Source organism: Cricetulus griseus, chromosome X, assembly GCF_003668045.3.
Source record: "Cricetulus griseus strain 17A/GY chromosome X, alternate assembly CriGri-PICRH-1.0, whole genome shotgun sequence".
NCBI lineage: Eukaryota > Metazoa > Chordata > Mammalia > Rodentia > Cricetidae > Cricetulus > Cricetulus griseus.
The window spans coordinates 120816510-120888598 of NC_048604.1; positions in this window are offsets into that span (position 1 = coordinate 120816510).

A 72089-nucleotide genomic window follows, 5' to 3' on the forward strand; every position below is an offset into this window, starting at 1 on the left:
AAATGAGGGAAAAAAATCTCACAGAAATTTTCATACAACTCACCAGTTCCCCAAGCTTACAGGATATTGGCTTATCACACAGAATTCAATTGTATGGTTATACACTAACAGACATATGGAAAAAGGAAAACTAAAAATACAAGACTACTCTCCAGGGCAGGCCCCACCCACAAGAATATTTGTGTAACATGAATTGTACTGATGGGTTATTAAAAAAGAAGATGCAAAGTTGATGGGTACAAAAGTGGGAGTAAATCTGGAAGGAGTTGGGGTGAATATGTTCAAAATATATTGCATGTAATTATGAAGGAACTAATTAAAGTAATTCAAGACAGTATCTTTTTTATATGGACAAAAATCATAAAATATCTATATATTAAAGGATAAATACAAAAAGGATATAAATTAATTGATAGGCACTTTGCATTTATTGATAAGACTCACCATGATAAGGATTCAGGGTTTCCACAAATAAATCTACAAGTTTAACATCATTTATTTACTAGAAAGATTTCTTGTTGACACAGACAAACATATTCCAAAATTTATAAGGAAAGGCAAATGAACTAGATGGTTAAAACAGTTCTTGCAAAGAATTAAAGGACAGAAATATGAGCTGATAATTAACTCTATAGCTATACTAATTATGAGAGTGTGTTATTGGAAAGTGTATGATTAATAAATAGATCAATTCAACAGAGTACAAAAATAGAGCAACACACATACACATGGTTGGTTTTCAACAAAGGCACAATAGCAATGTAGTGGAAGAAAAACAATTAAATTACTTTAGTATCATATATGTATGTATGTTTTGCCTGCATGCATGTATGTATACCTGTGCCCCATGTACAATGCCCACAGAGGTCACAAGAGAACATTAGATACCCTATGATAGAGTTACAAATGACTGAGAGCCATAATGTGAGCAATGACAATTGAACCATGTCCTCTGCAAAAGTGGTCAGGCTCCTAAACACTGACTCAACTCTATCGATGGAAGAAAAATATTCATAACAAATTGTACTGAGTGGTACTCCTTTGTGTAAATGTACCACATCTTCTCTATCCATTCTTCAGTTGAAGGGCATCTAGGTTGCTTACAGGTTCTGGCTATTACAAAAAATGGTGCTATGAATATAGTTGAACAGATGTCATTGTTGTATGAATGTGCTTCTTTTGGGTAAATGTCTAAGAGTGGAATTTCTGGATCTTGTGGTAGACTGATTCCCATTTTCCTGAGGACACAATGGAGTACTACACAGCAGGAAAATAATAATAATAATTAAAAAACTATGGAATATTGAAATTTGCAGGTAAATGGATGGAACTAGAAGAAGCCATTCTGAACAAGATAACCCAGTCACAAAAAGACAAACATGGTATGTACTCACTCATATATGGATTTTAGACATAGAACAAAGGATTACCAGGCTACAATCCACACCACCAGAGAAGTTAAGAAACAAGGAGGACCCTAAGCGTGACATACGGGGTCCCCTGGAGAAGGGGAAAGAGACAAGATCTCCTGAGCAAATTGGGAACATGGAAGGAGGGGAGAGGGAGCTAGGAGAATGAGAAGGGGGGCACAAGAGGGAGCAGGAAGATTGAATCCTGGGAAGAATAGAGGAGATCAAGATTAGAGATACCATAGTAGAGGGAGCCATTATAAGTTTAAAGAGAAATCAGGCACTAGGGAAATGTTCAGAGATCTACAAGGATGACACCAACTAACAATCTAAGCAACAGTGGAGAGGCTACATTAAATGACCTCCCCTGATAATGAGATTGATGACTAACTTATATGCCATCCTAGAGCCTTCATCCAGCAGCTGATGGAAGTAGAATCACACACCAACAGCTAAACACTGAACTCAACCAGAATCTACTTGCAGAGAGGGAGGAGTGATAAGCAAAGGGGTCAAGACCAGACTGGTGAAACCCATAGAAACAGCTGACCTGAACAAGAGGAGCTCATGGTCCCCAAACTGATAGCTGGGAAACCAGCATAGGGCTGATCCAGACCCCATAAACGTGAGTATAAATGAAGAGACCTCAGAAATCTATGGGGCCTCCAGTAGTAGCACAGGAATGGACTTTGGGAGCCCATTCCACATGGAGGGATACTCCCTCAGCTTAGACACACAGGGGAGGGCCTAGCCCCTATCCCAAAGGATTTGGCAGACTGATGAGATCCCTCATGGAAGGCCTCCCCTCACTGGGGAGCAGAAAGGGTATGGGATAGGTAGGGTGTTTGTGGGGGGCAGGAGAGGAGGGGAGGGAGAGGGAATTGGGATTGACATGTAAAACAATCTTGTTTCTAATTTAAATAAATATTGAAAAAACTGTACTGAACATGATACACATACATAAGCAACATGATTCACTATTTACAAATTTCAAATGAATTTAAATATTCAGTGCAAAATATAAAACTATGGTATTATCGGAGGCTATTTTTAGAGCCTAGTTCAAGACAAAGATCTAGTGTTTAAACATGACACCACAAACATCTTCCATTGAACATATTAGTAAACTGGATTTCATTCAGGTTAATGATGGTTGCACTGCAAAGGCCTTATTAAAAAATCTAAAAAGAAAAGCTTTGCACTGAGAGAAAATATTTATAAAACCATATATGTGACAATCTTGTTTCTTAAATACATAAAGAATTATCAAAACTCACCAGATTCCTATTAGTTTCTTTCCTTGAACAGAATTCATGCCATTATAGCTCTGAGTAATTTTTTTCCTGATTTTTCTTGTTCATTTTATATACCAACCACAGTTCCCCCTCCCTCCCTTCCTCCCACTCCCCCCACCTCCCATTACCCTACCCTCAGAAAGGTTAAGGCCACCCATGGGGAGTCAACAAAGCCTGGGACAGTCAGATGAGGCAGGACCATTCCCCTCCCCCTTGCATCAACTTTTAAGGCCCATACAGAATGGGCCTTAAAAATCCAGCTCATTTACTAGGTATAGATCCTGGTACCACTGCCAGGGGTCCTACAGATAGACTAGGCTACAAGACTGTTGTCCACATGCAGAGTTCCATCCCTTGCAGACTCCCCAGCTGTTTGTCCATGAGCTCCCATGAGTTTGGATCAACTTTCTCTGTGGGTTTCCTCATCAGTCATGATCTTGACCTTCACCCCTTGCTCATGTGATCCCTCCTCCCTCTCTTAGACTGAGCTTCTGGAGCTCACCCTGGTTCTTGGCTGTAGATCTCTCTATTTGCTTCCATCAGTTACTGGATGTAGGTTGTATGATGAAAGTTAGGGTAGTCGTCAATCTGATTATAGGAGGCTAGTCCAGGAACCCTCTTCACTATTGCTAGAAGTCTTAGCTGGGGTCATCCTTGTGGATTCCTGGGATTTTTCCTAGCACCATGTTTCTCCCTAACCCTATAATGGCTCCCTCTATCAAGATGTCTCTTTCATTGCTCTCCCACTCCATCCATAGCCTAACTCAACCATCTCATTCTCTGTTCCCTAATGTTCTCATCCCCCATCCCCTCCACTTTGCCTCCCTACCCCCAGTTTTCTCATGTGACCTCATCTATTTCCCCCTTCCCAGGGCAATCCTTGAGTCCCTCCTTGTTGCCTATGTTCTCTGGAACTGTGAATTATGGGTTGGCTCATAGCTCTTCTTTTACAGAAAGGCAGCTTCTCCCATTCTTCACTACATAAATTCAGAGGCCCTTGCTCGTTTTTGGACCTGACCCTGGGTGGACATCCTCTGTTTCAAAGAACGCAACACATTTTAATATACAGATGTTTTATTAATACTGCCCCTGAGACCCTGTTACCATCTGCAAAGGACTCTATTTTATTTATTCCTAAAGCATAGCACATGGGAAGTCATGAGCAGTAGAGCTTTTGGTGAATTTAATTTGAAGTAATTAAAATAGACGAATTGTTGACTTTACCAGTTGGCACATGAGTATTCTATGTGAATGAAAAGATTTGGAGATAATAAGGTGGGGGAACCATGGATCATTTCCTTCTATAAAAAAAGCTAGCAGAAGCCCAAATTCCATTAATGGCCTGGATTAGATGATACTTGGCACAGAAACAAGAAAGGAACAAGATCTTTGTAAAGAGAAAAGCAAAGGTTAGTGTTATCCAATAAAGGTTCATGCTATGTAGGTAGGAGGAACATGAAGCTCTCCAGATACTGGTAAGTATCATGTTATTTTACTAGAAAAATATGTTAACTCAAGTTGGTCATTGCTCTCTGATAAACTGCTGGGTGATGGAAAACAGACAAGGGATTTTCAGAGTACATACACAGAGAGAGAGGAGGGGAGGGGAAGGGAGAAAGAAAGAGAGGGTATCTATTCAGACATCATTAAGGATCAGAATTTTGAGGTGAGTCTTACAGTAGAAGTCCATGGTGTGAAAGATAATGATGCAAAGAGGATAACTACAGTAGGACAAAAACAGCAGGCAGGAAACCCAGCATGTTTTAAGACCACAATCAGCATTCTAGTTTACTGTAGGGTTGAGAGTTAGTAGGGTAGTGGGATAAGGGATGTCAATGAGGCATGTACAATACATATAATATATATATATATATATATATATATATATATATATTCCTGATCATTGGACCCAACTTCCTCATTTTTTGCCTGAACAAAATACTATGTAGGCTGTTGCCAAGTCCTTACCCTACCTTCTTTGTCCATATAGGACTATCTCTTTCATCTCTAGGGTATATAAGGGGCCCTAAGAGGGGCATCTTAAAATCATTACCATTGCAATTCTGCTTACAATAGTAACCAAGCACTGTTCCTTTAAGTTCCTCTTTCACAGTTGAGGTAAAGTAATAGAGGTAAACTAATAGGTAGTGGATAAGACTGATTTATGGTACCAGTGACTGGGTCAGGTAAGAATAAAAGCAACATTTCATGATCCTAGAATATCCTGAACAAATCAGACTTACATATTGTCACAAAAGTTTTGCTTTCCCCTTGAATTCCATTCATGTCTCTACTCTAAAATCTTGATGTGTCCAGGGCCATCTCTGAAAAGTCATACCAAGCTGCCTTTTCCATATTTCAACCAGGCTTGATCACAATGATCTGCCATCAGTATTGCTCTACTGATATAACAAAATGTGTGGATACATGCAGATATACATTCCTTGAATAACAAATTCTCAAGTTATATTTCATGAAATAACCACATCTTCTGCTAATTTTTAATGGGTTGAAACCAGAATTTGTAAATGATTCTGAACACAAGAAGCCAGCTATCTCTGATGACGATGTCACTAGCTCAAAAATTGCCTGTTAGTAACATAGACAAACTCTCCCTCAAAAAGAAGCATATAGGACTAGAGATAGCTCAGTTGTTAAGAGCACTTGTTCTTCCAGAAGATGCAGGTTCAACTCCAGCACCCACATAGTGGTTTACAACGATCTGTAACTCCAGTTACAGGGGATCTAACACCTTCTTCTTGCCTCAGTGGGCACTAGACACAAAGTGGTATACATGCATGCATGCAGACAAAAGACTAATACACATAAAATAATGTTTCTAAATGCATGTAACACGTGAGTAAGATACCATGTTATCAAAAACTCTCTTCTCTCTTCCTATCAATTCTGCTACTAACAGATTGAGAAGGCAGGTTTGAGCTTTTTACTTCCTAGCCAACTGATAGGTGCAATAAAGCTATTTCTTTTTGCAAAAACCTGGTGTTTGCATATTGGTTTCCAATCACACAGGGCAGTGAGTCCTTGCTCTGTAACACTTTCTTTCTTTTTTTTCTTTTCTTTTCTTTTCTTTTTTTTTTTTTGGTTTTTTCGAGACAAGGTTTCTCTGTGTAGCTTAGGAGCCTATCCTGGCACTCGCTCTGGAGACCAAGCTGGCCTCGAACTCACAGAGATCCGCCTGCCTCTGCCTCCCGAGTGCTGGGATTAAAGGCGTGTGCCACCAACGCCCGGCTCTATAACACTTTCTTATATCTTATAAAGTAGGTGTCTATGCTTCCAGTGTGCTTCTGTGATCAAGTTTGGAAAGAAGAAGGTATTTGCTTTCATTTAAACCTCGTGGTTAGCATTAAACTGATGTGCCTCACTCTTTATTTTCACGGTATTTCACCAATTGAAAGAAGAATAGTTCTCACCAAAAACTGAAGCAAATGTTACTTGTTTGTAAACTGGTACAACAGTCCCTTTTTATCACTGGGGGGACATATACCAAGAACCCCAGTGGATCCCTGAAACCACGGATAGTACTGAACTCTAGATATACCACACTTTTTCCTATATGGACATAGAGAAAGTAAAATTTAATTTGGAAATTAGGCACACTAAGAAATTAACAATAATAACTAATAATAAAATAGAGCAATTTTTTTGTTTTTGTTTGTTTGTTTGTTGACACAAGGTCTTACTTTGTAGCCCTAGCTGGCCTAGAATTCATAAGGATTTGCCTGCTTCTACCCCTTGAGTGCTGGGATTAAAGGCATGCACCACCCCACCTGATAAAAAGAACAGTTCTTACAAAAATACTTCAATAAACCATGTTGATATGTGGAATGTCTTGCTTGTTTCAGATTTCACTTGACTATGTGTAACTCCAAACACATAGGGGAAAGTGTGAAGAAAGAGGAGCTACACTATTTGATTAAATCTACTAATATATTTTGTGGTCAGTTACAAATGGCATTTTCCCCCAAAGTGTTAAGAAATACTTTTGGTAGATGCAGGCTTACGATGTAGTGACTTTTAAGTGGACACCACTGCTGCCTGGGCTTTAGTCAGGCTGCACCCTCAGCACTGCTTTCATTTCTACTGAAAATGCAAAGTTACGCTATTTCTCACAGGATGTTTGCTGTATTAGCACCTCCAGCAGCCAAAAAAGGGTGAAGTTTCAGTAAGCTAGCAAATGGAAGTGTGTATGTCTTATGAGTACAGTGGACAGAATGCCTTTTACTAATATATGCCCACATTAAATATTTTAAATCAGAATAGGAACAAATTAAGGACATACAAACATGAGCATTCTAATTTTGGGAACTTGACATCAAATCATTAAGAAATAAAATGCCTCATTAGCATTCAGAAATCTAGTTTCATATCTAAAGGACTGACGTATTAGCCAACCTAAGACTGATAATTTTTCTTCTTTTGCCCTGAGTGGTGTAGGTCATCTCGACTTTTCTCATGCCATTTTTTGATATCACTTTAAAATGCTTTAACATATCTCACATTGCCTTTTTTATTTCTCTGTTGCTGTGATAAAACACTGACCAAAAACAACTTGGGGAGGAAAGAGTTCATTTTAGCTTACAGGCTGTAGTCCATCATGAAGGGAAGATCAAGGCAGGGACTGGAGCAGAGCCCATGGACAAAATCTGTTTAGTAGCTTACTTTCTTATACAACTCAGGACCATTTGCCCACAAGTGGGTAGCACCACTTACAGTGAGATGGGGCCAACCCACATCAATAATTAATTAAGAAAATGTTCAATAGACTTGCCCATAGGTCAATCTGATGAAAGCATTTCCTCAGCTGAAGCTCCTTTTCACTCTAGTTTGTGTCAAGTTGGCAAAAAGTACCCAGCACACATATATTAATATATCTCAAATATTAACATTAACTCTATTTAAAATGGCAAAACAGCATAAGTTGTGACTCAGTGATATAGCGTTTGCCTATCATGTATAAGGTGATGTGATTCTATTCCAGCAACACACGCACACACACACACACACACACACACACACACACACACACACAGAGAGAGAGAGAGAGAGAGAGAGAGAGAGAGAGAGAGAGAGAGAGATCATAACAGTAATTGCAAAAATGGCAAAAAGTTCTTAGAAATTAAATTAGATAGTAAACTAGAGTATATACACTAACATGGGTAATTTCTACACAGTTATTAAAATATATTCTATAGTTGTGCTAGGCTCCATTCCTTTATTCATCCAAGAAATGTTTTTAGATTATCCACAATGTGCCAAAATTTCACTACATACTAAGAATCATGGATGACTAAAGCTCAGTTCCTGTTTGTATGCAGTTTCATCTTAATTGATCAATAAATTATTTAAGTATGTAAGCAAAGTTTGTGGTAAATCAATACCACGTAAGAAAAGCACAGAGTAACTTGAGAGCCTGTAGCAAATGTAGCAGATGGGAGCAACAGAGATGCACAGATAGAGAGGGGTTGACTAAACTTTTGGTTATCACTGTATTAATGACATAGTTTTACTGTTTTAATAGAAAATTCTTCAATCCTATAATTATATTTCCTTATGCAGCATGTTGTCAAACATGTTCAATGGGAAGAAACAATGCATAATCCAGAAAATTAGATGGATTGTAAGTTTAGCTTTTAGTGTAAATTTTACAAACTCTGATTTAAAAATATACCTTCTATTCAACGTGCTTCTAATAGTTACAGAATTTATTTGGAGCATTAAAGTTTAAAGTTAAGAGGTGTTTGCCTGGGGATGAAGTTCTGTGGTATTAGAATTCAGTGCATAAGTTCCTGAATTCAACCCCCAACAAAAGAAAGAAAAAGGGAAAGAACGAACGAATGAATGAACAGAAGGAATGAAGGAGGGAGGGAGGAAAAGGAAAAAAGGAAGCTACCTAGTTTGACTCATAGACTTTATTTCAAAACTTTATCTTATTTTATTTTTATTGTCATTTTGGTTGTAGCAATGAAATCCAGGGCCCCTGCATACTAGACAAACTCCACTTCTGAGCTATCAGCTCCAGCCCCTATTTAGCACTTTTAAAATTTTCAAGGGCAAAGGTTCTCAACCTAAATTCACCTAGGAAATTTCTTCAAAAGATCATGATGTACTGCACACATCTGCCAACAAAACTAACAGTTTCATTTAGAGGAAGGACAGCACATTCACAAAACAGACTGATTTATAAATTCAAGGATTCAGAAACTATAAAACTTCCATTCTTTCTCATTAAAACAAAACCTGGGAAAGTTAACTGACCATTTATTCATCCAATCCTCCAAATCTTCAATGATCAAACTGCATCCCAGCTTTCTGGAAGATCCACACTGACTGTAACAGGACAGCATAAGAAGCCAGCAACACAATCTGCTCTTCATATTAGTGGCCGATTTTCATGGTTTATTTTGTCCCAGTCTTCTGGGACTGTCAGGAGAGCTGGGGTCTTTCAGGTGCAGTGGAACTCTCTGCAATCAGAGGGCACTGGGAACTGTCAAGAAGCTGCTCTGCTACTTTGTATGCTTGTACGATGAGGTACCATTAGGAAAAGCCGCATAAAGCTGTTGCAGCTGTGCTATATAAAAAGTGGAGATAATTTAATAGAAAATGTCATCCTTTGCAGAATGCTGATTGCCTATTTTTTCCATAAAGACTTCTCATCAAAGGGGCTCCAGCAGCTGGGAGAAGGCATCTTGTCATCGATGTTCCCAGACATCTTGGCAAAACAAAGCTCTCCATGGGCTATTTGGCATCCCAAACATTCTGATTTCCTTCCTATTTTGTTTCCCCTTTTCATACTTCACTGTGTGGAATGTAGAATATTTTCTTTTTGTGAGAGCAGAGAAAAGATGTGCTCCTTGACACTAGAATTTGACCATAAACAAGATAAACATCTGCTGGAGTCATGAGGTACCGTTTTCGTCATACTCAGGAACAAGGAACCCGAAAGTCATAACAATTGCACAATTCTATAATGTTGACTATTCCTTAACAGATGGCAGTCATTAGAAGTGACTGAAGGGCGTAAGTTTCCAAAGGCTAAAAATTTTCCCATTCAAGAAGAGAAATTTGATGGAGAAGAGGTTTTATAATCATATTCAAATTCTTCCTCTTCAAAGTTCTATTTTCTCATAATTAGTTTTAGAAAGATAATTTTGTCATAAATTTCACATCATAAAAACCTCACTGAACTTCAGAAATACAAGCTGTATGTCTTCACTGAGTTCAAAGTTATGTCATAGCTCTTGTTAAATGCTTTATATTCAGCAATTTAGACATTAGAAACACTAAAAGGATAATGATTTATGCTATTTATATGTACAAAATGCTGCAGTATAAGTCTAACACAAGCTGACATAGTCTAAACCACAGGTGTTTCATGCAAAAAGTAGGTGTCCATTTGTGTAGACATGCATTCCTTCCCTAAATATCTGTTGAACATCTCCCATGTGCTGGATGCAGTTGAACGTGCTGGTGCTGAAGATTCAATTATGAGTAAGGCTGACAAAAATCCTATCTTAAAATTAGAGCATCACCATTAAACACACACTTCCATCACACACACACACACACACACACATTCTGATGTTCAACAAAAGAATAAAATGGGTTATAATTGGACCTGAAACACATCCTTAAATGCTTAGTTTTAACATAGTAATGTTCAGAGGTCAAGGGTGATTGGGTATTGAGGACTTAACTCACCAATAGATTTATCCATGGACAAACTCAAAAATTAGTAGATTATCAAGAAGCAGTTGACCCTTTAGGAAGTAGGTCTACTTGGAAGAAGTAGGTCACTAGGGCATTCCCTTGAAGGGCATATCTTATCCCTGCTTCCTTTGTCTCTTGTTCTATCCCATTCTCATCACCACTGTGCTCTACCCCATCATAACACCAGAAACAATAGTTAAGAAGCCATGGACCAGAAATGCTAAAAACCATGAGCCAAAATAAATATTTTATCTTTTAAGTTGATTATCTGAGGTATATTGCAACAGTGATAGACAGTTGACCAACACAAAAAGCTTTGTATAAAATGGTGGCCAGATTTTACACTTTACAGCACTACAGTGACTCCAATGATCTGCACTTCCTGGTATCCATGTCTTTGTGTGATCTTCAATAAACTTCAATAAACTGGGACCACGGCTTGCTTTTAGCCAACCTAATAGGGCAAAAGTAATAGACTATTAATGATTTTGTGTACTTGCTGCAATCTCTCTCTCTCTCTCTCTCTCTCTCTCTCTCTCTCTCTCTCTCTCCTCTCTTTCCAAGATGCCACAAATTCTATAGCTTCAAGCAAAAGACTGAACCAACAATTTGAGAGAGCATTCTCCCTTTGAGCCTTTAAGAAGAATGCAGTCCTAGTTGATACTGTGATGGTAGCTTTGCAAAAATGTTTGTGAAGAACCATTTCATTCAGTACTGGACTTCTACCTCAGAAAGAACAGGAAAATAAGCATGTTTTAGTTTACCAAGTGTCTGGTTTTGGATGTACTGGTGTTATGGATAGACCACTAGAGATGACCACTTAGAAGTCTTCATTCCAGCTATCAGGAACCACACTCACCTTGATGTGGACATGAGTATCCAGAATGGATTTTTTATGACAGACACCATACTCTGGAATCTCACTTGGCAGCTACATGGGCTTCACAGAGTAAGCAATTTGAAGCAAGCAGTTTTAACAGAAGCTAAGTTAGCCGGGACATCCTGATCTTTGGTTTTTAGAACAGGATTGGGCAATTTTTCTTGGAATTCTCCATCAAGATCAGATTCTAGTTATTCCTGGAATGGCCTCAGCAAGAATACAAGATGCAGGAACCTCACAGTGGGTGGTTTAAGAGGAAACAGAAAGATTATTAGGGAATATGGAGTGTATTAGTAATATTGTTTAACCCCATGAATAGAAGACAGGGGTTGAGTGGGTAGCAGAATGGCAAAGGCTGTAAGGAGAGTTCAAGCCCCAGGATCAGAGAAGGACATCATGCCAGAGCTCTGAAGGAAATCAGAGCCTGTGTGTTTGAAGTGGAAGCTGCTTCTCATAGTTCTGAGGATGGGGAAGGTTCACATCAAGACCACCCAGGCTCTCTGAGCCCCAAGCAGAAGGCAGGGAAGGAGTGGGCAACAAGATGTGGTTCCTCTTTGACTTAATACACTTTCCAGACGTCCTGGTACCAAAAATTCTTCTTGCTAGGGACTGACAGACAGTGTCTCAGCAAGGTGCCTGTCAGTGTTTTTGAAAAAAGGAGAACTGTTACAAAGTGGCCAGATTAGAACATTGCATCCTTACACTAAGTCTGTAGTCTGTTATTTGCCAAAAGAAATTAAGAGTTGTCACCATGCTTTTGACTCATACAGACAATTATCACTCAAAAATAAAATATCTCAGACTCATTTTTTTTGGATAATTGGCTGGTTTTTTTGAGGGGGAGAAATATTTTCAAGACTATTGTATCATTGGGTTACGTAATTGCTGATGTTAATGTCACACAAATAGGGCTTACATTAATCTGGTGAGCTAAGCTGTCACCAAGGACTATCTTTGCAATTATCAAATGAATCAATTTATGAACAAATATGTGATAGTCCCATTTCTGTTCAGCATATAATGGGCCCACAACTTGTGCTTTATCTGTATGGGACAAAGCATTGGGAACTTCTGTGACTTCCCTTCTAGATTCTTCACACTAATTCTGTGAAAGGAACATTTCCCCTGGATTTCCAAATGAGGAAATCATGGTAGACGGAGAACTAACAAGCTAGAGTAACATAGTTAGAAAGTAGTAGAAGCAGGACCCAAGCTACAGAATATCATCAGAAAGATGTTGCATTGGTCATTTTACTCAACCACACCTATCTGTGTAGAAAAGGGAGTGGTTTGTTTTGAGCCAATAACAACTGAGGCAGCTGTCTCATCCTCACCCCTTTTCAATAATCTTAAACTAGCATCTGTCCTTCCCTTTCATGCAGAATTCCTGGGAAGAAGCTGTTTCTGAAAAGGACTATTTGACTGATAGAGGAAAGGATTACCAGTCTACACTCCACACTGCCAGAGGAGCTTGGAAACAAGGAGGACCCCAAGAGAAGATTGCATAGTCCCTCGAAGAAGGGGAGGGGGAGGGGGGAGAACTAGAGGCCTGAGACAGGGGAGGAATAGAGGAGAGTAAGAAAGGAGATGCCTTGATAGAGGGAGACAGTACAGGTATGGAAAGAGGTCTGGCACAGGGGAAATGTTAGGAGATCCACAGGGATGACCCCAAATAAGAATCCAAGCAATGGTAGAGAAAGTGCCATTGATTCCCTTTCCCTTTAATGAGATTGGTGTCTACCTTGGTTACCATTCCTAGAGAATTCATTCAGCAGCTGTTCGAAGCAGAAACAGGCACTCACAGCTAAGCACTGAACCATACTTCTGGAATCCAATTGTGGAGAGGGAGGAGGGATGAACAAAGGAGCCAAGATGGTGCTGCAGAAACCCACAGAAACAGGTGACCTGACCTAGTGAGAGCGTGGAGACACTAGTCATAAAGCTGGGGAAACAGCATTGGACCAAACCAAGCCATCTGATTGTGGGTGCCAGCTAGGAGGCCAAGACAGTCTATGGGACCTCTAACAGCGGAGCCAGTCTTTAACTCTAGAGCACAAATGGACTTTGGGAGCCCATTCCCTATGGAGGGATACTATTGCAGCCCAAATATAGCAAGGAGGGCCTAGGCCCTCCCCCAAATGATATGACAGACTTTGGGAGTCCCTGGTGGAGGGCCTCATTATCCCTGGGGAGGAGTTGGGGGATGGGTTGGGGATTGGGGGGGAACATGGCAGGATGGGAGGGCAAGGGAATGGGGTGATGGATATGTAAATATGAGTAATAATTAAAGAATTTAAATAAAAAAACTGCAAGGAGACATTGGAATGTTGCAGGTCTGCATGCTAATTTCCTGATCTTAGGCTAGCTTTAGTCTGCTGAATAGCCAGCTCTTGTGCACATCTGTGTCAGAAAAACATCCTGTGCCTAAAAGATAAAAGTCTACTGAAATCTATTAACTTAGCAGACCACTAGCTTTTACCAAACCACAATCCTGGAATGTGAGCAGATAGTGTCTGAGACCCATAGGAAACCTTCCTCCATCTTGCCTTAAGTACCTTGCTGATGTAGCCACCAATGTATTTGCATATGCCTTGATCTATAGCTTTCTCTGTTCTATAAAACTGTAAAACTGCGAGAAACTTCTATTTTGGAATGTGGAATTTGAGGCAACCTAAATCTGTGTTCCTGGGCCATGGCCACTAGAAATGGCTCCAGAATAAAATCTCTCTTATTGCCTATAAGATGAGAACTGTGGTTTTTGCATCAACAAATGTCTAAAAGCAGCATGCGTATACAAATAAATGAACAAAAAGAATATCTCCCACTTAGGGTGAATGCTGTTATCTGTATTTCAGGTACTTCATGGAGAACTAAGAACATGTCAGTAAGAATCCCTCTGCCTCATCTTTACTTCCACTTACCGAGATATTGTAGTCTAGCAGATAGAACTTACAACATTTTTACAATATCCTCACATTTTCCTAAGGGAGGATGTTGATTTCAAGGGTACTTTATAATCACATTGTCTATGTGAGTAAAGACTGATGATTGTTAGGTAATAAACAAAGATCATGAGAATTGAGTCAGCTGTATGGGGCAATAGCCTCTAAACATAAAGTATGGTTTATAGTAGCCTGACTCTTCCCCTCTACCAGTAGAAATAATATGCCCAGGTACTGAAAAAAAAAAACCCTACTTCCACTCAAACCATAAAAAATAGCTGTGACTTCCTGGTAGCTACTTATTTATATATGTGTATATCCATATACACATGTTCTCTAGCCTCTCTAAGTGAGCTCATGCTTCATCTAGAGGAAAGGTTGAGCCCCCATACTGTTTTAATAAAGCAGCTTCAGCTTGTGGAGATAGTCTGTCTGCCTGTCTTTCTCATTTTTCTCTTCTTCCTTCTTTCCTTTCCTTATTTGCTCATTTATTTATTTTTATAACATAATTCTTTATTGATTCTTTGGGAGTTTCACATCATGCACCTTGAAACTGCTTACCCCTCATTCCCTCCATATCCTCCCCAACTCCTGCAACATTTTCCCAAAGGAACACCCCCCAAAACAATTCAAAGCAAAATAAAACAAGAAAGAGAGAAAAAGAAAGGAAGGAAGGAAGGAAGAAAGAAAGAAAGAAAGAAAGAAAGAAAGAAAGAAAGAAAGAAAGAAAAAAGAATGAAACTGCCTTGCTCCTTAGTCTTTCCAGCACCTCTTCATTTTTCTTATAATGGCTTTCAGGGAAGTTTTCTGAGAAGAGACGCCTCAGTGGAGGTCTTGAAAAGCAAGAATATTTCAATATGTGTTGTAGACAAAGGAAATCAGTAAGCAAGTGATAGAAGCAGGAAGCAATTTGTAGTGAACAGGAACTCTCATCGGTTGAATGTGAATAATGAATGATGTATGGGGCATGAAATAGCCAGAGTCAGCAACACAAATCACACATTAAATCGTATGTTCGTCTGTTATATGGAAAGCTGTGTGATATAACGATTGGATTATATGAAATGATGTGTGTACTACTACAATCTTTTTACAATTTTGTTTTTCCAAATGAGGAAACTGAGGCTGAAAACAGCAAATGACTTGTACAAGTTTCCACAGTTAATAACTGGCAAAATGGACATTTGACCTTACGTAATTCTTAATTTTTTTCAAGCTTTTGTTATTTTTGTTTTATGTGTATGGACTCTCTCTCTCTCTTTCTCTCTCTCTCTCTCTCCCTCTCTCTCTCTCTCTCTCTCTCTCTCTCTCTCTCTCTCTCTCTCTCTCTCTCTCTCTCTCTCTCACACACACACACAAACAAACACGTTTTTAGGGGTTATTAGCCTGGTTTGTGCCATTCTGGCATGCGATGCTTCAGCAAAAAACGCATTCTCCAGCTGCTGGCTCCTTAATGAACAACTTTCTAGCCTCCAGACTTACAAGTGAAGATATTTCTGTTTTTAATAAATTAACCAGTTAATGGTTGTGTTTTATAATAGCTCCAATGGGATAGGACAGTAATTTGTGTGTATCACGATGTAGCATAGTTGGAATGTGAGAACCATGCCCCAGTTACATCAGTATGATACTGCATTTAGAACTAAGAAGCAAAAGCACATATGTGAACATGCCTTGGTAATTTCTTATGGAAAAGCTTTGCTCTGGAAAGACAAGCACAGAACCAGTAAATAGATTTAGAACTTGCATCTGGAAATTCCTTCAAGTCTATTTATCTGAGACAACAGTCTACTCTCCTGGGAAACAATTCACTAATTAAATAGTTAACAATGCCTGCTTCAAAGCCTGTGTTTGTAGCCATAGTCCATTTGATTGCAGTCTTAACTAGACCTTCACACAAAATCCACATCTTTTTTTTGGTCAGTTTTTTTCCAACTTTTTTTTTTATTTGAATTAGAAACAGGATTGTTTTACGTGACAATCCCAGTTCCCTTCTCCCACCCTTCCTCCCCTATCCCCCTCAATTAAAACCTTATCTGTCATATATCTTTTCTACTCCCCCTGGATGGTGAGGCCTTCCATAGGGTGTCATCAGAGTTTATCGTATCCTTTGGGATAGGGCCTAGGCCCACCCCCGTGTGTCTTGGCTCAGGGAGTATTCCTCTATATGGAATGGGCTCCCAAGGTCCACACCTATGCTAGGGATAAATACTGGGCTTCTTCAAGAGGTCCCATAGATTTCTTAGGTTTCCTCACAGAAATCCTTGTTTCTGGGGTTTGGATCAGTCCCATGCTGGTATTCCAACTATCAGACTGGGGAGCAAGAGTTCCTGGATATTCAGGTCATCTGTTTCTGTGGTTTTCACCAGCCTGATCTGGACCTCTGTGCTCTTCACTGGTCCTTCTCTGCATCTGGGTTTCAGTTCAGTTCGGTGACTAGTTATGGGTGTCTGCTTCTACTTCGACTAGCTGCTGGATGAAGGCTATAGAATGGCATATAAGTCAGTCATCAATCTCATAATCAGGGGAGGGCATTTAAGGTAGTCTCTCCTCCATTGCTGAGATAGTTAGCTGGTGTCATCTTTGTAGATCCCCAGACATTTCCCTAGTGCTTAATTTCTCTGTAAACCAAAAATGTCTCACTCTATTATGATATCTCCATTCTTGATTTCATGTATTCTTCCCCTGACTGATTCTTTCTGGTCCCTCATGTCCTCAGCATCCCTCTTCTTCTCCCATTCTCATTCTCCTAGCTCCCTCCCCCTCTTCCCGTGCTCCCAATTTGCTCAGCAGATCTTGAACCTCTCCCCTTCTCCAGGGGACCATGTATGTCTCTCTTAGGGACCTCCTAGTTTATTAGCTTCTTTGGCAGTGTGGATTGTAGGCTGGTAATTCTTACTCTATGGCTGAAATCCACATATGACATACCATGTTTGTCTTTTTGTGATTGGGTTACTTTGCTCAGAATTGTTTCTTATAGATCCATCCATTTTCCTGCAATTTTCAAGATTCTGTTTTTTTTTTCTGCTGAATAGTACTCCATTGTGTAAATGTACCACATTTTCTCTATCCATTCTTCGGTTGAGGATCATCTAGGCTGCTTCCAGTTTCTGGCTATTACAAATAGTGCTGCTATGAACATCGTTGAACATATGTCCTTGTTGTATGAATGTGCTTCTTTGGGTATATGCCTAAGAGTGGAATTGCTGGATCTTGTGGTAGACTGATTCCCATTGTTTTGAGGAGTCGCCATACTGATTTCCAAAGTGGCTGAACAAGTTAGCACTCCCACCAGCAGTGGAGAAGTGTTCCCCTTTCTCCACATCCTCTCCACCATGAACTGTCATTGGTGATTTGATTTTGGCCATTCTGACAGGAGTAAGATGGTATCTCAGAGTTGTTTTGATTTACATTTCCCTGATGGCTAAGGATGTTGAACACTTGCTTGTCTTTCAGCCATTTTAGATTCCTCTATTGAGAATTGTCTATTTAGTTCTGTACCCCACTTTTTAATTGGGTTGTTTGGTGTTTTGGAGACTAGCTTCTTGAGTTCTTTGTATATTTTGGAGATCAGCCCTCTGTCAGATGTGGGGTTGGTGAATATCTTTTCCCAGTCTGTTGGCTGCCATTTTGTCTTGCTGACTGTCTCCTTTGCTTTACAGAAGCTTCTCAGTTTCAGGAGGTTACATTTATCAATTATTGACCTCAGTGTCTGTGCTACTGGTGTAATGTTCAGGAAGCGGTCTCCTGTACCAATTAATTCAAGGGTATTTCCCACGTTGTCTTCTAATACGTTCAGTGTAGCTGGATTTATGTTGAGATCTTTGATCCATTTTGACTTAAATTTTGTGCAAAGTGATAGGCTTGGGTCTAACTGCAGTCTTCTACATGTCTGCAAGCAGTTATGCCAGCAGCATTTATTGAAGATGTTCTCTTTGTTCCATCGTATAAATTTGGATTGTTTGTCAATAATCAGGTGTTCATAGGTGTGTAGGTTAATATAAGTGTTTTCAATTCTATTCCATTGGTCTACCTATCTATTTTTGTGGCAATACCAAGCTGTTTTCAGGACTATAGCTCTGTAATAGAGCTTGATGTCGAGGATGGCGATGCCTCCAGAAGTTTCTTTATTGTACAGGGATGTTTTGGCTATCCTGGGTCATTTGTTTCTCCATAAAAAGTTGAGAATTGTTCTTTCAAGGTCTGTGAAGAATTGTGTTGGGATTTTGATGGGGATTGCATTGAATCTGTAGATTGCTTTTGGCAAGATTGCCATTTTTACTATGTTGATCCTACCTATCCAAGAGCATGGGAGATCTTTCCATTTTCTGGTATCTTCTTTAATTTCTTTCTTTAGAGACTCAAAATTCTTATGGTACAGGTCTTTCACATTTTTGTTAGTGTTACCCCAATATATTTTATGTTTTTTGTGGCAATTGCAGACCTCTTTTTCTTATCTTAATCCTGCCTACTGGTCTACCCCATTCCCCCCTTAATACTTAACTCAATCACTGGACTTTACCCACTCTGACACCCTTGAGGTTTCTCAATTAATCCAAGAAAAGTATACTCTCACATTGAGGTTTTAAACTTTCACTTGCTATTGCCAGTCACATGATTGATTCCCTTTGAGATTTTGTTTGTCTCATTATTCTAGTAACTATTCCTAACTGTTGCTTGTATAATTAACCCACTCATTCATGCTTATTGTCAATTTGCTTTTCTCCATAGCACATTACATAAAAAATCATATTATAAATATTTGTGTGTGCATGAACTATATTTATCTGTCCTCCACCAGAATGTAACAGTCATTAGAGATGAAAGACTGTTGTTATATACCTCCTGATTGAGAAGAACCTGAAACGAGATAGGAATCCAATAAATACATGTGGAATAGTAGAGTAAAAGAAATGACAAAGTAAGAGTAGTCCAAGCATTGACACTAGAAACAGCAGTTTGTGTGGGCTGGTTTTTCCTGTGTTTGGCTTTGGTATAAACCACACTGTTGAAAGCAGCACCCTCCAAAAATGACCATGTCTCTTCGTTGCTTAAAATCCTGTACTATTTTTCTAAAAGCAAGGAAGAAATTAACTGGAATGTATGTGCCAAATCCATTTTGATGCCTGTTTCTGGAAATAAAGCTTTATGGGATCCAGGTCATGATCATTCAATGATGTATTGCAATTGAGTAAAGTTGCAACAGAGAACACATGCTCCACAGAGTCTAAAATACAGACATAACATTGTCCCTCTGACCCTACATATTGACTATGTGAAGTACAGTGTTCTTCAGATCTGCTTTCTACTTTTAAGAATGTAACAGTTATGACAGATGGACATATTCTAAAGAGACTCTTGTATCTCTCAATCTGACTATCAGATTATTGGTAAATTTGACCCCAAAGAAATGGGAATTCCTCAGGATTCTCATGCTGGCAGAAGTAAAGTGTGCCAGCAAGATGGTGAACTTTAATCTAGGAAAATTTGATTGATTAACTTATAGAATGAAACAGCAGCCTAGACAATAAAGGGTCAAGGGTGAGTGGGACCATGTTTTGCAATAGACTATTTAGATGTGCATATCCTTGATTCTATATTTAATTTTTTCTTCAAACACCAATGTAAATGATTACAAAACTTTATTCATAGCCAAATTACAATTAGAAAGTATCAGAAAGGCAAGGATGTTCTCACAGCCAAAGTGCTTCATTTTTACTTCTGTTTTTATTTATTCTATGTGTCTTTCTATATCTAAATTTAAGCTCACTTTAGGACCCTAAAGATGGATTTTGGTGAATTTCTGGGTCTCTTTGTCTCTCTTCTCAATGCGGTCATGGTGAATAAATACTCCATTTCTGACATCCACTTTTTTATTTTTATTTTTATTAGAAACAAGCTTCTTTTACATGCAAATCCCCGTATAAAACAATGTAAAATGATTTCACACAGTTCTTATGGCTGAGTGCTAGAAGGTGTACTGTCATGTAAGGACTGTTCCATGCCTGTAAGATGGCACCTTGTGATCCTGTCCTCACATGGTAAAAGGCTGAAGCACAAAAGTTTCAACATGCTTCCTTACAACCATCCATGAAGCCAGAAACCTTCTGACTGAATCACTTCCTACATGGTCTCAGTTCTTAGTTTCTAAGATTGGAGATTAAGTCTCAACATGAACTGGGGGTGGGGGGCACTGTGCAAACATTCAGAGAATGGCAATATCCAATGACACATAGCTAGACTTTGATAGAGCCAGGATTAAAATCTATGTCTTTTCCCCACAATGCCCACATTCATACTCACTGTAGAATCTTGACTCCTAGAAAACAAAACAAAAGTCATGCTTCTGATTGTTCCAAGAAGGGAGTCTGGGATGACATGAAGTGACTCAGTATGGAATGGGGGTAGAAATGCAGATTATCTTTTAGAATAGAAGGCAGAAGTGAGAGGATCCTGTAGAAATCATCTGGGTTTTCTTCATATCAAGATTCAGAAGCTGAGGCCCTGAGATTGCAGGTACTTCACTGAGGTCACAAACTCTCTAAAGACAACTCTCAAATGAAGGCCTGCTGAAGCTCAGCTTTATGTCTTCCATCCACTTGGCCACGAATGCCCTGCCTTTAAAATAACTAGAAGCCTAGAGTCTTACCACAGATGCTCAGTAAGTACAAATCCACAGCTGAGTCAGTGGATTTTAATCTTTAAAGGCTTGGCACTCTGAACCCTACATTTCAAGTACCAATTGATTGTCATCTCACCAAGGGGCTTATAATATGAATGAAGGAACACAAGGAAACTGAGACTAGCCACACAGCTTAAATTTAGTACCTGGATCCCAATGGAAGCCTCTGTCAACTTGTAAGGCATCTTCATGTGTAGCTCACCGTTGAATAAAACATTCTGAATAAAGAGTTTCTACCTACTGGATCAGAGAATATGACAACTAAAGTAACTATTAACTGACTGAGTATTGCATGCCAGAAAGCAGGTATACTATACAGATTCTCTGACTTAACAAGTCTGCCAGGCACATGCACAGAAATGGAGAAGCATAGTATAACTTCACAGAGAACTTCAAATAAATTCACAAAGAACTTAAAATGGACATTTGTTGTACTTACATAAGATACAATTGTGAGTCAGAAAAATGGCTCAGTAGTTAACAGCACTGGCTGCTCTGGCAGAGGATTTGAGTTTGATTCTCACTACCCACATCAAGTGTTTCACAACTGTCTGTAGATTCAGTGCCCTGCTCGGATACTGGGCACACATGCACTCACCTAGTACACAGATGTAGATGTACATGCAGAGAAAACACTTATACACATAAAATTAAGTTAAATTAAATAATTTAAACTAATGCAATTTTATAGATTTGAAAAAAGTTACAACTAGGAAAATAGGGATAAATGTTTGTTTTACCAATATATCTATATATTTGCATATTAAATGGAGAAAAAGATTTGAACACTTGCATTACTTCGAATTAAACAATGCCATTATTTATTGTTTATTGAAAATGACAGGTAACTATCATTCATACCCCAAATTAGATAGCATTTCCATCAGAGAGGTGTTCAGGGATTTTCTTTTTTACAAAAGTAAAAAACAAAGGGGGAACAAAAACAAAATACAAAACAAGTTAATAAATTACCTTGAGGCATCGGAATTGCTTCTGCATAAATGAGTATTCTTCAAAATCTCAATAGTTCTTGTCCTTGTTGTTTTTCATTCTTGTTCAGTCAAACAAGAAAGTTTCCTCAGCATCTTATACTGACCTACTAGTCTTCATAATTGCAAGTAAAAAAATAAAATATAACACAAACAAACATAAGACAGGATCTACTTAGCCCAAGCTGTCCTTGAACTTAGTGTGAAACTGACCTTAAACTCAAAACAATTATCCCACTGCAACCTCTTGAGGGCTAAAGTTACAGGGGTGAGGGAGCAAATCAGGCTTAGGGATTCCTTTCCTAATGAAAGCTGGTCAGAGGTACTGCAGAACCTCTAAAATCTACAAGAGCATCATAACTTGTAATCTGAACTTCCAAAGAAGGATAGTTACCAACCTAGGTGAAAATTTCTCCAGATATTGCAAAGTAATTAATAATAAGTTTATGCCGGGAAATAAGCACTAGATAACTTCACACTGACAACCCTAAGACAGTAAGTACTTTGCTGGAGATCCCATAGCTAGTACTTAGCAGAACTGGAACTGGAATGTTACAACTTAAAAAAGTAAATTGGTCTTTAAAAACTGTGGAGCCCAAGGATCCCTTTCTTAAGAAAGCAAGCTCTGGCTCACAAATATTCTCCTCTCTTTCTGTTTCCCCAGACCCAAATCCTTAGTCTTGTCCCTAGTTGTGCAAAAGAACACCAACTGCAACCTCCCTTCCCCATTGTCCACAGTTCCTATGGATCCCACAGACCATCCTCTCCTAACACTCCCCCACCCACTCATCACTGTATCACAACCCTCAACTGAAGCAGGCACTTCCTGCTCAACCACAAGCCACACCTATCAGAAATCCAAGTAGGCTTCCCACAGAACTTGCCCTCTCTTCTCTCTGTTCTGCCAGACCCAATCCCTCAGATTCATCCATAGTGCTGCAACAGATCACCAACTGCAGCCTCCCTTTCCCCTGTCCACATTTCCTGTGGATCCCACAGACCATCCCTTTCTAAAACTCCCTCATCTACTCATCACTGCATTGTAGCCTCCAACACCTGCAGGCATTTTCTGTAAATACACCAACTGAGCAGGTCACTAAAGCAAGCAACACACAGCCATCACACTGTCTGAAAATACAAAGAGGAAACAGAAACTAAGGAAGAAAACAACCACTAACGAGGACAAACCCAGAAATCAGCAACTAGACCTACAATCATCCCAAACCCAGATGCTTAGAAACCAGCATAATGAAAAGTTTAGGAATTTAAATAGGAACAACAGAGACAAGTTTCACCAACATAATACAAAAGGTAGAAGATAGAATCTCAGGTCTTAAAGAAAGGAAAAAGAAATGGATACAGAGGTGAAAGAAAATATTAAATACAAAAAATTTCTTGACACAAACATCCAGGAAACCTGGGACACTCTAAAATGACTAAACCTTAGAATCATAGGAGCAGAAGAAAGAGAAGAGTCCAAGATCAAAAGCCAAAAAAAATTTCAACAAAATCATAGAACAAATTTTTCCTAACCTAAAGAAGACACTAATAAAGGTACAAGAAGCATACAGAACCCCAAATAGAATGGACCAGAAAAAACTTCCCCTGGTCATATATAATCAAAACACTATCAAACTGTGAAGCTCCTGTAAGGCAAAGGACATGATGAAAAGGACAAAGTGGCAGCCTATAGAACAGGGAAAAGATGTTTTATCAATTCCCTATCTGGTAGAGGACTAACATGCAAAATATATAAAGAACTCAAGAAACTAGATATCAAATAAACCAAATAATTCAATTAAAAATGGGATACATATCTAAACAGAATTCTCGACAGGAATCCCAAATGGCTGGAAAGCACTTAAAAGAAATGGTCAATATCCTTAACCCATCAGGGAAATACAAATCAAATCTACTTTGAGATTCTATCCTACACCTGTCAGAATGGCAAAGATGAATTCACAACTGACAAGTCATAAAGGAGAGGATGTGGATCCAGGGGAACACTCCTCCACTGTGGAAATAAATATGACATTTCCTCAGAAAATTGGGAATCAATCTACCTCAAGACCCAACTATACAGCTCTTGGGCATATACTCAAATGGCATTTGTCCAACCACATTCATTATTGTTTTATTCATAATTGCCAGAAACTGACAACAACCCAGATGTCCCTCAACAAAAAAAGTGGATAAAGAAAATGTGGTACATTTACATAATGGACTATTATTCAGTGAAAGGAAAAGTATCAGCATAGGATCTTCCAAAGACAAAGTTCTCATTACAAAGGAGACTTATTTTCCCCAGAGGGACAGAGAGCAGGCATAAGGGACAAGAGAGGAGATAGAGAAAGAGGGCGATGGGAAAAGGAACCAGAGAAAGGGGACAGGGGTATTTGTCCTGGAGGAAAAAAGGACTGCCTCTGGATAGAGAGCAGACACTGATACAAAAATACCACTTATAATGGTACAAGGAGAAACCCTGCGTTAGAATGAGGTGTTTAATTTTATTTGGGCATGTCAATTAGGTGAGCCAAAGACAGCCTTTGGTTGTTGGACAGTGGTAGTCAGCATCAGGAGAAAGGATTGGCCAAATAAGGGACTAGACTGTGGGGACTACATTCAGGAATGTAATCCAAGGGGTTTTAGCAGGGCAGAGGGAATGAGGAGAATGGCAAGGACTGCCAGAGCCATATGATCAAGTGAGCGAATATCCATTCACTCAGCTGTTAAAAAAAATGTCTTTGATTTTAGCCATTCTGACAGGTGTAAGATGGTACATCAGAGTTGTTTTGATTTGCATTTCCCTGATGGCTAAGGATGTTGAGCACTTTCTTATGTGTCTTTCAGCCATTTTAGATTCCTCTATTGAGAATTGTCTATTTAATTCTATACTCTACTTTTTAATTGGATTATCTGGTAGTTTTGAGACTAGTTTCTTGCCTTCTTTGTAAATTTTGGAGATCATCCCTCTGTCAAATGTGGAGTTGGTGAATATTTTTCCAAATCTGTGGGTTGTCGCTTTGTCTTGTTGACTGTGTCCTTTGCCTTACAGAAGCTTCTCAGTTTCAGGAGGTCCCATTTAATAATTGTGGATCTCAGTGTCTGTGCTACTGGTATTATGTACAGGAAGCAGTCTCCTGTATCAATTCATTCTAGGATATTTCCTAATTTTTCTTCCAATAAGTTCAGTGTGTCTGGGTTTATGTTGAGGTCTTTGAGCCATTTAGACTTAAGTTTTGTGCATGACGATAGACATGGATCTATCTGCAGTCTTCTACATGCCAGCATCCAGTTATGCCAGCACCATTTGTTGAAGATGCTTTCTTTATTCCATTGTATAGCTTTGGCTTCTTTGTCAAAAATCAGGTGTTCATAGGTGTGCAGGTTAATATCAGGGTTTTCAACTTGATTCCATTGGTCTATCTGTCTATTTTTGTGCCAAGACCAAGCTGTTTTCAGGATTATAGCTCTATAATAGAGCTTGAAATCAGGGATGGTGATGCCTCCGGAAGGCCTTTTATTGTGCAGGGTTGTTTTGGCTATCCTGGATCATTTGTTTTTCCATATAAAGTTGAGAATTATTTTTTCAAGGTCTGTGAAGAATTGTGCTGGGATTTTGATGGGAATTGCATTGAGTCTGTAGATTGCTTTGGCAAGATTGCCATTTTTACTATGTTGATCCTATCTATCCAAGAACATGGGAGATCCTTCAATTTTCTGGTATCTTCTTTAATTTCTTTCTTTAGAGACTCAAAATTCTTATGATACAGGTCTTTCACCTTTTGGTTAGCGTTACCCCAAGGTATTTTATGTTGTTTGTGGCAATTGTAAAGGGTGATGTTTCTCTGATTTCTTTCTCAGCACATTTATCATCCATATATAGTAGGGGTAGTGATGTTTTTAGTTAATCTTGTATCCTGCCACTTTGCTGAAGGTGTTTATTAGCTGTATGCATTCCCTGGTAGAGTTTTTCGGTTCACTTATGTAGACTATCATATCATCGGCAAACAGTGAAAGCTTGACTTCTTTCTTTCCTATTTGTATCCCCTTGATCTCCTTTTGTTGTCTTATTGCTCTAGCAAGAACTTGAAGGACAATATTGAAGAGATATGGAGAGAGTGGGCAGCCTTGTCTTGTTCCTGATTCTAGAAGAATCGCTTTGAGTTTCTCTACATTTAGTTTGATGTTGGCTGTTGGCTTACTGTATATTGTTTTTATTATGTTCAGGTATGTTTCTGTTATTCCTGATCTCTCCAGGACCTTTATCATGAAGGGGTGTTGGATTTTGTCAAAGGCTTTTTCAGCTTCTAGTGAGATGATCATGTGGTTTTTCTTTTTCAGTTTGTTTATATGGTGGATTGCATTGATAGATTTTTGAATGTTGAACCACCTCTGCATCCTGGGAATGAAACCTACTTGATCATGGTGGATGATTTTTCTGCTGAGTTCTTGGATTTGGCTTGCCAGTATTTTATTGAGTGTTTTTGCATCAATGTTCATGAGGGATATTGGTCTGTAGTTCTCTTTCTTAGTTGTGTCTTCATGTGGCTTGGGTACCAAGGTAATTGTAGCCTCATAAAAAGAGTTTGGCAATGAACCTTCTGCTTCTATTGTGTGGAACAATTTGAGGAGTATTGGTATTAGATCTTCTTTGAATTTCTGGTAGAATTCTGCACTGAAACTATCTGGCCCTGGGATTTTTTTGGCTGGGAGACTTTTGATGACTGCTTCTATTTCCTTAGAGGTTATAGGTCTGTTTAAGTTGCTTATCTGTTCTTGATTCAATTTTGGTAAGTGATATCTGTCCAGAAAATTGTCCATTTCCTTTAACTTTTCCAATTTTGTGGAGTACAGGTTTTCAAAGTATGACCTGAAGATTCTCTGGGTTTCTCCAGTGTCTGTTGTTATGTCCCCCTTTGCATTTCTGATCTTGTTGATTTGTATGTTCTGTTCTCTCTCTGCCTTTTGGTAATCTTGTTGATTTTCTTGAAGAACTAACTCTTTGTTATGTTGATTCTTTGAATTGTTTTCTTTGTTTTGACTTTATTGATTTCTTCCTTCAGTTTGATTATTCCCTGGTGTCTACTCCTGGGGAGGGGGGACTTTGCTTCCATTTGTTCTAGAGCTTTCTGCTGTGATGTCAATTCTCTTGTGTGACTATTCTCTAATTTCTTCATGTGAGCACTAAGAGCTATGAACTTTCCTCTTAGTACTGCTTTCAAAGTGTCCCATAAGTTTGGTTATGTTGGGTCTTCATGTTCATTGATTTCTAGGAAGTCTTTAGTTTCTTTTTTTATTTCTTCCTTGACCCAGGAATGGTTCAATTGCTCATTATTTAATTTCCATGAGTTGGTAAGTTTTCTCCAATTTGTGTTGTTTTTGAATTCTAACTTTAAGGTGTGGTGGTCTGATAAGACACAGGAGGGTATTCCAATTTTTGTATACCTGTTGAGGTTTGCTATATTGCCTAGTATGTGGTTGATTTTAGAGAAGGTTCCATGTGGCGCTGAGAAGAAGGTGTATTCTTTTGCATTCAGGTGGAATGTTCTATAGATATCTGTTAAACCCAATTGTGTAACAACATCTGTTAATTCATTTGTCTCTTTGTTAAGTTTCTGTCTGGTTGTTTTGCCCAGTGGTGAAAGTGGGGTGTTGAAGTCTCCCACTATAACTGTCTTCAAACCATAGATTGGTTATCATTTGCTTAATGACAAATATACACTTATAAGTCATTGAATAGCGTATTTGAATTTCTTTCTTTATTTTGTTTTTTCGAGACAGGGTTTCTCTTTGTAGCTTTGGAGCCTATTCTGGCACTCGCTCTGGACCAAGCTGGCCTTGAACTCACAGAGATCTGCCTGCCTCTGCCTCCTGAGTGCTGGGATTAAAGGTGTGTGCCACCAATGCCCGGTGCATATTTGAAACTCCGGGTCTGATTTATCACACTTGGGGTGATTTTTTTCTGGTTCTAACCATTTGCATCCAAATTTCATGATGGCATAATTTTTTTATGTCTCTGTCCCTCTGTGTCTGTGTCTCTTTCTATTTCTCTTTCTCTGTCTCTGTCTATCTTTCTGCTTCCTTATGGTGGATTAGTAATCCACCATATAAACCAACTGAAGAAGAAAAACCACATGATCATCTCATTAGATGCTGAAAAAGCCTTTGACAAAATACAGCATCACTTCATTATAAGCCATAAAGATGATACCAACTAACAATCTATGCAAAGGAGGAGAATCTACCTTAAATGCCCTCTCCTGATAATGAGATTGATGACTAATTCATATGCCATCGTATAGCCTTCATTCAGAAGCTGGTGGAAGTATAAACAGACACCCACAGCTAAACCTTGAGCTGAACTGAAATCCAGATGCAGAGAAGGAGGACTGATGAGTACAAGGGTCCATACCAGGCTAGTGAAACCCACTGAAACAGCTGACCTGAACAAGGGAGTGTTCTTTGTCCCCAGACTGATAGCTAGGAAACCAGCATGGGACTCATCCAGACCCCCTGAATGTGGGTGTCAGTGAGAAGTCCTTGGAAATCTATGGGGTCTCTTGTAGTGGATCAGTCCTTATTGCTACCTTTAGGAATGGACTTTAGGAGACCATCCCACATGGAGGGATCCTCCCTGAGCCTAGATACAAGGGGCTTGGCGTAGGCCCTATCCCAAAGAATATGACAGATTTTTAAAACCCCCTATGGAAGTCCTCACCCTCCCTGGGGGGCAGAAAGGGTATAAGACAGGTAGGGTGTTAGTTGTGGGGGGCAAGGAAGGAGGGGAGGGAGAGGGACCTGGGATTGACATGCAAAATAATTTTCTTTCTAATAAAAAAGGAAAAATAAAGAACTGATCCACCACCAGGAAGCAGAAATTGAGAAAGACAGAGATAGAAAGAGACACAGACATAGCGGGACAGAGACAAAAAAATGTCATCATGAAATTTGGTTGCAAATGGTCAGAACTAGAAAAAATCACCCCAAGTGTGATAAATCAGACACAGAAATTCAAATATGCTATTCATTGACTTATAAGTGTATATTAGTCATTAAGCAAATGATAACCAATCTATGGTTTGAAGACCAAGAGAGTTTAGGTAAAGAGGTGTCTAAGGGGGTTGCATGGATTTCCCTGGGAAGGTGAACTAAAATAGATTTCATGGGTGGACTGGATGCAGGTGGGTACAGAACCAGGAAGGATCAGGTGTGTGAGTGAGATGGGGTAGGAGAAAGTGTACACAGAGATGGCAAAAAGTTGGGGGGGCATTTTAGGGGTGGTGTAGAAACCTAGTGCAGTGGAAATTTCCTGGAATCTGTGAAGCAGATCCTAATAAGGGGGATCCTAGTAATGTGAAATATGGAGTCACAACTGGCCAACTCTTATAGCCAGTTGATGATGCAGGTGATGCTTCTGGGTTGCATTCAATTGAGTTGTTGGCCAATGGGGTCCCATGGAAATCCTCAAACAACCCAGATTGATCCTAACACAAAAGATTGCTCTCAGTGAACTACAGGGGAGCCCCATTACTGAGGACATGATCCATACAACTCATTAAACTTTGAGAAATCAAGTTGGTGCCTACATGGAGCCTTCACCCCTATGTTCCAGTCTCTTTGTTGCAGGAAGGTACTGTGTAGGCTACTGAGACAGAAATGTGGACAGTAACTCAGCCACAATACCTTTGACCTACAGTCTGTCTTTCCTGCAAAGTATGCTAGGACAATGGTGGCACAGAACTTGTGGGGGTAGCCAACCAATGTCTGATTTTAATTAAGGCCTACTCCATGAGAAGGAACCCATACATGACACTGCCTGGGTAACCAAGAAGCAGAGACTAGATAGCCTAAAGACCTAGGGTCAAAGAAAACACAATCAGTCAAAACAAACAACAAAAACAAACCAATAAAATCTTACCTAATGGTATTCTGCTATACTCAGAGATCAGTGCCTTATCCAGTCATCATCAGAGAGGCTTCCTCCAGCAGCTGACGGGAGCAGGTGCAGAGACCCACAGCTGGACCTTATGCTGAGAGACAGAGTGTCTAAATTGGAGGTGTCCATCAAGTCTTTCCCCTCAGAGCTCATGAAATTCTGCTGAAGAGGAGGAGGAAAGATTCTAAGACTCAGTGGGGATGGAGGACACCAAACACAACCTTCAGAATCAACTAAGCAGTGTTCATCTGAGCTCACAGAGACTGAAGCAGTAAGCATGGAGCCTACATGGGTCTACACCAGGGCCTCTTACATATCATATCTACTAGCTTAGTATTTTTATGGAATTCCTGACTATGAGAACAAGTGGGTCACTGTTTCTCTTGCCTGCTTTGGGGACTCTTTTCCTCCAGTTGGGTTGCCATGTCCAACTTTGATATGAATGGTTTTTTCTTTATCTTACTATATTTTAATTGTCATGTTTGGTTGTAATTTCTTAGAAGCCTGTTCTTTTCTAATGAGAGACAGAAAAGGGTTTTTCCTTTGGTGAGTATATAGGGTCCTTCACCATTTCTTTTTATTAGTATTGGTTTGAAATCTATTTTGTTACATATTAAAATAGCTATACCAGCTTGCTTCTTGGGTCCATTTACATGAAATATCTTTTCTAACCTTTTACTCTAAGGCCATGTCTATCCATGATGTGGATGCGTGTTTCTTGGACGAGGCAGAAGGATGATTCCTGTTTTTACTTCCATTCTGTTAGCCTGTGTCTTTTTTATTGTGAAATTGAAACCATTGATATTGAAAGATATTAATGACCAATGATTGTTGATTCCTATTATTTTGTTGTTGTTTTGTTTGTGGTGGTGTTGGTGTGTGTGTGTGTGTGTGTGTGTGTGTGTGTGTGTGAGAGAGAGAGAGAGAGAGAGAGAGAGAGAGAGAGAGAGTGAGAGAGAGTGTGTGTGTGTGAGTGTGTGTATATGAGAGAGAGAGACAGAGACAGAGACAGAGAGATTGTCTGATAGGGTCATGGTTTTTTTTTTTTAACAGTTTCCAACCCCCGATTGACTACAGGTGGAGGTGGTAGCTTCATCTTAGACCTTCAGAGGAGCTCAACTGTTAAGGATTCATTTTTGTTTTCCAAAATAGATATTTTGGAAATGAAATCATTTTGGGTATAGTTAGTCTATATGAAACAATTATGATGGGATCTAATCCAATATTCCAAGTGATTTATAAAAAGTAAAAATTTGGAAACTCACAGAGACAAGATACCCAGGGTCCACTTATAGATTCTGTAATTGGAGTGACACATGCAAAGGTGAAGTAATATCTAGGATTGCTAGTAAACACCAGAGTAAGAAGAATGTCAAAGACCCAGAACAGAAGGTTGATTTTGGATTTGTGGCTGCAAGAACTAAAAGAGAATGGATTTCTATTGTTTTGAAACACCTAGCTGTGGGAACATTGTTATTATAATTGTAGGAAATAAAAACTTAAAGCAACAAGAACTACCTTGCCAAGTTTTTACACTTCTTTTTTAAGAAATAAATACAGACAATAAATACTGACAATAGATTCTATTAGTTTCTGTTGCAAATCTAAGAGTATGGACTCTGATTGGATCTCATTTCTACAATGATACCAACATTCATGTTGTGGTTAAGAGGAAGTCATTCTCACAAAGGGAGGGAGCTGTCAATTGCCAGCTGCTGTGAGAACGACAGTCAGTTTTCTTTAAGGATGTGTTCCATGGTAGGTTTACCATTCTCCAGTGGATGGCCCTGCACCTAAAAGCATATGGGCAGCACATATTGGACTTGATGAGTTAGCAAAAAATAAGGACATAAAGTATATGGGTTGCTGGGCGGTGGTTGTGCATGCCTTTAATCCCAGCACTTGGGAGTCAGAGGCAGGCAGATCTCTGTGAGTTTGAGACCAGCCTGGTCTGTAAAAGCTAGTTCCAGGACAACCTCCAAAACAATACAGAGAAACCCTGTCTTGAAAAGCCAAAAAGAAAGAAAGAAGGAAGGAAGGAAGGAAGGAAGGAAGGAAGGAAGGAAGGAAGGAAGGAAGGAAGGAAGGAAGGAAGGAAAGAAAGAAAGTATATGGGTTGGAAAGGGAGGGGATCTGGAGGAATTTGGAGGAAGGAGAGTGAATATGATCAAAATACATTGTATGAAAATGAGCAACAAGAACAAAATGAAGGTTATTTTATTTTTTCAAATTCAGAAGATATCCCAAACTTTTAGAGTTTCCAAACCATGAGATCTGAAAAATCCTCCACATTGATTAATTTTTTCATTTTGATTTCCTGATTTTGCCTCTAAATGACTAAAATACATAGTACAGAATAAAAGTAATTTCAAATGAACAACAAATCTTGCTGTGCACTCAAACATGAAGTCAATTTATGTCAATTGTTGCTGCATGGAAATTGAAATTTAATCAGCAGAAATCTTAACAGTGTATCTATGAATTTACTTAGCAAAACAGTTTTATCTTTTAAACCAACTCTAAAAAGGAGATGAAAAGAAACAAAGTTAGGGTAAGTTTTCTTTCTCTTTTTTTCGTCTGACTCTAACTGGAAGCAGAATATTTTATGTATTGGCTCAGAGGGTGAATTTCATTTCCACTCTCTTAGCAGCAGGCAGTTTGAGCCTGATTTAAAGTTGATTGTTTTCAAGCAGTTACTAGTATACATGCATTTATTAATGGACAGGCACTGAGTCCCACTTTTCCTTCAGTACTAATCTAGTTATGAGGTGTGATTTTCAGCACCTCAGAATATACATGCATTGAGAAGAAATAGAATTTGTTTATTTCAATACCTATCTGACTTTTTCTTTTAGCTAAAGTTTATTTTTCTCCCAAGTTAGAGGAACTTGAAAGACAGGAAACTTGGGCACTTCAAGTTTCTTCTTCATCTTTCAGGTTTTGTCTGTCACAGTGGAGTTGGAACCCAAGACCTTACACATGCAGGCTCCCACCAAACTACACTCTCTAGCCCTTCAGGGTTCTTCCTGAGTGGAGGGAGTAGCTTTCTAACACATTGGCTGAACTCTTTATGAAAATTGCCAGTTAACCAGTAGCAAATCTTGCAACAAGGACTTAGGGACTTGAAAGAAATATCTGGGTGAGGAGGAGCAGGCAGGGAAGGTAGAACAGAGAAGAAAGGAAGGAAAAGAAATGAAACAAAGGAAAAATTTGAGACCAAATCTTTAAAGTATGTTGATCTTAAATAAAGTCTTAGGCGATCATGGATTAACCACCACCTAGGGTAGAATAGGCAATTCACAGGTATTTCTGTTTGTTTTTATGGCAAAGCAGACCCAAGAGCAGAGATCCCTCAAGAATCACAGGTATGTTCTTGTAAAAGAAAAAGGAAAAAAAAAGAAACTGGTAAACAGCACTAAAAACATGTCCAAAGGGACCCCAAGGTTGATGGCATCATTACATCAAGTATATTCTGGAAGAATATACTTTCTGGTTTAGCTTCTTTCCAAGTTTAGGTGGCATATGTTAGTCTTCTGAATTACAGCCCCAATGCCTAGCCTTGACTCTTGAGTCACCAAAACTCAGGCTGGTCTCTGGTGTCCTCAGTTCCGACTGTGTCTTACAGAATCTAACAGACACCAGTTCTGTTTCCTTCTTTTGGTTTGAAATCCGATTGACTTGTGACACAGGCTTAACTGAATACTAAACATTGTCTTTGATAATACCACAAAGCTAAAGTTGTCAAAATTCATTATTTTAGATACATAATGTTTTAAACATTAGGGACAATTTTAAAGCCTACTTATTAATCTTTTAATTATGCATGCAGAAATTCCAATTAATAATACCATATTTCTACATATCTCCCTGCCACTGTTCTTTTCAAGTTGGAATTTATATATTTTTAAAGGCCCAGTCATTGTCTTGATAACTTCTTCTCTGTGTTATGCTTTCATTTGTCCCAGTTTCCTGTAAGGAGCCATCTCATGCTGAGGATGGAAAATGAATGTACATTGCTCCCCAAAGTCATGGCCACTGGTATCAGGATAAAGCCGATAGAATTAAAATTGCATCTGCATGTGCAAAAGCTCTTTTCCCAATTAATCCTCATATTTCCATGGGTGCAGAAAGGCTGGTCAACTGTCTTCTCAGTTTATGGCAAACTACATATTATTTCACTCTTATTTATAGTGTTTTCATCTTACTCCTCATGGATTTTTCATGGATATTTCAGTAGCTGAATCCCATGGGTTGGAGCCCTTAGAGTCAACTCTCTAGCTACGAACCCTTGGATTCTATAAGCCTCATATATTGATTCATTCTTGACCGACTCTGAAGAAGATACGTAATTCCTCTTCCACATCAACCACATTCGTGGGCCTCTAGAATCAGGAAGAATATTCTAGACAGTTTGAAAATATTCTAATTATCATAGGGTCCTAGGAAAATAGCCTGAATTAGGCAGCTTGACAGGCTGTAGGTCTCTCTTTGTAGGATTTATAATTGTGGGAATGTCTGAGAATCTGAAGAGGCAGTTATGTGAAGGTGATTTGCCTCTTGAGCAACCATTGCCAGGAGACTCACATGGCACTGAAGTGGGGCTGAGCAAAAGGCAATTGTGTACAAGAGTCACTTCTTTCAGTCCTGACTCAGTTTTCCCTTCCATGTTTTAGGAACTCATGTCTAAGTCCTAATGTGAGAAAGTTCAAAGAGGAGAACTTAGGAGGTAACATGTAAAGACACTGGCATGCTGAAACATCAACTACATTTATTTCAACAGCACTGCTGGATATTATCAACAACGTAGTATTGCTACTTCACTCCTGTCCTCAATCATGGGTGTTTTATTCTTTTGTCAAATTTTTGTTCAGCTTATATAGGTCCATACTTTTCAACCCAGGCAACAAAATATAGAGTGTTCAGAAAGTACCCTTCAAATTACAATGCAAGATTGAGGGCCTCAACGAAAAGTGACCTTAGAAACACCATTACAGGAGGCCTCCATGATTTTAGAGATGAGGACCAGATACAGCCTCCTCTGCTACCACGCTATGGGCACACCACTACAACAGGAGCATCAACGAGTTTCCCGTTTGGGGAAAGGCACTGAAGGTAGAAATCACTGCCTCATTTAACTGAAATAAAAAGGAAGGGACATGAACTAGATGGTGCATGAAAGGTGTACACAGAGTTAAAAGAATAATTTGGGAGCCAATTTCACGTAGAGGGATATCCCCTCGGTCTAGACACACGGGGGAGGGTCTAGGCCCTATCACAAAGGATGTGACAGACTCTGAAGACCCCCATGGAAGATCTCACCCTCCCTGGTGAGCAGAAAGGGTATGGGATCCTAGGGTGTTATTGGGGTGAGGAGGGGAGGGAGAGGGAACTGGGATTGACATGTATAACAATCTTGTTTCTAATATAAATTAAAAAAAAGGAGAAAAAAGAATAATTGCCTATTGAACACTAGTGAAAAATAATAGACACCTGAATTCCATTATTTTAGCACCTGTATTTTTAAAGATGCTTCTATTCTTAAAAAACACATTTAGTCTCTCTTGCCATGACCTTCTCCCTCCCTCCCTCCCTCTTACAGTTCCACCAGTATTGTATAGGGCTATTCTCTGAACAAAACATATAAGATAAGCTGTGCTTTCTTGCAGAATATCATCATAGGTAGGCTTGTTTTGTTAACCATTGATGCTTCTTCACAGAGGAGAGTTGGGAAGGTCACTGGACCCACATCTGATGTTCTAGCAGCTCCTCAGACATTTGTGTGCAATGTTTCTCTAATTGCAGAATGCCTCTGGAACTGGAGATACCCTATAGCATACAGTCTGGAGAAGACAAGCATCTTCTGGGTTAGGTAAAGCCACCACCTTTTCAGGGCAAAGACTTTCCATTATAGCTTCTCTGGCATCACCTGTGCTATGTAAGAAGTCCAGTGGGCTCATGTGTTACACAGAATGAATTTTGGTGGAATGTACTTTGCTTTTGCTTGGAGCATTATGAAAAAGAGAAAACACTTTCAGTGCTTATTAACTGGAATGCAGCAAACTGTAAGGTTTAAATTGCATTTCCTTGATTACTAGTTAGGTTGCCAAATGTATTCCTGAATGCTTTGATATTTATTCTATTGTACATGGAATTTTAATTTAAATTCTATTTCCCCTTAAAAATAAAGTCTTTGAGATATAAATTACTTAACTAGGATGCATCCACTCTGGAATGTGCTTTTTAGTGAGTTTTGACAAATATATCCAACCATAACCCATATGAAGATATAAAACATTCTTAGACGACAAGGAAATACCTCGGTGGGTAAAAGTATTAGCTACAAAAGCCCCCCAAACCAAATTTTATCACTAGCACTCACTTAAAAATCAAGATCATGTCTGTAATCCCAGTACTCCTATGCTAAGATGGGAGATAGAGACAGGAAGCCTGGAAACTCAGAGGTGATAAACAAGAAATGGCCTGTCTCAACAAAGAAGGAAAGAATTGAATCCGCAAACTTGAACTTGTCCTTTGATATCCAATTGAATGCTCTCTCTCTCTCTCTCTCTCTCTCTCTCTCTCTCTCTCTCTCTCTCTCTCTTTCTCTCTATCTCTCTACACAATAATAATAAAAATAAATAATAATAATAATAATAATACATACTTCTAGAAACCATTGTATGTCCCCTTGCAGGCATGCATCATTAATGAGAATTATTAATCCATTTCCTTTTGCTAACTTTATTTTTGTTTATTCTAAAAATATGAACCTGGGTTAGCCATCCTTCATGATGGTTCACAATGATCACTGTCTTTTAGTTTTCATGCCCTTTTGAGGTCATTTCCCATGTTGACAAGCAGCATGTGACTATATGGCATTTATGAAAATAGACTATAAAATATGTATCTTGATATCTATGCTGGCTAATTTTATGTCATCATGACATAACTTAGAGTCATTTTTAAAGAGAGCACCTCAATTGAGAAAATGTATCCACCAGACTGGCATGTGGGAAAGACTGCTACATTTTCCTAACAGTTGAAGTGATGCTGGAAGGCCCAGTTCACTGTGGGCTGTACCACTTCTAGGCAGGTGGTCTTGTATGCTATAAGAAGGCAGGCTGAACAAATATGAGAATCAAACCCATAAGCAGCACTCCTCCATGGCCTCTGCATCAGTTCCTCCCTCCAGGTTCTTTCTTTAGTTCCTGAGGGACCACATGCTACAAGGTAAAACAGTTTCTTTCCCAAGTTGCTTTTGGTCATGGTATATTATCACAGCAATAAAAGTTCTAACTTAGTGTCTTTCCCTCAAACTCTCTTGGATAACTTGCTACAGTGGATTATTTGTTCCAAGGAAAACTTGTTGTGCTATAGAGGAATTCACCTGGCAAGGAACTGAAGCTTCCTGGGAAAAGCCATGTATGAGACTAGACTTAGAAGCAAATGTTCCACCCTCAGTCAAATCTCAAATGACTACAACTACAACTAAACCGTAATTAAAACTTCAAGGCAGATAGTGGGCCATCACCATCTACCTAAGATATTCATTCTCAGACTCTTAAACGAGCAAAATAAGGTAGAAAGTGATTCAAGCCATTGAGTTTTAGTTGTCATATTATGCAGCAATAGGTAACTAGTGTGGCATTCTATTTTTTCCTTAACCATAGTTTATTAAAGTGGGAGAGGGGGAGAGATGAGAACAAAACAAGAGGTGAGAGAGAAGAGTAGAAAGGAAGAGAGGACAGAGAGTGAGTAAAAGGAACAGACGGTAAGAGTGAGAGGATAAGAGACAGGGCAGAAAGAGGAGAGGAAGAGAAGAGTAGTGTGGCATTCTTTGCTGTTTAGTATCTGTATTATATTTTTAAGATTTGCCAGTGTTGGGGCTAGAAAGATGGCTCCACAGTTAAGAGCACTAGTTTCCAGCACCCAATTATCAGTGGCTTCCAATTGTCTGTAACTCTAGATCCAGGGGATCTGGTGCCCTCTTCTGACCTACATGGGCACTTGTGCATGCATAGACACCCCCACCTCCTTACACACACTTAAAAAGTTTAAACATCTTAGGATTTATTAACGTTGGACGCATCAGTAGTTTGGTAATTTAATGTTGCATTGTATTCCAGTATATGATTAAAGCAATATCCATTATCTAAATATTGTAGCTGATGGGTTCATGCAGGACACTATACTTCAAAATATGGTATCACAAACTATTTAATATTTTAAGCTGACGAATTTGAGAAATGACATGTGCATAAAGAACATTGTGACCTACCTACAACTAAAGCAGGCCTTGTGTGAGAGGATTCCTCTATTGATCACCAGAATATGCTAGTTCTCAAGAGGGAAGATTATTGAGCTGGAGATAAGAAACTGATGAAGGAGGGTTCTCTGCCCTCCCGCTATTTGTTTAAAAGCAAGATGCAAATTTCCAAACCTAAATATATTCTATGCCAAGGAAAATAAAAATTAATCATTAATGGCAGCATCAGTGGTCTGGAATTGGTACCAGATGAATGTGTGTGTAAATAGCTTTTCTTTGCCATTTATTTCTTTTGTCTCCTATGCCACTACTCCGAATTACTCAAAATACTCCCCTTTTTCTTGCATCTTTGTAATATTTGCTATTTTTTGTTGAAAATTTTATTTAAACTGGAATTCAAAGACATACTTATCCCCAGATGCTTCCCATGTATATATGAAACATCCATGTTAGAAAATTACTGCTTATTTTCCTTGTGATAATCTGGCTTTTGTAATAGAATATCATTCAAATTAAGAGCCTAGGTAGACATTTTTCTCCCCCACAGTGTCATGAGGGAAAGGGACGTCCTTATCTCTGAAGGGAAAGGGACAGTGAAGGAAATCTGAGAACACAGAACTTGATAAGTTTTCTGCAGTGAAGTGCTCCTAAGTCATACAACCTTTGGCCATCATTTTCTCCAGAACTCTCCACTCTTCATCAACATGGTTTGCTTGTTGGTTCTTCAGTGGTGGGTATGAAACCCAGGGCCTATTTCATAGTAGGCAAGTGCTACTACTGATCTGTATTTGCAGGATATTTTCTTTATATTTTTAGACAAGGTCTTACTAAATCAGGGTTAGAATTCCTTCTGTTTCTCAGGCAGGCTTTGAACTGGTGGTCCTAGTGTTTCTGTCTGATGTATGTCTGTTGGCTTATTGGCTGCACATGAATCTTCTGATATTGAAATAATCATCTTCAGTCACATGGCCCCACTGTCAGCTCCCTAACACAGTTAAATGCAATTCTTTTTATGTGCATTTGTATTCTACAAACTTTTTAAACTGTTGACCAATACTAATGATTCAGCTCTAGGTTCCTAATATTTTCTTCTGTCAGTTTAAAAATTAATTTTAGATTAGTATACAAAGGAGTAGGTACCATTATGGTATCTGCCAACATATATACCATACTTAGTTCTTATTTGTTCCCTCCAACTATGCTCTCTCCAGTGAATCATCCTTTTCTCCACCTGGTTCCCCTTTTTTCTACTGTTAGTCTCAACTTTTGCTTTCCTACAACATGTATTCTAACATGCTGTTTCCCACCTCTTATAAGTTTCTCTCTTGACTCTCATGATTCTCTTTCTACTTTCATGACCTGAAAACACACATGCATAAAAATAAATACATATAATTTTTAAGAATGCTTCTTATATGAAATATGTGACATTTCTATTTCTGAGTTGGGCTTGTGTCACTTAACATATTGTGAATACTGCATTGATAAATATAAACAGTGTCCTGGTAGTTAACACAACATATGCTTGTGCTACCTGGGAAGAAAAATATAAGTAGACAAGCCTGTGGGACATTTTCTTGACACTCTGCCTCTAGGTTCATGCCTTGACTTCCTACTCTGACTTCTTTCAGTGATGGACTGAGACTGCAAGCTAAATAAACATGTTCCTTCCCAAGTTGCTTTGGTTTTCAATAGAAAACACAACAAAGACAGATTGAGATCATACTTTGCCACCCTTTCATAATCTTCATAAAGTAACTCCTGCATTACTTTTATAAAAACGAGCATGAGTTGGATAAAAGTATTTCTTATTTGACTATATGCTAAAATTCCCTGTCAAAAATACACAGATGTGATATTTTTTTCAAATCTTAGATCACAGTAATTGCTTCCTAGTTTTTTTCTGGAATGAGTTTTGGAGAGTTAGTTTCAAAGCTGTTTACAAATAATCCAATTGCCCCTTATACAGAAATCTGTTACAATCTTATGCCACTTGTCTTTGAAATTTTATGGCCCCATATCATGCTGAACCAAGTAAATATGAACAAGAAAATCTGCAGTGTAAGACTCTAAAGTATTTCTATATTCTTGGAAAAATGTATTCTTTGTCAGCCTGAGAATGATAGAGAATGTTGCCCACTACAAAATTATCTGACATATTTTAAAAGTTTTGAGATAGTACACTTTAAGTGTTCTCAAAACAAAAATGATGAATATGTGTGATATAACATGTTAATTGGTTTAATTTAGCCATGCCATTGTGAACATACTGTATTGTGTATCATAATTGTGCATGACTTTATTTATGAGCTAAATAAATGAATGAAAAAAACCAAAATTATGTGACATGAGTGAGATACAAACATTTGGTGTGTTAAATCTCTGAGATATTTGTAACAGTTCTTTATCTTTTCTTTGTTTATTGTTTAATTACTACTCATGTTTACATATCCATTCCCCCATTTCCTCTCCCTCCCATACTCTCATGTTCCCCACCAACACCCTCAATCCACCTCCCAACTCCTCCTCCCTGGACCTTCTCCAGGGACCTTCAAAGGCTCTCCTTGCTGTATCTGGCCTAAAACAGTATTCCTCCATAGGGAATGGGCTCCCAAAGTCCATTGTGCTCTAGAGATAAATACTGGCTCCACCATTAGGGGTCCCATGGACTGTCTTGGCCTACTAGCTGGCATCCACAATCAGAGGGCTTGGTCCAATGCTGTTTCCCCAGGATTATGACAAGGGTCTCCATGCTATCAGTAGGTCAGGCCCACTGTTTCTGCAGGTCTCTCCAGCCCTGTCTTGCTCCTTTGTTCATCCCTCCTCCTTCTACACAACTGAATTCCAGTACTGTGGTTCAGTGCTTACCTTTGGGTGTCTGTCTCTCCTTCCTCTCCCTGACCACGGGCTCCCACTTTGGTCAGGGGTTCTTGTCCCCATCACCTTCATTGAGGGAATATGCAATTTTCTCTTGGGGTCCTCTTTGTTTCCTAGCTCCTCTGGTAGTGTGGATTGCAGACTAGTGATTTTTTGCTCCATGTCTAAAAATCAAGAATGTGTGAGTACATACAATATTTATCTTTTTGTGATTGGGTTACCTCACTCAGGATGGTTTCTTCTAGTACCATCCATTTGCCTGTGAATTTCAAGATTCCATTGTTTTTTCCACTGAGTAATAATCTATTGTGTACATGTACCACATTTTCTCTATCCATTCTTCAGTTGAGGGGCATCTAGGTTGCTTCCATGTTCTGGCTATTACAAATAATGCTGCTATGAACATAGTTGAACAGATTTCCTTGTTGTATGAATGTACATATTATGGGCATATGCCCAAGAGAGGAATAGATGGATCTTGAGCTAGGCTGATTCCCATTTTCCTGAAAAATTGCCATACTGATTTCCAAAGTGGTTGTACAAGTTTTCATTCCCACCAGCAATGGAAGAGAGTTCCTCTTTCTCCACATCCCCTCCAGCGTAAATTTTCATTGGTGTTATTAATTTTAGCCATTCTGACAGGAGTAACATGGTATCACAGAGTTGTTTTGATTTGCTTTTCCCTGATGGCTAAGGATGTTGAGCACTTTCTCAAGTGTCTTTCAGCCATTTTGGACTCCGCTGTTGAGAATTCTCTATTTAGTTGTGTACTCCAATTTTTAATTGCATTGTTTGGTGTTTTGCTGGGTAGCTTCTTGAGTTCATTTTATATTTTGGTAATCAGCCCTCTGTCAGATATAGGTGAACATCTCTTCCCATTCTGTCGGCTGGCGTTTTGTCTTGTTGACTGTGTCCTTTGCATTACAGAAACTTCTCAGTTTCAGGAGGTCCCATTCATTAATTGTGGATCTCAATGTTTGTGCTACTGTGTTATGTTAAGAAAGCAGTCTCCTGTACCAATTTGTTACAGGGTACCACCTACCTTCTCTCACAGGAGATTCTCTGTGGCTGAATTTATGTTGAGGTCTTTGATCCATTTGGATTTAAGATTTGTGCATGGCGATAGATATGGATCTAACTGCAATCTTCTACATGTCCGAATCCAGTTATGCCAACACCATTTGTTGAAAATGCTTTCTTCCTTCCATTGTATAACTTTAGGTTCTTTGTCAAAAATCAGGTGTTCATAGGTGTGTGGGTTAATATCAGGGTTTGCAATTCAATTTCTTTAGTCAACCTGCCTATTTTTGTGCCAAAACCAAGCTGTTTTCAGGACTATGGCTCTATAATAGAGCTTGATGTCAGGGATGGTAATGCCTTCGGAAGTTCCTTTATTGTACAGGGTTGTTTTGGATATCCTAGGTATTTTGTTTTTCCATATAAAGTCGAGAATTGCTTTTAGGAGGTCTGTGAAAAATTGTGTTGGTATTTTGATGGAAATTGCATTGAATCTGCAGATTGCTTTTGGCAAGATTGCCATTTTTACTATGTTGATCCTACCTATCCAAGTTTCTGGTATATTCTTTAATTTCTTTCTTTAAAGACTCAAAGTTCTTACTATACAGGTCTTTCTCATTTTTGGTTACTGTTACCCCAATATATTTTATGTTTTTAGGTGCTATTGTAAAGGGTGATGTATCTCTGACTTCTTTCTCAGCATATTTATCTTTTGTATACAGTAGGGCTACTGATTTTTTTGAGTTAATCTTGTATCCTGCCACTTTGCTGAAGGCTTTTTTCAACTCTAGTAGTTCCCTGGTAGAGTTTTTCCCAGGTAACTTATGTAATGTATCATGTCATCCTCAAATAGTGAAAGGTTGACTTCCTCCTTGCCAATTTCTTTCCCCTTGATCTCCTTTTTTTTCTTATTGCTCTAGCTAGGATTTCAAGTACAATATTGAAGAGATATGGACAGAGTGGACAGCCTTGTCTTGTTCCTGATTTTAGAGGAATTGCCTTGATTTTCTCTCCATTTAGTTTGATGTTGGCTGTTGGTTTGCTATATGTTGCTTTTATCATGTTAAGGTATGTTCCTGTTATTCGTGATCTCTCCAAGACCTTTATTATGAAGGGCTGTTGGATTTTGTCAAAGGCTTTTCAAAATCTAGCGAGATGATTATGTGGTTTTTCTTATTCAGTTTGTTTATATGGTAGATTTTATTGATGGATTTTTGTATGTTGAGCCATACCTGCAATCCTGGGATAAAGCCAACTTGATCATGGTGGATGATTTATCTGATGTGTTTTTGGATTCGATTTGCCAGTGTTTTGTTGAATGTTTTTGCATCAATATTCATGAGGAATATTGGTCTGTAATTCTCTTTTTTCGTTGTGTCTTTGTGTGGCTTGAGTTCCAAGGTAATTGTAGCCTAATAGAAGGAGCTTGGCAATGTCCATTCTGTTGCTATTGTGTAGAACAATTTGAGGAGTACTGGTGGTATTAGATGTTCTTTGAATTTCTGGTAGAATTCTGCACTAAAACCACCTGGTCCTGGGTTGTTTTATTTATTTATTTATTTATTTTTGGTTTTTTGGTTGGTAGATTTTTGATGACTGCTTCTATTTCATTAGGGGCTATAGTTCTGTTTAAATTGATTATCTGTTCTTGATTTAATTTTGGTAATTGATATCTGTCCAGAAAATTGTCCATTACCTTTAAATTTTCCAATTTTGTGGAGTACAGGTTTTCAAAGTATGACCTGATGAATCTCTGGATTTCCTCAGTGTCTGTTGTTATGCCCCCCTTTTCATTTCTTATTTTGTTAATTAACATGCTTTCTTGCTATGCCTTTTGGTTATTTTCTATAAAGGTTTTCTATCTTGTTGATTTTCTTGAAGAACCAACTCTTTGTTTTTATTGAGTCTTTGTAGTGTTTTCCTAGTTTTTACTTTGTTGATTTCACCCCTCAGTTTAATTATTTCCTGGCATCTACTCCTCCAGAGTGTTTGATTCCTTTTGTTCTAGAGCTTTCAGTTATGCTGTTAATTCTCTAGTGTAACTATTCTCTAGTTTCCTCATGTGAGAATTTAGTGCTATGAACTTTCCACTTAGCACTGCTTTCAAAGTGTCCCATAGGTTTGGTATGTTGTGTCATCATTCTCAATAAATTCTAGGAAGTCTTTAATTTCTTTTTTTATTTTTTCCTTGACCCAGGAATTGTGCAATTGTGAATTATTCAATTTCCATGAGTTTGTAGGGATTCTGCAATTTATGTTGTTGTTGAATTCTAACTTTAAAGCATGGTAGTCTGATAAGATACAGGGGGCTATTCCAATTATTTTGTATCTGTATAGGTTTTCTACATTGCCGAGTATGTGTTCAAATTTAGAGAAGGTTCCATGTGGTGCTGAGAAGAAAGTATATTCTTTGTGTTCAGATGGAATGTTCTATAGATATCTGTTAAACCAAATTGGGTAATAACATCTGTTAATTCTTTTGTTTCTTTGTTTAGTTTCTGTCTGGTGGTCCTATCTAGTGGTAAGAGTGGGGTGTTGAAATCTCCTCCTATAAGTGTGTGAGGTTTTATGTGTGATTTGAGCTCTAATAATGTTTCTTTTACAAATGTGGTTGCCTTTGTATTTGGAGAATAGATGTTCAGGATTGAGACTTCATCTTGATGGACTTTTCCTGTGACAAGTATGAAATGCCTTTTTAAATCTCTTTTGATGGATTTTAGTTTGAATTCTAATTTGTTAGATATTAGGATTGCTATACCAGCTTGTTTCTTGGGTTAATTTGATTGGAAAATCTCTTCCTAACCCTTTACTCTGAGGTACTGTCTGTCTTTGAAATTGAGATGTTTTTCTTGTATGCAGCAGACAGGTGGATTCTGTCTTTGCATCCATTCTGTTAGTCTGTATCTTTTTATAGGCAATTTAAGACCATTGGCATTGAGGGATATTAATGACCATTGTTGATTCTTGTTTGTTTTGGATTTGTTGTTGTTGTTGTTATTGTGTGTGGATACCCCCCCTTTTGGTGTTTGGTAAAGTGAGATTATCTATTTCCTATGTTTTGTGAGCATAGTTATCTTCATTGCATTGGAGTTTTCCTTCCAGTAATTTCTGTAGGGCTGGATTTGTGGTTATGTATTGCTTAAATATGGTTTTGTCATGGAATATCTTGTTTTCTCCATGTATAGTGATTGAAAGCTTTGCTGGATATATTAGTCTGTTTTGGCATCCATGTTCCCTCAGTGTTTGTAGGACATCTATCCAGGATCTTCTGGCTTTCAAAGTTTCCAATGAGAAGTCAGGTATTATTCGGATAGGTTTGCCTTTATATGTTACTTGGCCTTTTTCTTTTGTTGCTCTTAATTTTTTTATTTTTTTCTGTAAGTTTGATGTTTTTATTATTATGTGGTGAGGGGACTTCTTTTTGTGGTCCAGTCTATTTGGTGTTGTATAAGCTTCTTGTACTTTCATAGGCATATCCTTCCTTAGGTTGGGGAAGTTTTCTTCTATGATTTTGTTGAATATGTTTTCTGTACCTTTGAGCTGAATTTCTTTACCTTCTACTATACCTATTATTCTTAGGTTTGTACTTTTTAAGGTGTCCCATATTTCCTGGATATTTTGTGTTAGGGATTTGAATTTTTCTTTGGTAGATGACTGTATATCCTCTAATGAGTCTTCAACACATGAGATCCTCTCTACCATCTCTTGGATTCTAGTGGTTCTGCTTACATCAGAGGTTCCTGATCATTTATTCAGCTTTTGTATTTCCAGCATCCCCTCATTCTGAGCTTTCCTAATTGTTTCTAATTCTGCTTTCAAACTGTGAACTGTTTGAATATTTTCCTTCACTTGTTTGGTTGTTTTTTCTTGGCTTTCTTTAGATTCTTTAAGAGATTTGTTTATTTCTTGGATTTTTTTTGGCTTGTCTTTTCCTCCGTTTCATGTAATTTTTTGCTTGTTTTTTCTTCTATTTCTTTAAGGGATTTTCTTGTTTCCTCTTCAATGGTCTCTATCATCTTCATAAGATAAATTTTAGGGTCCATCTCTTCTTCATCCTCTGCATTGGGCTTTTCAGTTCTTTCTGGTGTGGACTCCCTAGATTCTGATGGTGTCATATTGCTCTTTCTGTTGTTGAGTGTGTTCTTATTCTGTCCTCTTCCCATCTCTTCTTCCAGTGTGTGCAGGTGGGGTCTCTCTCTTGAAGAGGCAGCAGGCAGCAGGCTCAGGCTCTGACAGCAGGCTCAGGCTCATTCTCAGGCTCAGGCAGTATGTGCAGGCATGGAGGGAGTTGGCTGGACAAGGTTGAGGTGTGTCTGGACTCAGTGTGGTCCTTCCAGGCTGGGCAGGTCCACTCTTGTCCATGGGGAGTCTCAGGAAGGACCAAGAAGGAGGTTAGAGGGGAGGTTGAGGGCAGAGCTTCTCCAAGACTCACTCAGGAGGCCGCGGAGGGCAGAGGGCAGAGGGAGGACAAGGGTGAGTTTCAGTAGGACTCAGGGTGGGCCTTCCAGTCTGGGCAGGTCCACTTTTGTCCAGGGGGAGTCTCAGGAAGAACCAAGCAGAAGGGGATGGGGGAGGTTGAGGGCAGAGCAGTGCCCAGACTCTGATGTTTATAACTTTAAGCATCTTAAATTACCCAAACCATCTTACTCTACATTAAATTTTCCTATGAATTTGTGTTTTATCTTGATGTTCCAATTTTGGTTGTCAAAAAATAAAATCTTTTATTTTCTGGTACCCATATGCTATGAAAGAATGTTTCTGTTTCTTGGGTTATTCCTGTTTGTAGTTTTTTCTCCTGTTTTTCTTTTATTTCTTTAGCACAAACTTTCTCAGACTTACTGTTTTTCCCTTAATGCATTAATAATGCAAAGCAATGACAGTTGAAAACAAATATTGCCCAGAAGACCCATATTTTATCCCCAGCAGCCATCTCAGGCAGCTCACAATTTCCTTTAACTCCAGATCCAGGAGGATCCAAATCCTCTGACACTTGAGGATGATTTCATTCATGTGCACAAACAACACAAATAAACATTTTAAAATGCATTGTGTGTGTGTGTGTGTGTGTGTGTGTGTGTGTGTGTGTGTGTGTGTGAGCGTGTGCGCGCACGGCATTCTTTCTATCGCTCACATGTTTGAATCAGCTCTGGGAAGTCAGTTCTCTCTTTCTACAATGTGAATCAAACTGGGATTGTCAGCTTGATCTAAAACCCCTTTACCCAGTGTGCCATATCTCCAGCCTAACCTAAGTCTTTTTTCAAGACACAAACTTTTGATTAATCATCATTGTTTTGTTTGCCTTCTTTTATCAATTAGTTTCTGAAAATTAATATAATTCAATCCACCCCTACATTCTTTAGGTTTTTTATGACATTGATCTCTCCAGACCTTTGTAACTCTTTGTTGTTGTTGTTATTTAACAGATTTTATGGGATCATCATTTATATCTTTAATTTTCTACTTTCTTTTTTCTCTTTTATGGTTACTTTTCTTCTAAGTACAACTTTATTGTACACAGAAGATTTGTATATATCAGAATTTCATCATAATTTTGTTCTGAATATTTTATTTCCATGCAAATTCTTTTTGTTGTGCTTCCTAATAAATTCTATGTATCTGTAATATATTTGTCTTATAATCATTTAATTAAAGCACTTAATTTATTAATAGAAATTGTACTTACAGATATACCCCAATTTCACTTACTTTCTGTCTATCCCAATGTTCTTTCTTCAGAATAATATTTTGATTCATTATATTTTTATTCCCAGATTCATTATTTTTAATTTCAGTACAGAAGTTGAACTCTGTGTCTTTCTTTGATTACAGTCAAAATTCAAGATGAATACTGAGCAGTCTGAATGTTATTAAGATGTTTATTTTCGGGGATCTCCCATCCTGAGGTCTACAGGCAGGTCAATTCAGCTCCTGAGGACCAAGCAACCTTGAGTCTGCTGAGAGCTCTTGGCTATTCCTGACCCCACTCAGGGCAGAGGTGAGCTGTTTCAGCCACTGCCTTGGGCCCAACTTCTGCCTGCCCACTCTGGGAACTCCTGACCTGGGGTCTGCAAGCTGGTCGACTTAGCCCCTGAGGACCAAGCAACCCAGAGACTCCTGACATCTTCGTGCTAGTCCTGCTCCCACCCACTGGAAATTGAGTGCCTCAGAATCCCCTGCACCCTCCTTGAGACCCATCAAAGTATTGGACCCTCTTGCACCCACAAGAAGTAAATCTTGGACCCGTACATAACAGGAGAAGAAGAGACACCATCTATAGCCACTATAAGAAGAGATGGGAAGACGACAATATAAGAACACATCCAACAACAGAAAAACCAATATGACAACAATAGTATATAGGGACTCTACATCAGAAAGAACTGAACATCCCAACATAGATGAAGCAGAAGAGAGCAACCTTAAAATCAACTTCATGCAGATGATAGAGACCCTAAATGAGGAAATGAGAAAATCCTTCAAAGAAATGGAAGAAAGGACAAACAAAAATGCAAGAAACAATTCAAACAGTGCAAGGTTTGAAAGTCAAAATAGAGACAATAAAAAAACACAATCTGAGGGAATGCTGGAATTAGAAAAGATGGGTAAATGATCAGGAACTACACATGCAAGCATAGCTAACAGAATACAAGAGATGGAAGAGAGAATCAAAGGCATTGAAGATACACTAGGAGAAATAGACTCATTGGCCAAAGAAAAATTCAAGTCCTACTAACCCCTAACACAAAATATCCAGGAAATATGGGACACTGTAAAAAAGTCAAAACTAAGAATAATAGGTATAGAACAAGGTGAAGAAACCCAACTCAAACGTGCAGAAAACATATTCAATAAAATCAATAAAGAAAAATTTCCCAACCTAAAGAAAGGCATGCCAATGAAAGTACAAGAAGCCTACAGAACATCAAATAGAGTGGACCACAAAAAATCCCCCTCATCCCATAATAATTCAAAACCAAACATAGAGAATAAAGAAGGAATATTATAAGCAGTAAAAGGAAAAGGCCAAGTAACATATAAAGGCAATCCTATCAGAATTACAACTGGAAACACTGAAAGCCAAAAGGTCCTGGATAGATATTCTACAAACACTAAGAGACCACAAATGCCAGCCCAGATTAACATACCCAGCAAAGCTTTCAATCACTATAAATGGAGAAAACAAGATATTCCAAGACAAAACCAGATTTAAACACACCACTAATCCAGCCCTACAGAAAGTACTGGAAGGAAAACTCCAACCTAAGGAAGTTAACTGCACTCACAAAAACATAGGAAATAGGTAATCCCACTTTACCAAAACTCAAAAGATAAAGCAGGGTAAATACACACAATACCACCACCAACAACAAATCAAAACCAAACAAGAATAAGCACTCAATGGTCTTTAATTTTGTTCAACATTAATGGTCTTAACTAGCCTATATAAAGACATAGGCTGACAGAAGGGATACAAAGACAGAATTCATCCTCTGATGCATACAAGAAACACACTTCAATTTCAAAGACAGATATTACCTCAGAATAAAGGTTGGGATAAGATAATCCAATCAAATGGACCAAAGAAACAAGCTGGGGTAGCTATTCTATTATCTAACAAATTAAACTTCAAACTCAAATCAATCAAAAGAGATGAAGAAGGTCATTTCATATTCATCACAGGAAAAAAAAAACATCAGGAAGAAGTCTCAGTTCTAAACATCTATGCCCCAAGTACAAAGGTACAAATGTTTGTAAAAGAAATATTATTAAAACTCATATCTCACATAAGACTTCAACACCCCACTCTCACCACTCAATAGGACCACCAGACAGAAACTTAACAAAGAGACAAAGGAACTAACAGAAGTTATGACCCAATTGGGATTATTAGACATCTATAGAACATTCCATCCAAACACAAAATAGTATACCTTCTTTCAGCATCACATGGAACCTTCTCTAAAATTGACCACATACTCTGCAACATAGCAAACCTCAACAAGAACAAAAAAGTTGGAATAACCCCCAGGTGTCTTATCAGACAATGGTTTAAACTTAGAATTCAAGAACAACACAAATTGCAGAAAACCTACCAACTCATGGAAATTGAGCAACGTGCAATTGTAGTACTCCTGGGTCAACAAAGAAGTGAAGAAAGAAATTAGACTTCCTAGAATTCCATGGAAATGAAGACACAACATAACCAAACTTATGGGACACTTTCAAAGCAGTACTAAGAGGAAAGTTCATAGCTCTAAGTGCTCAAATGAAGAAACTAGAGAATGGTCACACAAGAGAGTTGACATCACAACTGAAAGCTCTAGAACAAATGGAAGCAAATTCACCCCAGAGGAAGACTCCAGGAAATAATGAAACTGAGGGCAGAAATCAATAAAGCCAAAACAAAGAAAACAAATTAAAGAATCAATGTAACAAAGAGTTGGTTCTTTGAGAAAATCAACAAGATAGACAAACATTTATCCAAACTAAACAAAAGGCAGAGAGAGAGAGAACATGCAAATTAACAAAATCAGAAATGAAAAGGGGGACATAATGCCAGACGTTGAGGAAATACAGAGAATCTTCAAGTCATAATTTGAAAACCTGTACTCCTAAAAATTGGAAAATTTAAAGGAAGTATACAATTTTCTGGACAGATATCAATTACCAAAATTGAATCAAGAACAGATAAGCAACTTAAACAGGCATATATCCCCTAAGAAAATAGAAGCAGTCATCAAAAGTCTCCCAACCAAAATAATCCCAGGGCCAGATGGCTTCACTGCAGAAATCTACCAGACATTCAAAGAAGAGCTAATACTAATACTCCTCAAATTGTTCCACACAATAGAAGCAGAAGGTTCATTGCCAAACTCTTTTTATGAGGCTACAATTACCTTGGTACCCAAGCCACATGAAGACACAACTAAGAAAGAGAGCTACAGACCAATATATCTCATGAACATTGATCCAAAATTACTCAATAAAATACTGGCAAACCAAATCCAAGAACATATAAAAAAAAAAATCATCCGCCATGATCAAGTAGACTTCATCCCAAGGATGTAGAGTTGGTTCAACATACAAAAAACCATCAATGTAATCCACCATATAAACAAACTGAAAAAGAAAAACCACATGATCATCTCACTAGATGCTGGAAAAGCCTTTGACAAAATCCAACAGCCCTTCATGATAAAGGTCCTGGAGAGATGAGAGATAAGAGGAACATACCTAAACATAATAAAAGCAACATACAGCAAGCCAACAGCCAACTTCAAACTAAATGTAGAGAAACTCATAGTGATTCCACTAAAATCAGGAACAAGACAAGACTGTCCACTCTTTCCATATCTCTTCAATATCATACTTGAAGTGTTAGCTAGAGCAATAAGACAACAAAAGGAGATCAAGGGGATACAAATTGGAAAGGAAGAAGTCAAACTTTCACTGTTTGCAGATGATAGGATAGTTTATATAAGTGACCCGAAAAACTCTACCAGGTAACTCCTACAGTTGATAAACACATTCAACAAAGTGGCAGGATACAAGATGAACTAAAAAAATCAGTAGCCATACTATATACAGACAATAAGAGGGCTGAAAAAGAAATCAGTGAAACATCACCCTTCAAAATAGCCACAAACAACATAAAATATCTTGGGGTAACACTAACCAAACAAGTGAAAGTCCTATATAGCAAGAACTTTGAGTCTTTGAAGAAAAAAATTAAAGAAGGTACAAGAAAATGGAAAGGCCTCCCATGCCCTCAGATAGGTAGGATCACATGTTAAAAATGGTAATCTTGTCAAAAGCAATCTACAGATTCAATGCAATCCCCCATCAAAATACCTGCACAATTTTACCCAGACTTTGAAAGAACAATACTCAACTTTATATGGAGAAACAAAAGACCAAGGATAGCCAAAACCACCCTGTACAGTTAAGGAACTTCTGGAGGAATCACCATCCCTGACTCAAAGCACTATTTTAGAGATATAGTCCTTAAAACAGCTTGGAACTGGCACAAAAAATTGACAGGTAGACCAATGGAATGGAATTGAAAACCTTGATACTAATCCACATACCTAAGAACACCTCATTTTTGACAAAGAAGCTAAAGATATACAATGGAAAAAGAAAGCATCTTCAACAAATGGTCTGGCATAACTGGATGCTGTTATATAGAAGACTGCACATAGATCCATGTCTATGGCCATGCAGAAATCTTCAGTCCAAATGGAACAAAGAACTCAACATAAATTCAGTCACACTGAACCTCTTAGAAGAGAAATTGGAAATTATCCTTGAACAAATTGGTACAGGAGACTGCTTCCTGAACATTTTACCTGTAGCACAGACACTGAGATCAACAATTAATAAATGGGACCTCCTGAAACTGAAAAGCTTCTGTAAGGCAAGGGACACAGTCAACAAGACAAAATGGCAGCCCACAGATTGGGAAAAGATAATCACCAACCCAATATCTGACAGAGGGCTGATCTCCAAAATTTACAAAGAACTCAAGAAGCTGGTTTCCAAAACACCAAATAATCCACTTAAAAGTGGGGTACAGAACTAAATAGAAAATTCTCAGTATAGGAATCTAACTTGGCGGAAACACACATAAAAAAGTGCTCAACATCCTTAGCCATCAGGGAAAAGCAAATCAAAACAACTCTGAGATACCATCTTATTCCTGTCAGAATGGCTAAAATCAAAAACACCAATGATAACTTATGCTGGAGAGGATGGGGAGAAAGGGGAACACTCCTCCACTGCTGGGGGGAGTGCCAACTCTTACAGCCACTTTGGAAATTAGTATGGTGATTCCTCAGGAAAATGGGAATCAGTCTACAACAAGATCCAGCAATTCCACTCTGAGGCATATACCCAAAAGAAGAACATTCATACAATAAGGGCATCTGTTCAACTATGTTCACAGCAGCATTATTTGTAATAGCAACCTGGAAGCAACCTAGATGCCCCTCAAATGAAGAATGGATAGAGAAAACAAGGAGTACTCTAAGAGAGATATACATAATGCCCATGAGAAGGGGAAAGGGACAAGAACTCCTGAGCATAATGGTAGCATGGGGGAGAGGAGAGGGAACTAGGAGAATGAGAAGGGAGGGTTGAGGAGGACATAAGGAAGCAGGAACGTTGTGTAGGGGAACAACAGAGGAGAACAAGTTAAGAGATACCATAAAGTGGGAGCCATTATAGGTTTAAAGAGAAATCAGGAACTAGAGAAATCTCCAGAGATTTACAAGGATGACACTAACTAACCATCTAAGCACCAGTGGAGAGGATTCCTTAAATGCCATCCCCTGATAATGAGATTGACTACTACTTTATATGCCATCCTAGACCCTTCATCCAGAGCTGATCGAAGTAGGAGCAGGTACCCACAGCTAAATACTGAAGTGAACTGGAATTCAGTTGCAGAGAAGCAGGAGTGATGAGAAATGGGGTCAAGAACAGACTGGTGAAACCCACAGCAACAGCTGACCTGAACAAGGGGGAGCTCTTGGTCCCCAGACTGATAGCTGGGAAACCAGCATGGAACTGATTCAGACCTCATGAATGTTGGTGTCAGTGAGGAGACCTCAGAAATCTATGGGGCCTCTTGTAGTAGATCAGTACTTATCCCTAGCATAGGAAAGTACTTTGAGAGCCCATTCCACATAGAGGTTTACTCCCTCAGCCTAAACACTCGGGGGGAGGACCTAGCGGCTATCCCAAAGTATATGACAGACTCTGAAGACCCACCATGGAAAGATTCACCCTCCCTGGGGAGAAGAAAGGGTATGCGATAGGTAGAGTGTTAATGGACGTCAGAGGAGGAAAGGATGGAGAGGGAACTGGGATTGACATGTAAAACAATCTTGTTTCTAATTTAAATAAAAATGAAGAATAACCAGATGTTTGTTTTCTCCCATATGACACATTTCAACTCCATATATTCTCAATTTGGTTGTTATTTTATTTTATTTCCTGTCTTTTAAATCTGTTTTTCTATTTCCAGTTGACTTTACTGTAGTTGTCCTGTGCAATATGATGCCCTACACAGTTGATGCTTAACCATATTGTTGATTTTTATTCTTTCTCAAACCTTCTACTTAAGAGAATTGCCACTCATCTGAAAGTATAAATTCAAGAATTCCTATTATCCAGAGGCAATGTTTTGGAAAATATTCCTCTTCTGAAAAAGAAATTTCTTTACATTTTCACTCTCTTAAAACACATTTTCATTTCATATAAAACACTTCTTTGGAAATTATGTTTATCAAATTACATTGGAAATGTAATTTTCCTAGTTCTTTCTTGGAAAAAAATCTGCTCTGAAGAAGCCACTAACAGTGGATTTGCCATTCCTTTTTCCTACAAAATCCTGTTCCCAACCAATTGTTTTTAAGATTGTTTTCTTTTGCTATATTGTAGAGACTCACAGGGCTAGACACTGATATTTCTTCATGTGTTGCCATTCTTTCATCTGTATATTGTTGAATTCAAACCCTTCCAGAAAAATAATAATTTTATCTTTTAAAGAATAAATACTTAAGCCGGGCGTTGGTGGTACACACCTTTAATCCCAGCACTTGGAAGGCAGAGGCAGGCAGATCTCTGTGAGTTCGAGGCCAGCCTGGTCTCCAGAGCGAATGCCAGGATAAGCTCCAAAGCTACAGAGAAACCGTGTCTCGAAAAAAAAAATTTCTTACTTCACTCGTCTACTTCTTGAACTCTAATTAGAATTTTCCTTAATTTTTTAATGTTTCTAGTAGCTCTCTTTTACTAAATTTTCTTTAACCTTTGTATTTCATTCTGGGATGTTTCTTTTAATCCATCTGCCATCTCACTAAATATGTTTTCATCTGTATTTGATTGGATAATGAATTCATTTATTTAGTTTCCAATTTCATATATTATATTTTTATTTTTTGGAAGTTACAGTAGGATCTTTCACAAACATACTTAGACATAAAAACAAACAAACAACAACAAAAAAAGCAAGCAAACAAAAAAATCAGATATGGGATAGAAGACAACAGTGCTTCCTTTGATAGTTGCAGTTTTTCAGTAGATGAGAAAGCCCTTCTCTGCAGTTACAGTTCCCCAGGGGATTTCAACTTTAGTGCTCTGAGAAGCAGATTTTGCTGGATCACTTTCTGATCCCAGTAAAAGCCAACAAAACTGCAAACAAAGTCAAAGATAGAGAAAAGCTCACCAAAGATCCTGCCAATATTATCCATGCATGGTGGCACACACCTTTAATCTAGCACTTTGGAGACTGAGACAGGAGGACTGCTGTTCATATGAGGTCAGCCTGAGTTGCATAGTGAGATCTTGTCTCAAAAAAAAGAAAACATGTTTAATGTTTATGCCGTTGCCCAATTGACTGAAGAAAGGTTAAGTCTAACTTCCCAGAATTTGAAAAGATGCATTTTAGTAGAGGTGATGATTATCTGATTGAGATTTTGAAATGCTCTAATATTATTTTTGTTGAAAATAGATTTTTTCATGCAATATATTCCCATTCAGGTCCCCCCAATTTCCATATCCTTCCCACTTCTTCACCCATTCAAATCTACATTCTTTCTTTTTCTTTCATTAGAATACACGCATCTAGAAAAATAAGATAAAATAAGATAAAAGCAAATAAGCCAGATATGACAAAATAAAAAAATAACCATGAAAAAGGAGTCAAAGAGAAAGCTCAAGAAACACATATAGATGCATGATGGGGGAAGTACTTCTGTGTATGTTTATCTTATTGACTGTTAAATAAAATACTGTTTGGCCAATGAGACAGCAAGTAGACAGGACTAGGAGTCAAAGAGGATTCTGGGAAATGTAGTAGAGAAGTGCTGATCCAGGCAGGAAGTGACATAGCAAGGAGACTCATATTTAAGTGAAGGAGAAACAGGAAGCATACCTTTTTTCCCATTCGCCGCCTCCAGCTGCAGGATGTGAGCCACCGGCAAGGAGGGGTGCCAATAAGGCATCTGATAAGATAAGTCTTATAACATATATAGATTTATGATAATTAAGAATGAGCTAGCAGATGAGAAGTCCTAGTCATTGGCCAAGCAGCATTGAACCTAATACAAATTTCTGTGTTTTCATTTGGGCCCTGACTTGGGCGGGTGGCTTGCATAAAGCGCACACATGGCGATGGGGCTCAGGCAGCTTTTGGCGGAAAGATTTATCATAACAGATGCAGAGACACACACAGAAGGCCCCCAAAAACACAGAACTAGAAACCATAATATATACTCAAAAGACTGCATGTTTTCCCTTTATCATTAGTGTCAAAATGCTATTTTCTGATGTTATTAGGACAATTCCTTTCTATCTTGTCCTTAGTGGTGTGATTATTCTAATGAGGTTTAGAGCACACTATCCTAAAATCTGTCACATTGCTATTTGAGAAATTGGCTAAAGAAAGAAGGCTACACATCTTTCTTTGCCCTTGGACCTTGAAGCATATTCTTACTACCTAACTGGCATTTACTTAAAATAGGCCGTAAGAGCTTAATTCCAGAGGTATCTTCATTACAGGTTAAGGAAAATTGTCATCTCTTTGAAGACATGACAAGAATCAGGCACAAGGTGGGGTCTACATACTCAATTGGCCATTATGGCGATAGTTGAAGAATTGGGCATTTTCTGGGTTATTTTATTTTATTTTTTAAATTTAAATTTAAAAACAATCTTATTTTACATATCAATCCCAGTTCCCTCTCCCTGCCATCCACTTATTCCCCCCACCAACCTCCCATCCCACCCCCACCCACTCCCCAGGGAGGGTGAGGTCTCCCATTGGGGATCATAAATTCTGTCACTTCATTTGGGGCAGGACTTAGGCCTTCCACTGTGTATCTAGGCTCAGAGAGTATCCCTCAATAGGGAATGGGCTCCTAAAACCAGTTCATGCACTAGGGATAAATACTGGTTCCACTGCCAGTGGCCCCATAGACTGCCCAAGCTCCCCACAACTGACACCCACATTCGGGGGGCCTAGTTCAGTCTTATGCAGGGTCCCAGCTGTCAGACTGTGGTCAGTGAGCTCCTACTTGCTCAGGTCAGCTGTTTCTGTGGGTTTCCCAGAATAGTCTTGACTCCTTTTCTCGTCACTCTTCCCTCTCTACAATTAGATTATTTAGCATATTTATTTTCTTCTTCTTCCTCTTCCTTATCCTCATCATTCTTCCTCTTCTGGTATGTAGCCCAGATTTGCTTCCAATACCCTTGCTTTTATTTCCTAAGGGCTGGAAATGCCTCTATACTCAAACAATTTATTTTTCTAAGTGTTTCCTGTCTTTCTAGGTTACCAATTTCCTGTCCTAGAGATAGAAAACAAAATGTTTCTTAGCACCTTGTTTTTTCCCATTGGTAATTTTGATTGCTGGAGTCTTCAGAATTCGATCTAGGAAACATGAGCTAAACAAGACAAAACTACCCATGGCATCCTTGCTTTTCTTGAGGGCTTACTTAGTCTGACTTCTTTCCATGTTTCAGAGCATTCTTCTGCTTGTTTCCCACAAAATGCCCAGGAGTTGTAGTTGTACATAGTGGTAAGAATAAAGTATGTCTCCTTCATCTTCCCAGACATGGAAGTGTATGTAACTGAACATTTTTCATGATTCAATTTCTTATCCTTTGTTAGCTCATTAGCTCCACCTCATTTTTGATTGTTTCAGAGATTGCTCTTGAGTTTTAATATGCACCTTAACATTTTCTGTCTATTGTTAATTGATAGGGTACCAGTTTCTTCAGTATAAGCATCTCACTGTAGCACACTTTAATTTTTCTTCTCCTGATCTTTGTACTCTTTTCATATATTTTGCTGTTGGGAGCCATACAGCTTGGCATGAACCTTTAGGCCAAACTTGGCAAGCCACAGGGTTATAGAACTGTCTTTTGATTATAAATGGCTTCTAGAAGCATGAGCACCCAGAAAGAACAACATGATCCCGACGTCAATCCTTTGTTCCAAGCACAAACCCACTTACCTAAGCAACCATTTGGAGTCCCACCACTCACCTAGGTAACCCTCCCTCTCCACACCACCCATGAGATTTTTACCTTGCCAATATCCTCCTTCTATAGTTTTCTGACATCCTGCTTGAAGTAACACCTGGCTCTTGGCCTCTGCTCCCCCTCCCCTTTACCCCATACTACTGACTATATAAACTTGCCTGGAAAAAATAAAATTTGCCACTTGATCAGAATACTGTCTGTGGTCATTCTCTCATGTCTCTTGTCCCCATTCCCCTCCCTGGACTTCTTGCTCTATGTTGCTGTCCCACCAGTTGGAACAACTACATTTTGCTTTGTAAAAGTAATTTTAATTTATTATTTGAGAATTTTGTATATTTTGATCATACTTGTCCCCTCTCCCAACTTTTCCAAGATCTCTCATGTCCTTGTCCATGCAATTTCACACTCTCTCTTTCTCTGCACCTCCTTCCCTTCTTCTCTATCTGTCTCTGTGTTTGGTCTGACTCTAAAAAGAATCTTAGTTGAGGTTGCATTGACCAACTACTCTTTAGTGTGGAACCTACCCTGGAATGTGTTTGACATAACAAGTGTCACACTACTGAAAAATAGTGACTCTTTCTCTCCCAGTACAATCAAATGCCAGTAATGCCTCAGCTAGAAGTGGAACATTGTACCCACCACCCATCCTTCATTCTGGGATCTTGTCTTGCTGGAGCATTTATTGGTCTTGTATATGTTGTCACAGTCTGTGAGTTTATATGTACATCTGCTGTATTGTGTCTGTAAAAATTATTTATAAGTCTCAGTATATTAATTTGGCATCTTTCTGTTGGACTTCCTTTAGTTTCACTTATGGATCTGCTGATCATGAATTATTTCTGCTTTTGTATGTCTAGCATTAATTTTACCTGTACTTACTAACTTATTGAACTATAATTTACAACCATACAAATCACCCACTTAAAGTAAAATTTAATAATTTTTATTGTACTTACAGAGTTGAATGAACATCATCACAATTAACTTTTGAGATTTTTCATTACTCCAAAATGAAACCTTGCACACATTTTCATTTTCTAATTCCAGTAGGCATAGGAAAACACTAGCCTACTTTTCACTGATACCATTTGACAATTATTGTCTATTCATTTAGTGGAGTTAGTTATATAAATGGCAATGATTCTTTAGCCTTTTTCAGTTAGCATGTTTACTCTCTCTCTCTCTCTCTCTCTATATATATATATATATATATATATATATATATATATATGCAGAAATAATTCATGATCAGCAGATCCATAAGTGAAACTAAAGGAAGTCCAACAGAAAGATGCCAAATTAATATACTGAGACTTATAAATAATTTTTTCAGACACAATACAGCAGATGTACACATATAAACCCACAGACTGTGACAACATATATATATATATATATGATATCAATATGTCTTTATTTCTTTTGATTCCAAAATGACAGTGTATTGTTTGGCTATGTAATATGTTATTTGTGCAACTATGTCACTGTAGATACTGGATTGATTCTAATTTGAGGTCATATGAATAATGTAGCTTGAGTATGTTTATGAAAGTTTTGTGTGGATGTATGTTTTTGTCTATATTGCATATGTGTGTAAGAGAACTGCTTATCATATTTAATTTTTCAGGAACAAAACTATTTTCCAAGATGATTGAATCTGTTTACAACCCTATCAGCAATGTATAAAGGTTCTGATTTGTCCACATTCCTTCTAATACTAGTTGCAGTCTGTCCTTATTTGTGTTATCCTAGAGGTATTTATTGATATCTCATGGGGTGTGTGATTTTACTGTATCTATTAACAATAATATAAGCAACTTTCTATATGTTTATTTTCCATTTGTACATCTTCTCAGAAAACTGGTCACATTGTTCAATTTTCACTTCAGCTATCTTAGTATTATTATTTTTATTGACTCTAAAACAAAGCCATAATCATATATATTTGAAAATATTTTCCCATTTCAGGTTATTATAATATTCTTGATGGTGTTCTTTGAAGTATAGAAGTTTTAAGTTTTGAGTAACTACCACCTAACCCACAGGCCACTCTTGTCATGAAAGCAAGTAGGGATGACTTAAAATTCCCCCCCCATTCCTCCATATCTAGTTGCCCAGTTTCATTATACCTTAATAACAGACCTTCTAGAATGAGGTTTCTTCACACTTTCCCTTCATTCCAAACAGACTAATAAGCCGATCCCGGTAGAGCACTCTACTTTCCTTCCTCTCATGAACCCCTCAGACACTTAGCCTATCCCTATTCCTAAGTTCTAGTTTCCAATACCCAGAAACGCATTTTACCTGGAACCCCCTGTGGCCACACCTACAAAGGCAACAGGAAATTTCCTAGCAGACAACACATAGCCAACACAATCTCCTAAGAACCAGAGAGAAAACAGAAACCCAGGAACAAATCACCAACCCAACAAAGACAAAACCAGGTATTAGCACCTAGAAAGAAAATTTTCCTCAGATGCACAGACACCAGCATAAAAACACAATAACACCGAGGGCAATATGACTCCAATGAAGTCCAACAATTCTACCAGAGCAAGACCTGAATAATCCAATATAGCTGAAACACAAGAAAAAGACCTTACAATTTCCTGTATGACTGAGGTCCTTAAACAGGAAATTGATAAATCCCTTAAGGAAATCCAGGAAAACACAAACAGTGAAAGGAAATGAATAAAATCTCCCAAGACCTGAAAATGGAAATAGAATCACTAAAGAAAATCCAAACTGAATGAATTCTTGAATTGAAAATTTAGAAATTTGAACATCAACTACAGAGGCAAGCTTCAACAAGAAAATACAAGAGATGGAAGAAAGAATCTCAGGCATTAGAAGAAATAGATACATGGGTCAAAGAACATTAAATCTAAAAACTGCCGGTATGAATCATCCAGGAAATCTGGGAAACTGTACAAAGTTCAAATACAAGAATAATAGAAATAGCAAAAAGAGAATAAATACATGTCAAATTCACAGAAAATATTTTCAACAACAACATACCAATAAAATTCCCAAACATAAAGATGTTTTCCCAATGTAACAGAAGCATACAGAACACCAAAAAGCGTGGACCAGAAAAGAAAGTACCTTCACCATATAAACCCAAAACACTAAACATACAGAACATAGAACAAATATTAAAGCTATAAAGGAAAAAGCCTAAATAACATATAAAGGCAGACCTATTACAATTACACCTGACTTCTTAGTAGAGACACTAAAAGTCAGAAGGGCCTATGCAGATGTGCTGCAGAGTAAGAGACCACAGATTCCAGCCCAGAATAATTTACCAAGCAAAATTTTCAATCCACATAGATAGAAAAAATAAGATAACCTATGATAAAACCCAAAACCCAAGCAATATATATCAACAAACGCAGTCCTATAGAAGGTACTGGAAGGAAAACTCCAACATAAAAAGGACAACTGCATACAAAAATAGGGACAAGCAAAGTCACCAAGTCAAAAGAGGCAAGCACACACGCACACACACACAGACACACCACCACCACCACCACCCAAACCACCACTACCAACAACAATAAAATAATAGGAATCCACAATTATTAATATCTCTCAATCTGAAGGTCTCAGTTCCCCCAATAAAAGGACACAGACTAACAGAATTGATGTGAAACAGTATCCATCATTCTGCTATATCCAGAAAACACACCTCAACATCAAATATAGTCATTACTTCAGAGTACACGACTGGAAAAAGTTATCCTAAACAAATATAACTAAGAAGCTGGCTGGGTGTAGCTGTTTCGATATATAACAAAACAGACTTCAAACCAAACCTACTCAGAAGAGATAGAGAGAAACACTACATACACATTGAAGGGCTAGCTGACCTAAATGACGAACACATCACTGACATGTTTTGCTCTTTCTCTCTTTTCCCTCTCCCTTGCTAAAAATCATCAGATTATATTCTGAAAGATAACCCCCGATGTCGGTTCACTTATTTGGCCACTGGCTTATTCCCAAGACAATACACCAAGATCTAACAATAAAAATTTATTATTTGGTTAGTATGTCCAATCAGGATTTACCAACTTACCCTAGCAAGACTTTCCTTTTTTCTCCTGAAAAAAAATATCAGTAACAACTACAACAACAAATCCACCTGCTTGCTCTCTGCCTCTGCCTGGTCCAAAGACATGCCCCTTGCTTGCCCCTCTGGGATAATAAATCTCCTTTGTGCTGGGAACTTGTTGTCTGTGTGTCTTCTATAGACTACAGTGGGCATCCATCCCTTACACTCGTTAAATAAAAAGTTCACTAAGATGACATTTCAATTCCTACCATCTATGTCACAAATAAAAGTACACCCAAGATTGCACAAAAGAAACACTGTTACAGACTAAATCACACGTTGACTCTTACACACTAATTGTGGAAGACTTCAATACCCCAGTCTTATCAATACATAGGACTTCCAGACAACAATTAAACAGAGAAGTGCTAGAGCTATCTGAATCTGTAAACCAAATGCACCTAACAGATATTGACAGAACAGTTCACCTAAACACACACCCACACCCACACACACACACACACACACACACACACACACACACACACACACACAAATATCTTGTTCTCTGTACTTCATTGATCTTTCTCCAAAATTTACTATAAATTCGGACACAAAGCAAGTCTCAATAGATACAAAGAATTGAAATAACTCCCTGAATTCTATCAGATCATCACATATTAAGCCTGGATAGCAACAACAACAGAAACAACAGAAATCTTACAAAATCATGGAAAATGAACATCTTTGTAGTGAATGAAAATAGATCAAGGCAGAAATTAAGAAAGAAATAAAAAACTTTCTAGAATTGTACACAGCATAACCAAACTTATGGGACACAATGAAAGTGACTCTAAGAGGCAAGTTCATAGCGTGAAGTTCCATGTACAGAAAAACTTCAGAAATCTTATGCTTTAACAAAATGAAATCATTTCTGAGAGGCAACTTCAAAGCATTAAGTGCCTACATTAAAAAATTAAAATATTTCATATTAGAGACTTTACAGAAGCTTCTCAGTTTCAGGAGGTCCCATTTATCAATTGTTGATCTCAGTGTCTGTGCTACTGGTGTAATGCTCAGGAAGCAGTCTCCTGTACCAATTAATTCAAGGGTATTTCCCACCTTGTCTTCTAATAGGGTTAGTGTGGCTGGTTTTATGTTGAGGTCTTTGATTCATTTGCACTTAAGTTTTGTGAAAGGCAATAGGCTTTGGTCTATCTGCAGTCTTCAACATGTCCATATCCAGGTATGCCAGCACAATTTGTTGAAAATGTTCTCTTTGATTCCAGTGTATAAATTTGGATTGTTTGTTAAAAATCAGGTGTTCATAGGTGTGTGGGTTAATATCAGGGTTTTCAACTCTATTCCACTGGTCTGCCTGTCTATTTTTGTGCCAATACCAAGCTGTTTTCAGGACTGTAGCTCTATAATAGAGCTTGAAGTCAGGCATGGTGATGCCTCCAGAAGTTCCTTTATTGTACAGGGTTGTTTTGGCTATTCTGGGTCATTTGTTTCTCCATATAAAGGTGAGAATTGTTCTTTCAAGGTCTGTGAAGAATTGTGTTGGGATTTTGATGGGGATTGCATTGAATCTGTAGATTGCTTTTGGCAAGATTGCCATTTTTACTATGTTGATCCTACCTATCCAAGAGCATGGGAGATCTTTCCATTTTCTGGTATCTTCTTTAATTTCTTTCTTTAGAGAGTCAAAGTTCTTATGGTAAAGGTCTTTCACTTTTTTGGTTAGTGTTACCCCAAGAAAGGCAAAGGACACAATCAGCAAGACAAAAACGGCAGCCCACAGACTGGGAAAAGTTATTCACCAACCCCACATCGGACAGAGGGCTGATCTCCAAAATACATAAAAAACTCAAGAAGCTAGTCTCCAAAACACCAAATAATCCAATCAAAAAGTGGGGTGTAGAACTAAATAGACAATTCTCAATAGAGGAATCTAAAATGGCTGAAAGACACATAAGAAAATGTTCAACATCCTTAGCCATCCTGGAAATGCAAATCAAAATAACTCTGAGATACCATCTTACTCCTGTCTGAATGGCCAAAATTAAAAACACCAATGACAGTTTATGCAGAAGAGGATATGGAGAAAGGGGAACACTTCTCCACTGCTGGTGGGAGTGCCAAATTGTACAGCCACTTTGGAAATCAGTATGGCAACTCCTCAAGAAAATGGCAATCAGTCTACCATAAGATCCTGCAATTCCACTCCTAGGAATATACCCAAAAGAAGCACATTCATACTACAAGGACATCTGTTCAACGATGTTCACAGCAGCATTATTTGTAATAGCCAGAAACTGGAAGCAGCCTAGATGCCCCTTAACCAAAGAATGGATAGAGAAAAATGTGATAATTTACACAATGGAGTACTACTCTTGAAAGACCTCAGAAGAGGTACTTTTGCAGAAGGAGACCCGTACCCAGGAATCAGCGAGACCACGGACTTGGATGCAAACCGCAAGAGGTTTTATTGGATACGTGGGTACCCGGGGAAACTTAGCTTCTGTGAGGCCAAGCGCGCCGAGCCAAGGGAGAGGGGTCCTTATATAGCAAAAAGCACAGTGCAGAAGCGAAAAGCATAGTTACAGGGATTCTATTGGACAATTTAATGGGGTACAGAGTTATTTCAAGTCAGCATTTTCTCAAGGTCTGGTAATCAGGGGAAACGGCCTCGGCTCTATCTTATCTCCCTCCACGTCCAGATGGCTGTCCTTGGGACGGAGCGTTCCCCATCAGGCGGGGGCGCGGGGGGGGGCTCTTGCCGCCTCTCGGGCTCCTCGCTCGGCCCCAGCCCCGGGGCACGGTGCCAGGCGGGCTGGCTGGGGGCGCGGGCCCCGCCGGGGTGAACCAGCTTGGGAGGGAGCCGGCGGCCGCGCGCATACGGGAGTGTCACCAAGAGAGAAAAAGCTAAGGGGCGGGGTCTTTCACTCTGTGGAAAAAAAAAACAATGGAATCTTGAAATTTGCAGGAAAATGGATTGACCTAGAAGAAACCATTCTGAGCGAGGTAACCCAGTCACAAAACGAAAGGCATAGCATGTACTCACTCATATGTGGATAGTAGACATAGAGTAAAGGATTACCAACCTACAATCCATACTACCAGAGAAGCTAGGAAACAAGGAGGACCCTAAGAGAGACATACATGGTCCCCTGGAGAAGGGGAAAGGGTCAAGATCCCCTGAGCAAATTGACGGCACTGGAAGAGGGGGGAGGGAGCTATGAGAATGAGAAGGGAAGAAGAGGAGGGATGCAGAAATCATGAGGGAGCAGAAAGGTTGACTCAGGGGAAGAATAGAAGAAAGGATATGTGATAGGTAGGGTTTTAGTTGGGGGTGGTAGGGGAGGACTCGAGGGTGAAGGGAACTGGGATTGTCATGTAGAACAATTTTGTTTCTAATTCAAATAAAAAAATCTGAAACAAAAAAAAGAAACTTTACAGCAGATGTGTAAGCTAAGAATAATTGTTCTGAACCTGTGGGCTGTGACCCCTTTTCGGTCACGCACCAGATACCCTGCATATGACAATATTTACATTATGATTCAGAACAGTAGCAAAATTAAAGTTATGAAGTATCAATGAAATAATTATATGGTTGGGGTCATCACAACATGAGGGTCACAGCATTAGGAAGGTTGAGAAGCACTGATCTAGAACCAAAAGAAGAAATCACCCTTTACAAGACAAGTTGGCAAGAAATAATTAAGTTCATTGCTAAAATCAATGAAACAGAAACAAACAAAAAAGAATCAATGAAACTAAGATTTGGATCTACTAGAATATCAACAAGTTAGACAAACTCTTATCCAAATTAACTAAATAATGTAGAGAGAATGTCCAAAATAACAAAATCAGAGTTGAAAAGAGAATAATAAGGGCATACTTTAAATATCTGTACTCTACAAAATTGGAAAATCTGAAAGAAAATGATAGGTACCACTTACCAAACCTAAATCAAGGTCAGATAAACAAATTAAAGAGACCTATGACTGCTAGTGAACTAGAAGCAGTCATTAAAAGTCTCCCAACCAAAACAAAAAAGCCAAGAGCATGTCAGCTTTAGCACAGAATGCTGTTAGACTTTCAAAGAAGAAATAGTCTTCAAATTATCCCACAAAATATAAACAGAAGGAATATTGTCCGGTTCATTTGACTAGGCCACAGTCAGTCTGATAACCAAATCACATGAAGACCCAAGAAAGAAAGGCAAATTTCAGACAATTTTCCCTATGAACATAGATGCAAAACTACTCAACAAAATACTTGCAAATTGAATCAAAGAGTGCATAAAAAGATCTTCCACAATGATCAAGTAGGCTTTATCCCAGAGTTGCAGGGATGGTTGAATATAGGAAAATCAATAAATACAATCCACCATATAAACAAACTGAAAGAAAAAACCAAATAAGTATCTTATTAGGTGCAAAAAGTCATTTAACAAAATACAACATCCCTTCATGATAAAAGTCTTAGAGATATTAGGGATATAGGAGACATATCTCAATATTAAAAAGGGCAGTTTAAAGCAAACCTATAGCCTATATCAAATTAAGTGGAGAGAAACTAAAAGCAATTCCATGAAAATTAGAAGCAAGACAAGGTTTTCCACTCTTTCCATACCTATTCAGTATAGTTCCTGAAGTCTTAGCTAGAGCAATAAATCAACAAAAAGGATATACAAATTGAAATGGAAGAAACCATAGCATCCTTATTGCAGATGATATAATAGTATATATAAGTGATCTTAAAATTTCAACCAAAAAACTCCTTTATCTGATAAACACTTTCAGAAAAGTAACTAGATACAAAATTAATTAAAAAATAAAAACAGTAGCCCTCCTATATACAAATGACAACTGGAACAAGAAATAAATCAGGATAACAACACCTTTCAAAATGGTCTCAAATAATACAAAATATTATGGAAGTAACTCTAAACAAGCTAGTGATATGTTAAGAACTTGTGTGATTAAAACTTTCAGATCATTGTAGAAGCAAATTGAAGAACAGGTCAGAAGATGGAAAGATTCCCCTGTTCATGGACCAGTAATATTAACACAGTAAAAAGGATACCCTACCAACATCAATCTAAAGATGCAATGAAATTCCCAGAAAAATTTTGACACAGTTCTTGACAGAATTTGAATGGCAATTCTCAGCTTCATATGGAAATATACAAACAAATAAACTACGATAACAAAAACAATAATGTGAAATAAAAGAACTGATCAAGGTCTCACCATTTTGAATTTCAAGTTGTACTGCAGCTGGGCGTTGGTGGCACATGCCTTTAATCACAGCACTCGGGAGGCAGAGGCAGGCGGATCTCTGTGAGTTCAAGACCAGCCTGGTCTACAAGAGCTAGTTCCAGGGCAGCCTCCAAAGCCAAATAAAAACAGCATGCTAATTTCACAAAACCAGTCATGTTGATCAATGGAATTGAAGATGCAGACATAAATCTACACCCATCTGGACAAATGAGTTTTAATAAATAAGCCATAAGTACCCACTGGAAAAAAGATGACATCTTCAAAAATGCTACTGCTCAAATTGAATGTCTCCATATAAAAGAATACAAATAGATCCATACATATAACCCTTCGTGAAATTCAACTCCATATGGATCAGTGACTTCAACATAAAACCAGGTACACTGAACCTGATAGAACCCATAGCACAGACACCAAGATCACCATGAATGGGACCTCATGAAATTGAAAAGTTTCTTAAAGCGATGGACACTGTAATTAGAAAAAAGCAGCATCTTACATGGGAAATGATTTTTTTTTTTACCAGATTCAGATCTAATAGAAGGATAGAATCAGAAAAAATAAAGACATCAAGAAAATAGATATAAAAGAAATCCGATTGAAAAATGAGGCACCAATCTAAACAGAGTTGTCAATAAAGGAAACACAAATGGCTGTTCAACATCCTTAGCCATCAGGGAAATGCAAATCAAAACTTCTTTGAGATTCTATCTTACACCTGTCAAAATGGCTGATACTAAAAACTCAAATGACTATCTTGTTGATTTTCTCAAAGAAACAACTCTTTGTTTCATTGATTCTTTGTATTGTTTTCTTTGTTTCTACTTTATTGATTTCAGTTCTCAATTTGATTATTTCTTGGCTCCTCCTTGGTGAGTTTACATCCTTTTGTTCTAGAGCTTTCAGGTGTGCTGCTAATTTTCTAGTGTGGCTATTTTCCAGTTTCTTTATTTTGGAACTTCGTGCTATGAACTTAGCACTGTTTTCAGAGTGTCCCATAGGTTTGGGTATATTGTGCCGTAAATTTAATTGAATTATAAGAATTATTTGATTTCATTCTTCATTTCTTCCTTTACCCAGGAATGATGCAGTTAAGCAATGCTCAATTTCCATGAATTAGTAGGGTTTCTGCAATTTGTGTTGTTGCTGAATTCTAATTTTAAGCCTTGGTGGCCCGATTAGATAGAGGGGGTTATTCATTTTTTGTATCTGTTGAGGTTTGCCTTATTGCCAAGTGTGTAATCAATTTTACAGAAGGTCCTATGTGGCCCTGAGAACCTTTATCCAACCTAACCAAAAGGCAGAGAGAAAACATGCAAATTAACAAAATCAGAAATGAAAAGGAGGGTATAACAACAGACATTGGGAAAATCCAGAGAATCATCAGGTCATACTTTGAAATCCTGCACTCCACAAAATTGGAAAATTTAGAGGAAATGGATGATTTTCTGGAAAGATATCACTTACCAAAATTAAATAGAGAACAGATAAGCAATTTAAATATACCTGTAACCCCTTGAGAAGTAGAAGCACTCATCAAAGGTCTCCCAACCAAAAAAAAAAAATCCCGGGACAAGATAGTTTCAGTGCAGAATTCTACCAGAAATTCAAAGAAGAACTAACACCAAAACTCCTCAAATTGTTCCATACAATAGAAGCAGAAGGTTCGTTGCCAAACTCTTTTATGAGGCGATAAGTACCTTGGTACCCAAGCCAGACAAAGACACAACTAAGAAAGAGAACTACAGACCAATATCCCTCATGAACATTGATGCGAAGTACTCCATAAAATACTGGCAAATAGCAGGGCAGTAGTGGAACACGCCTTTAATCCCAGCACTTGGGAGGCAGAGGCAGGCGGATCTCTGTGAGTCAGAGACCAGCCTGGTCTACAAGAACTAGTTCCAGGACAGCCTCCAAAACCACAGAGAAACCCTTTCTCAGACAACCAAGAAAAAATACTGGCAAATTGAATCTAAGAATACATCAGAAAAATCATCCAACATGATCAAGTAAGCTTCATCCCAGGGATGCAGGGATGGTTTAACATACAATAATCCATCAATGTAGTCACCATATAAACAAACTGAAAATGAAAAACCTCATGATCATCTCACTAGATGCTGACAAAGCCTTTGACAAAATTCAACACCCCTCCGTAATAAAGATCTTGGAAAGATCAGAGATAGCAGGAACATATATACATATAGCAGGCAATATACAGCAAACTGACAGCCAACATCCAACTAAACGGAGAGAAACTCATAGTGATTCCTCTAAAATCAGCAAAAAGACAAGGTTGTCCCTTCTCTCCATATCTCGTCAATATTGTACTTGATGTTCTTCCTAGAGCAATAAGACAAAAAAAAAGGAGATCAAGGGGATACAAATTTGAAAGGAAAAAGTCAAACTTTCACTACTTGCAGATGATATGATAGTCTACATAAGTGACCCGAAGAATTCTACCAGGGAACTCCTACAGCTGATAACCACCTTCAGCAAAGTGGCAAGATACAAGAGTAACTAAAAAAAAAAAAAACAGTATCCCAATATATATAGACAATAAAGCAGCTAAGAAAGAAATCAGAGAAACACTACCCTTTAAATTGCCACAAAAAACCATAAAATATCTTGGGGCAACTCTAACCAAACAGGTGAAAGACCTTCATGACAAGAACTTTGAGTCATTAAAGAAAGAAATTAAGAAGATACAAGAAAATGGATAGATCTCCCAAGGTCTTGGATAGGTAGGATCAACATGGTAAAAATGGCAATCTTAGCAAAAGAGATCTACAGATTCAATGTAATACCCATCAAAATCCCAACACAATTATTCACAGACCTTGAAAGTACAATACTCAACTTTATATGGAAAAAACAGTCCTTTACAGTAAAGTCAAGTCCAGAGGCATCATCATCCCTGATATCAAGCTCTACTATAAAGCTATAGTAATGAAAACACCTTGGTATTGACACAAAAACAGACAGATAGACCAATGAAATCAAATTGAAGACCCCGATATTAACCCACACACCTATGAACATCTGATCTTTGTCAAAGAAGCTAAAACTATGGAAAATGGAAAAAAGAAAGCATCTTCAGCAAATGATGCTGTCATAACTATATGTGGACATGTAGAAGATTTCAGATAGATCCATATCTATTGCTATGCACAAAATTTAGGTCCAAATGGATCAAACACCTCAACATAAAACCAGCCACACTGAAATTCTTAGAAGAGAATGTGGGAGGTACCTTTGAACAAATTGGCACAGGAGACCACTTTATGACCACAATGCCAGTAGCACAGACATTGATATTTGTACAACTTCTCCTTCTCTGCATAGTTCTGCTTTCTTCCATTCTGTCCTGCTAACTCCAAAGCACTTTGTTCTTCCCAGTTATTCAGATAATCTCTTCAATGCAGGAAATCTGTGGGTTCTGATTGGAATCTTCTTCTCTAGGCTATAGTCTAAATACTCTGAAGGAAATTGTACTACTCTCCTGTCTCCTTTATCTTTTAGTTGCTGTTATTAACCTTTGATGCCTGGGACAAGTTTCTTTAAAATTTCTGGTTCATGTATTTCATCCATATATTTAATAGATTTAAGTATATATGTTTAATAGATTTAAGTAATAGGGTAAATAAGGCTTCTGTCACTCCAATTTGGCTGGAACAAGCTACTATATACATTTTTTACAGCATAGGCCAATCTTTATAGAATTAAAATTAGGACTAGGAAGGGTTAGCTTAGTAATTAATTGTGGAACTTTTGTTTTTGTTTTGTTTTACTTTTAAAGAAACAAAAGAAAAGTAAGTAATAAAATAGATATTTTTTAAAAAAGAAAGAATAATGCCTTCATAATATTATGAGACAAGGAATCTCCAAAGATGTCATTGAGTTTGTTTACTGTTGGCCATCTACTGCTGGGCATGCAGCATACACCTAAGAGTCATTTGCTGTCCCAGTGAGACCCTGAAGAAAATTAAATTTTCATTTGTAAGTGGTTATCAATTGGAGATAGATTCTGCATTAAGGATAGGAACTTGGGTCTACTTCTCCTCTCAGTGCTGGGACCCCATCTAGTACAGACATGTCAGGTCCTGTGCATGCTTCTTCAGCCTCTGTGTGTTCATTCTCATATCACCCATGCTATGCTTAGAAAATCTTGTCTTTTGGGGTCCTCCTTCCCCTCTGGCTCTTATACTCTTTTTGCCTCCTTTTATGCAGAGTTCCCTGAGCACTGAGAGAAGAGATTTAATGGAAACATCTATTTAGAGCTGGGTGTTTTGAAAGTCTTTCATTCTCTACATATTGTCTGGGTATGGATCTCTGTATCTGCTTCCATCTGTAGCAGGAGGAAGCTTCTATAATGGCTGAGCAAGGTACCAATCTATGGGTATAGTAGGATGTCATTAAGAGTTACTTTATTGCTATGTTCTTTAACAGTGCAGTAGTATTTGATTTTTCCCTAGGTACCTGGGCTATCTAATCCCAGGTTCATGGTTACAAAAAAACATGGGTTATGGGTTCATGGATTGGGCCTTAATTTCAAATCAGATATTTGTTTATTTAGTTTCACAGTTGTTGTGCCACCATTGTATAACATGTCTTGAAGGCAGGGCACCACTTTAGATCAAAGGGTTGTAGTGGGGTTGGTGTTTATCTCT